The following is a 59,145-nucleotide window of genomic DNA, read 5'->3' as shown; positions in this document are numbered from 1 at the left end:
GCAAGGCATGCTGAGATTTGTAGTTTCACAACATCTGGAGGGCCGCAGTTTGAGGACCCATGCACTAGAGGATTCTAATGCGCAAGAAGATAGAGGAGGAGCAGCTCAGTATATCCTATAGACTTGTTCAACCAAAAAACAAGTAAAGACAAAAGAATATAAAACTATTTTTAGGATATATCCAGAGCGCTGTCTGCGTTTAATTTCTCCTTCTTCTCCAGTTCTCACAGATGATGTTTATGTGGAACAAAGAGAAGAAATATATGTGTGGGATTATCACTTTTTTTGACAGGAAGATGCAGTAATACTTTGAATAGAACGTACCACACTCACAATTAAGTGTGAGTATTAACTCTTATAAAGGTATCTTTATAAAGGTGTGAGCGGCCTTCACCAGAATACACCACGTGTTCGAATGGTTTTTACACCTACATTTTCACTCACTGGAAAAATAAAGATGCACACATATAATGGTTTCTTTAGAGTAAGCGTACCAATGACTCACAATTCACAGGAGAGTTTTCAAACACATCTGGGTTTCTTTTTATCCTTGAACTTCAAGACAACCAGTAGAGGAGATTTTGAATAAAAAAAAAAAGATTTTAATGATACTAAAGATATTGAAAAATGGATCAAGCTTCAAACACTGAAGTGACAAATCAGACAAGGCAAGTGGAAGATGTTCAAAAGACTCTCCATACAACAGAAAAAACCTTCCAGATAAGTCTCCAATGTTGGTGAGTGCACCACAAAATACCTCAGGTGAATGTCCAGCAGTGTTAAAAAGTAATCCAATAAAAGTGCAGGTCCAGATAGCCATCGAACGCGTTTCCATTTACAATCTTTCTCATGGCCAGTGGAAACCTACCTACATATATACAGCCTGTGATTTATCTCAGGTACATATACACATTGTGACTATGACTATTTATTGTTCACGCATCAGGCTTCAAAACTATCCCTAATATCTGGCTGGAAATCTCCTTCTATCTGACTCATACAATCTAACGTCATTACCGCCACTTTGCAGATAAAAGACAACGTTCTAAGACAGATTCCAATTAATGCGATCAATAAATTTAAGTTCAGGAATTATTTCCACAACAGTCGTTTCATCAATTAACTTCATTTGATTCATTATCTTGGAAAAGTGCTGTTAGTGATATCACAGCTATTTATACAGCCGGGGACAATAATGACAATCCTTTATTCGCACTTTGCGATCTGTCCAAATAGTACGTGACATATCAGAGTGATGGACGAGAGTTCTGGGCAAGACTCACGTGTTCACCTGATGTGCACCGGTGGAAATGTAGTGCGGAATCAAATCACCTCAAATATCTATCTATCATCTATCTATCGTTCTATCTATCTCTCTGACGCAGCAGCAATTGGGACAGAACCAGGAAGTGATCTTACGTAGTTTTACCTGTGTCATGTGATCACACCTGGAGTCACTGGGGTTGCTGGATAGGTGAACAGAGATCAGCTGATCGCAGGTGTCATGGCGGTGCCCATGTCCAGTAATGTTTGGACAAAATGCCGGGTTACATGTAACCACGTGAGAAGGTTATAAAGGGACATCCTGTGAAACAGTGCCAGCTGGGTCGTAACCAGATATTCGTAGGCCTCACAGCAAAAGTTTGTAAGGGCCCCCTATTTAGCAACTAAATGTATATAGCACATATAGCTTAGATTGTAAAGATGGGCCCCCTTCAGCACAGGGCCCCAATAGCAGCTGCACCTCTTGCACCTATGTTAGTTATGCCCTTGAGTGCCAGTGTCCACTCTGTGGCACAGAATGAACCAACAGGCCAGTAAGTGACACGTACAGGCAGACTGATTACCACGATCCCCGCAATTCCTGACACCATCTATCTATATATATCTATATATTTATACATACTGCCACGTTAGCACTAAGAATCTTACATTAGCCCTATGGAATCTCATATCAGCAATAAGGAATCTGACATTATGCCTCCGGAACATCCTGTTAACCCTCCGGAATCTCATGTTAGCCCTATGGAATTTCAGAACAGCAATACGGAATCTGATATTATCCCTCCGGAATCTCGTATTAGCCCTGCCGACTGTTACATTAGCCCTATGGAATCTCATATCAGCATTAATCCTCCGGAATCTGGTGTTAGCCCTGCGGACTGTTACATTAGCCCTATGGAAACACATATCAGCAATACGGAATCTGACATTATCCCTTCGGAATCTCGTGTTAGCCCTAAGGAATCTTGCATTAGCCCTCCGGAATATCGTGTTAGCCCTGTAGAATCTCATGTTAGCCCAAAGGAATGTTGCATTAGCCCAAAGGAATGTTGCATTAGCCCAAAGGAATCTCGTGTTAGCCCAAAGGAATCTTGCATTAGCCCTCCGGAATCTTGTGTTAGCCCTGTAGAATCTCGTGTTAGCGCTAAAGAATTTTGCATTAGCCCTCCGGAATCTTGCGTTAGCCCTGTAGAATCTCGTGTTAGCCCTAAGGAATCTTGCCTCAGCCCTCCGGAATCTTGTGTTAGCCCTGTAGAATCTTGTGTTAGCCCTAAGGAATCTTGCCTCAGCCCTCCGGAATCTTGTGTTAGCCCTGTAGAATCTCGTGTTAGCCCTAAGGAATCTTGCATTAGCCCTCCGGAATCTTGTGTTAGCCCTGTAGAATCTCGTGTTAGCCCTAAGGAATCTTGCATTAGCCCTCCGGAATCTTGTGTTAGCCCTGTAGAATCTCGTGTTAGCCCTAAGGAATCTTGCCTTAGCCCTCCGGAATCTTGTGTTAGCCCTGTAGAATCTCATGGATGTTATCCCTAAGAAATCTTGCATTAGCCCTCCGGAATCTTGTGTTAGCCCTGAAGAATCTCATGTTAGCGCTACAGAATTTTGCATTAGCCCTCCAGAATCTTGTGTTAGCCCTGAAGAATCTCGTGTTATCCCCTCCGGAATCTTGTGTTAGCCCTGTAGATTCTCGTGTTAGCCCTGAAGAATCTCGTGTTATCCCCTCCGGAATCTTATGTTAGCCCTGTAGAATCTCGTGTTAGCCCTCCGGAATCTTGTGTTAGCCCTGAAAAATCTCGTGTTAGCGCTACAGAATTTTGCATTAGCCCTCCGGAATCTTGTAGCCCTGTAGAATCTCGTGTTAGCTCTGCAAACTGTTACATTAGCTCTATGGACTCACATCAGCAATATGGAATCTGACATTATCCCTCTGGAATCTTACATTAGCTTAAGGATTTAAATAAGACACTCGCTATGTTGGATGCAAACACCACCACTTTTCGTCTGACAGAGAATGAGCCCATATTTCTGGGGACTATTCTACGTACAAATGTTTGAACATACGTCAGTTTTGCGGATGGTTCTTGCGTGCTTCTGCACTGCACATGCTCCGGTGTTAAGCTCCCGAGCATTGACAGCACTGCGGCAACCCCTGCTCGCCTTGCGGCTCACCCAGTTAGTAATAGGGTGCAGTAGGCACTTTAGTGAGGGCATGTAGATGTTGTGCCAATGTAACTGAGGGCAAAGCAGAGTTGTACAGGATGCGTCTGTTATCAGATGCATCTTTTACCAAGCAAACGTCTGCGGATAGTAGCGGCGCGGTTGCGTACACATTTCTGCAAACATGTAGCTGGCGCGTGTACGCAATGGCGGCAAAATTGCGGCAAATTTACTGTTAACTCTTCGTCAGCCCCACACAGTTCCTCCGCGTACAGAAACATCTGATACTTCTTCTGCTACAATGTTCCTGAAACCCACTGAGAGTAATTATGTTTCTGCAGAAAACAATCTAATTGGAAGACCCCTTTCTCTGTGTGCTTAATACAAGTAAGCGGCAGGACCCCCATTGTGTCCGCAGCACAAGCACAGGCACTTGGGGGGTGGAATGAGCGGCTGGCTTTGTATAGCGTGGCTCTGCATGTAATTATTACTATACCTTTGTATTTCATCATCTCCCACTCTAAAGAGCACTTCACTGAGTGAAAGTAAATGCACTCACTCTGCCCTATTATGTCACAGCCTTTCAGCAGGGATTTCAGCGCAATGTTCAGGCGATGCCTCATTTCACACCTTTTATTCCCTCATCATTTATAAAATATTCTCCACATTTTCTATTCGCTTTTTTTTTTTTTTGTCACTGCACAACAGGATTTGGTAGAGCAGCGACTATAGCTTATTCCGCACGTGGGTGTCAGGCGTACTTATTCCAAGGGAGGAAATTAAAATAGGATCATGCAGCAGAATTAGGAGAGAATCCTCTCTCTCTCTCTCTCTCTCTCTCTCTCCTGTTTCCTTCTGCCACTCCTTTCTCTACCCGACTATCTATCTATCTACAGGCCTGACCATTACACCAACAGGGACTGTAACTACAGAGTATTCAAATACATATACTGTAATATGGAGTTGGTCCCTCTTTTGTAGCAATAACCAGAGGCAGAACTCTGGGAGGCAATGAAGTCATCTGCCGCCAGGCTCTTGCTCCCAAGGGGGCACCTCTCTTCCCCCTGGAAGCTTAAATCGTTAATTTTTTAAAAGCCAAGGATATTGGGCCTTATTTTAATTCACTCTTTCTGACAAAATCCTTCTTAGATGGACAAAGCCATGTGCACTGCAGGTGGGGCAGATTTTACTTTATATAAGGTTATATAAGGTTGTGTATGTGTGTGTGTGTGTGTGTGTGTGTGTGTGTGTGTGTGTGTGTGTGTGTGTGTGTGTGTGTGTATGGAGGGGGGGCACCAATATATATCTTGCCTCTGGGAATCTGGAAAGAACTTACGCCACTGGCGATAACAGCTTCCTCTCTTCACTGAAGGCTTCCTCCAAGATGTTGGTGTGTCTGTGGGAATTTGTGGCCATTCATTCTGTAAAGCATGTATGAGGTCAGGAGCTGATGTTGGACGAGAAGGCCTGGCTCACAATCTCCGTTCTAGTTCATCCCAAAGATACTTGATGGTGTTGAGGTCAAGGCTCTGAGCCCGATTCAGACTCAGTAGCAGCGGGGGAGCTGTCCAGCACAGGACAAGGCCGTCCTGCATGCCGGGGTCTTCCTCACGATGTACCCGAACTGTTGCCATAAAGTTGGAAGCATAGCCCCCGTACCATTCTCCCAACAGTCCCTGTACTATTATCCCTCCTCCACCAGCCCCATACCATTATCCCTCCTCTACCAGCCCCATACCATTATCCCTCCTCCAGCAGTCCCATACCATTATCCTTCCTCCACCAGCCCCGTACCATTCTCCCTCCTTCACCAGTCCCTGTACTATTATCCCTCCTCCACCAGCCCCATACCATTATCCCTCCTCCACCAGCCCCATACCATTATCCCTCCTCCACCAGCCCTCATACCATTATCCCTCCTCCACCAGCCCCCATACCATTTTCTCTCCTCCACCAGTCCCCATACTATTATCCCATCTCCATCAGCCCCCCATACTATTATCCCTCCTCCACCAGCCCCCGTACCATTATCCCTCCTTCACCAGCCCCGTACCATTATCCCTCCTCCACCAGCCACATACCATTATCCCTCCTCCACCAGCCCCATACCAATATCCCTCCTCCATCAGTCCCCGTACTACTACTGTATCTCTCCTCCACTAGCCCTCATACCATTATCCTTCCTCCACCAGCCCAGTACCATTATCCCTACTCCACCAGCCCCCATACCTTTATCCCTCCTCCACCAGCCCCCATACCATTATCCCTCCTCCACCAGCCCTGTACCATTATCCCTCCTCCACCAGCCCTCATACCATTATCCCTCCTCCACCAGCCCCCCGTACTGTTATCTCTCCTCCACTAGCCCCTGTACCATTATCCCTCCTCCACCAGCCCCCGTACCATTATCCCTCCTCCACCAGCCCCCGTACCATTCTCCCTCCTCCACCAGCCCCCGTACCATTCTCCCTCCTCCACCAAACTTCACAATTGACATAATGCAGTCAGGCAGGTAACGTTCTCCCAGCATCCACCAAATCCAGACTCGCTTATCTGACTGCCAGAGAAGTGTGATCCATCACTCCACAGAACACGTGTCCACTGCTCCACAGTCCAGCGTCGGTGTGATTTACACCACTCCATCCGACACTTCGCATTGGACTTGGTGATGTGAGGCTTGCATGCAGTACCATGCAAAGGTGACATCCTATCACAGTACCAGGAAAACGTGGCATTCTATCACAGTACAATGCAAAGGTGACATTCTATCACAGTACCATGCAAAGGTGACATCCTATCACAGTGCCAGTCAAAGGTGGCATCCTATCACAGTACCAGGCAAAGGTGGCATCCTATCACAGTACCAGGCAAAGGTGGCATCCTATCACAGTATCATGCAATGGTGACATCCTATCACAGTACCAGGCAAAGGTGGCATCCTATCACAGTACCATGCAAAGGTGGCATCCTATCACAGTACCAGGTAAACGTGGCATCCTATCACAGTACCAGTCAAAGGTGGCATCCTATCACAGTACCAGGCAAAGGTGGCACCTATAACAGTACCATGCAAAGGTGGCATCCTATCACAGTACCAGGCAAAGGTGACATCCTATCACATTACCAGGCAAAGGTGGCACCTATCACAGTACCAGGCAAATGGTACATCCTATCACAGTACCAGGCAAATGTAGCACCTATCACAGTACCAGGCAAAGGTGGCACCTATCACAGTACCAGGCAAAGGTGGCACCTATCACAGTACCATGCAAAGGTGGCACCTATTACAGTACCAGGCAAACGTGGCATCCTATCACAGTACCATGCAAAGGTGGCATCCTATTACAGTACCAGGTAAACGTGGCACCCTATCACAGTATCAGACAAATGTGGCACCTAATACAGTACCAGGCAAAGGTGGCACCTATCACAGTACCAGGCAAAGGTGACTTCCTATCCCAATACCATGCAAAGGTGACATCCTATCACAGTACCAGACAACGTGACATCCTATTGAAGTACCAGACACAGGTAGCATCCTATCACAGTACCATGCAAAGGTGGCATCCTATCACAGTACCATGCAAAGGGGGCAATTATCATAATACCATACAAAGGTGGCAAGTGTCAAAGTACCATGCAAAGGTGGCACCCTATCACAGTATCTTGCAAAGGTGGCATCCTATCACAGTGTTCTTCTTTTTTGGACGGACATAGCTGTACTCAGAGTCATCTTTATACATTATACCTAGCAGCGCAATTGTGTTGAAACCCCCCCCCCCCCCCCCCCTACATCTTTCATCCTTCATGAGCTGGGCTAGCTCATTTAACACGTGCAGCAGCTAGGTTTATACTTATTCGGTGCACACTACAAGCACCTTAAAGGAACATATCCATCTAAATACTAGAGCGCCAGGAATGTGAATTAGCTGGTCCCAATTGGTATCAGTTGTAATTTATAACCCCCGTTTTTTTGCCAAAATTCTATTGAAGTACCACACACATGTGGCACCTATCACAGTAACATGCACAAGTGGCATACTAACACAGTACCATGCAAAGGTGACATCCTATAACAGTACCAGACAAATGTGACATCCTATAACAGTGGCATGCAAAGGTGACATCCTATCACAGTACCAGACAAAGTGACATCCTATCACAGTACCATGCAAATGTGGCATCCTATCACAGTACCATGCAAATGTGGCATCCTATCACAGTACCAGGCAAATGTGGCATCCTATCACAGTACCAGGCAAATGTGACATTCTATCAAAGTACCACACACAGGTGGCATCCTATCACAGTACCATGCAAAAGTGGCATCCTATCACAGTACCAGGCAAATGTGGCATCCTATCACAGTACCAGGCAAATGTGGCATCCTATCACAGTACCAGGCAAAGGGGGAACATATCACAGTACCAGGCAAAGGTGACATTGTATCACAGCACCATGCAAAGGGGGCAATTATCACAATGCCATGCAAAGGTGGCAAGTATCAAAGTACCATGCAAATGTGGCATCCTATCACAGTACCTTGCAAAGGTGGCACCTATTACAGTAACATGCACAAGTGGCATACTAACACAGTACCATGCAACGGTGGCACCTATCACAGTATCATGCAAAGGTGGCATCCTATCACAGTACCAGGCAAAGGTGACATTCTATCAAAGTACCACACACAGGTGGCATCCTATCACAGTACCATGCAAATGTGGCATCCTATCACAGTACCAGGCAAAGGGGGAACATATCACAGTACCATGCAAAGGTGGCATCCTATCACAGTACCTTGCAAAGGTGGCACCTATCACAGTAACATGCACAAGTGGCATACTAACACAGTACCATGCAAAGGTGACATCCTATCAAAGTACCAGGCAAAGGTGGCACCTATCACAGTAACACGCACAAATGGCATCCTATCACAGTACCACAGAAAGGTGGCATACTATCACATTGCATTAACAACTGGTTGCACAATCGAGGACAGAGAGCGGTGGTAAATGGCATACATTCCACCTGCGGTAAGGTCATATTTGCCTACCTGACCCTCTCCATGCGGGAGAAAATGCTCTGTTTCTGGACTTCCCTGGTAATGTATGATTGCCATCACCTGTGGGGAGCTAGGTAAATGTGTTTCACCACAGGTGATAGCGATTATACATTACCAGCGAAGCACAGGAACAGAGCATTTTCTCCTGCATCGAGAGGGTCAGGTAGGCAAGTATGGGTAAGGTCCAAAGTGGTCCCGCAAGGTTCAAAGGGCCTTATTTTGGTTCATTCTTTCTGACAAAATCCTTCTTAGAAGGGCAAAACCATGTGCACTGCAGGTGGGGCAGATGTAACATGTGCAGAGAGAATTAGATTTGGGTGGGGTTTTACTTCAAAGTGAGATCTATATTGCAGTGTAAAAATAAAGCAGTCAGTATTTTCCCTGCATAGAAACAAAATTACTCACCTAAATCTAATTCTCTCTGCACATGTTACATCTGCCCCCCCCTGCAGTGCACATGGTTTTGTCCATCTAAGAAGGATTTTATCAGAAAGAATGAACCAAAATAAGGCCCAATATTCGGACCCATATTGTTTAATATATTCATTAATGATATTGAAAGTGACACAGGGCCTTATTCTAGTTCACTCTTTCTGACAAAATCCTTCTTAGATGGACAAAACCCATGTGCACTGCATGGGGGGCAGATGTAAAATGTGCAGAGAGAATTAGATTTGGGTCAGATATTTTGTTTCTGTGCAGGGTAAATACTGACTGCTTTATTTTTACACTGCAATATAGATCTCAATTTGAAGTAAAACCCACCCAAATCTAATTCTCTCCGCACAAGTAACATCTGCCCCACCTGCAGTGCACATGGTTTTGTCCATCTAAGAAGGATTTTGTCAGAAAGAGTGAACTAGAATAAGGCCCATAGGGGCAGATGTATTAAGCCTGGCGAAGAGATAAACTGGAGATAAAGTGGAGATAAAGCGGAAGGAAATAACGCACCAGCCAATCAACTTCCAACTGTCATATTTCAAACACTGCTGATTGGCTGGTGTGTTATTTCCTTTCACTTTATCTACAGTTTATCTCCAGTTTATCTCTTCGCCAGGCTTAATACATCTGCCCCAATGTGAGTAATATTGCATATTTGCGACACGGAATTGAGTAGGGAAATGAACCCAGGAGAGGTTGAGGAAACAGTACAAAGTGATTTAAATTAACTGGAAAGGTGGGCGGAAAGGTGGAAAATGCAGTTTAACGTTGAAAAAAAGTAATTCTTGAAGGGAACAAAAATGAGCATGCTACTTATAAGATAAATGGAGATATTATATGGAATCCCGACCGCCGATATCCCGACACATTCTCCCTCCGTGGGTGTCCACGACACCCCTGGAGGGAGAATAAATTAGTGTGCCGAGCGTAGCGAGGCACCGGGCCCGCTGCGTGGCGAGCGCAGCGAGCCCGCAAGGGGGGGCGATCCACGTCCCCCCCTTGTCGGGATTTTGGCTGTCGGGATTCCGGCGTCGGGATTCTGAACGCCGGGATCCCGACCGCCGGGATTCAGTACTGAATCCCTTTTTTCAGCCTTAATTACTATGTTAGGTACTTGTGTGTTATCATGGCGCCCTGCTACGCTATGTTTTTAGTGTAGGCTAAACTACGTTGTCAGCGTAGCCCAACAGCTGCCTAGCGTAGTCGTAGTGTAGTGTCCCCGTCAGGCAGCTAGTCACCGTACTGTCCCCAGGAGCTGCAGCTCTGTCCCTGGCAAGCCTCTCACATAGCGCCGGTAACTGCCAGATCCCCTGCGCTGGTGGACGCCGGCGGAGAGGGGATCATGCGGCCGCCGGTGGAGAGGCGCTCCATCTGTCTGAGATGCAGATCCGGTGTCACAGTAATTATTGCGGCAGGGTGCGGCAACCCTGACTGTGTCCGCTTCAGGGAGACGGACAGGGTTAGGGGTTCAGTATCTTGTGCGTCTCCTGCACAAAGGGGGGGGGAGGGTGCAGTGTGCAAGTGCGTCTCATGCACAATAAAGGACGCATTTGCCGTTCGCCACATTTCCGGCTCGTCGCACTTATTAAAATCAACTCCACACCAACGTGGATAGTGGGGGTATGAAAAGGTTGGGAGCACGTGTACCATGTCCGCTCGCCACACTTTGGGCTGGCGTGGATAGTGGGGGTGTTTCAGGAACACATTCGCACCTGTCATGTCAGGCAGGTTAAAAAGGTCAATGGTTCCCACACAATGTAATAAGCGCTGACTGACTACGCTCGAACGGGAGGGAACACGATGCTGATACTGACAGGGACGACTAACTATGCTATCTACGTAAGCTCCGGCTAGCGGTGAACGGGGGGGACACTATGCTGATTCTGACAGGGATGCTACGCTAACTACGTAACTGGTGCCACGATAATACACAAGTACCCTATGTTACTATGTTAGTACCACAGAAAAGTGGCATCCTATCACTGTACCCGCTTGAAGTTACTGAACTCTTCAGAACGACTCATTTTGTATGACAAATGTTTGCAAATGGAGACTGCATGGCTAGGGGCTTGGTTTTATACACCTGTGGCAATGAATCTGATTGAAACACCTGGATTCAATAATTAATAGGTGTGGCCAAATACTTCTGCCCATATCTACCTAGTTATCTATCTATCTATCTATCTATCTATCTATCTATCTATCTATCTATCGGTAATAAATTACACACCAGCACATTCCCATAAGCACCCAGGTTACATTATTATAGCGCTTTTTTTCGCATCTGGAAAAAAGACTTAAAAATTGTAAAGGGGGAATTTATCAATGCTTGGAGAGAGATAAAACACCAACCAATTGAAGGGTTAAAATTTAGAACCCATTTAGCATATAAGAATTTGCACGTAGTCTGTTCTCATCATGTTTTCCTTAGCTACATTTCAAGGTTGCCGATAGTAAGCCTGTGTGTCTTATCTGTTTCTACTAAGCTTATATTTTCCACCCTCCCCCTCTAGAATTGCTATGCAGCGTGCACCTGCACAAACTCTTGTATAATCGAAAACCCCCCTTGTTACTCATTTTCTTTGTGTATGATATTTTGTATGCCCCCCCTGTTGAATTTGCCCTGCAACCTAACAGACCAATCAGAATGTAACACATACATATTGTATACTCCCATGTATTATGCTTTTAACTAGCTGCCTTTGTGATATTAAACAGAATGTTTCTTGACTCGCCACCGTGTGTTTGGTGTGTAGGGTTAATTTACATTCTCACTGGTACCTAAGGGGCCACCAGGTCGAGGGGCTACACATTTATCCTTACAATTTGGGGGCCAGTCCGGGGTCCAGACGATCGTCCCCTGATCGGTAAGATAGAGAATTACTTGTCTGTCTTTTTCCGCTAAGGGATTGCGACCATCTACTGGATCTGAACTCACTCCGTGTTCCGGGAACACGTGACAAGGTAATATTTAAGTCCAGGACTTAATATTACGTAATTGTATGTAAGGAAATTTATGACGCCATAAAATGTATCAGGGATACAAGGACCAGAGGTCCACGTCATTAAAAAGGACCAGGGGTCCACGTAAAGGTAATTCAAGTCCGGGACTTGAGATTACGAAACAGGTATCCGGGATACCGCAATTGAACCAGGGGTTCACAGAGAAAGCCTCCTCGATCTGATCGCCTAAATATATGTATGTACATGTTTGTCTGTTAATGTTGCAAACTGTGTATTTGTTTAAACACTCAGTGGACGGATGGTAAGTGTACGTACGCTGAAGTGTTCTGTCTGCCTTACTGTATGTTTTGTATTAAGAATACTCAGTGAACGGGTGGTAAGTGTACGGCCACTGAGTGTTATTGCTGTTTAAAGTGATTCTAAGTAGATTTGCAAAGTGATTTGGCTACTGAATGTCATTTTGTTTAAAGTAATTTTAAGTACAATTGCGACTTGACTTGTGACAGATATTATTGTGACTATATTGACTGACATACTGTTATATTATGGGATTATATTAGAGTAAAGAAACAGAATATCCCCCGCTTTTACCAGGAGAGACATGTAAAGAATATGTTGCCCGTGTCTCCCCCACAAATTACTATTTCATTAACCCTTGGGTAGACAATTTAGCGGGATAGATAGGATAATTAAAAATCGTCCCAAACCAATAATAACACCAATAGGATGTATAATATATTTAAAGAAAGCATGCAAAGGACGCAGCTTTACCCAAGGAGATATGAGACTCATTGTTAATGATATAATTGACCATTACAATTAATGAGACTGGGAAAAAGTTCCACTTATCAGTGTACCCTCAGTCACACAAACAACTGTAGGTTACCCACTTAATACACAAGAAGGCATAGATGCTATGTGGGATCAACTTGCTGCACATATGAATGAAGTGTTTAAAGCACGCTCATCTCTCCCCATAGCTGTAAGTTGTAAGCAGAAAGTGTCAGAAACAGTGACAAATTTCTGGAACAGATTCAAGAAGTGCTGGACCGAGGAAGCAGGTCTGCCGCTTCTGCATAATGATAATTTACTTGTTTCTACTTTCATTAATAATCTGCTGCCGACTGTTTCAACTTAAACCTCTGATACAGTGAAGGATTTTGAAAAAACATTTGTATGAAAAGGAAGCAGCAGGTTGTTTTGAAGTTAAAAGAAACACTGTCACACCACCACATACCCCGTTCACACGCTTCCAAAATCAAAACAATCCTAGGAGACAGAATAAATCATTCCGTTCTCCTAGAGACAGGCTACCTCAGAGGGCTCCTGCGGGACCCCCACCCAACAGGCAGACAAGCTGCTATAACTGTGAAAGGGATAGCCATTGGGCTAGAGACTGTCCGTTCCCTTCAAACAAACCCCGACAGATCAGTAACCCCATGCAGCCCAGCCAACCCAGACCTAGAGACAACTCCAGATTTCAGATTGACTGGCAGGGACAGACCTTAAAGGGCCATGACATAGGAAAGGAAATCAATGTTTCATCACCACACTTGTTTAATGACCGACAGTTCTGACCCAAACACAGAATTAGACACTGTAAATCCTCAGATATGGTCAACAGGACCTCAGAGCAATAAACCAATTAATTGTTCCCATTGCACCTGATGTACACTCACTCATCTCAGCCATCCCTGTAGATGCCGCCTACTTCTCAGTAACCGATTTGAAAAAATGCATTTTTAGCATACCTGTGGACACCCAGACACAACTGTTATTTGCATTTTCTTTTGAGGCCAGCAGTTAACATGATGCAGGAGTATATTGACTCCCCTGTTGTGTACAGCATCGTGCTCCAAGCCACAACCCCCCTGGCACCCCCCCTATGGTTCAGTCCTGCTACAGTATGCAGATGATCTGCTTATCTGTAGTTCAACAAAGGAGGCATGCCGAAAGGATGGTACATCATTGTTAAAACTGGCTCTGTGAATGTGGGCACAAAGTGTCAAAAAGCAAAAATGCAATGGTGCAAAAAGAATGTTGATTATTTAGGTTTTGTCTTGACAAAAGGGGAAAGGAAAGTCAGCCCACAACGCATACAGTCTGTACTGGGTCTGGTCCGCCCAAACACTATTATTGCAGACAGTGGATTTCTGACTGTTCCTACTATGATAACATTTTGAGACAAGCCACACTCAATGACAAACCTAAACAGATACAATGGTCACAAGAAATGTTAAATGCATATGAAAGCCTTAAAAATGTATGTTGATGAAAAGTCCGGCATTGACCCTCCCAAACTATGTACAACCATTTCATTTATATGCAAGGGACAAAATGTAAAACCATGGCGGGTGTGCTGACAAAAAAACATGGAGGTAAGCTGCGCCCCGTGGCATTCTTTTCCAAAGTGATGCCGGTGTCGGTCCAAGGTATGCCTGCCTGTCTTCGGGCACTGGCGGCCTGTGCAATGGTGGCTGAGAATGGCAACCACACTCACCCTAGGCTCACCCACTGTTCTCCATACCACACATAATGTTGTAGCATTACTTAAAGGGCTACACACACAACATGTCAGCCCAGCGTCTTAGTGGAGATGAGGTCCTGTTGCTAGGAAGCCCCTCACTCACCAATAAGTATGCAAACGCATCCTCAGGCCCCGCACCCATTCTAAATGCACTTTTAGGACTAAAGGGTTCCCAGGATGACATTCCTGACGATCATGACTGTTCTGCATCAATAGAGTCAGAGACCTCCCCTAGACTTGACATTTCCCCTGTACCAATACCAGGTTCTGACCATGTATTTGTGGATGGTTCTTGTAGTAGACCCAATGACTCGACATATCAGGCAGGCTACGCAGTGGTACGCCTCCCAAATGACATTTTAGAAGCGATACCCATTCCATATCAATCAGCACAAGCTGCAGAACTCATAGCGCTCACAAGAGCTTGCCAAATGTAGAAAGATAAACCTGATCACTGAACTACAAAGCTCAGCATCACAAAAAAGACTTGGATGACTGGTTATTTCCAATATTGCAGAAAAATCCTATAACAGGATTGATCTGCAAAGAGGGGAGACCATGCATACCACAATCAAGCGCCCCATTGTTCATTGCTCACTATCATGGGGTAGGACATTATAGCAAAAACACCACAGCTATGCTTTTAAACAAAGATTTTTACATCACAGATGCAAAAACAGTTGCACGCATACTAACACAAGAAATCATCCCTAGATGGGGATGCCCGCTCCAAATAGATAGCGACAAAGGCACTGCCTTTACAGCAAAAAATCACACAAGCTTTAGTGAAAGCATTTCAAATAGAGAGGAAATTTCACATTCCCTATCATTCTCAAAGTTCAGGGATAGTGGAGAAAAGGATAAACTTAGGAAAGCCACAGGAGGAACATTTAATAAATGGAAACAAACCCTCCCCATAGTCCTAGCAGAAATTAGAATGACCCCCCCAACAGACTCTGGGTTATTCACCCTTTGAAATTTTAATAGGAAGACCTTTCCCCACGCCCTGGGCTAAGAAACCATTAGTAGTCCAGGAGGGAGACCTAGAACAGATTAGAGAAGAGTATGTTAGGTCCCTCATCACCAGACTTAGTGAAATTGAACATGGTGTTATTTGTAAAAATCTTTTTAATCCACAGGAATCAACACATCCTTTCCAGGTCGGAGACAAGGTCGTTGTGAAGGTTCTCCCCAGGAATAAAGGTCCAGGAGATTTCACCTATGGTCCAGAAACAGAGATCGTAGCAGTAACCAGGACGGCTGTCCTTACAGAAGAGAGTCCAGTGTGGATACACGCATCCAGGGTAAAGAGAATCCCGAGTAACGTCCCGGATAGAGAACAGATCAAGGCGAGGTACTAATGGGGGCAGACAGCCCTAACCTCCTACATGATGGAGAAGACGACTCACCAGCAGATGAGGTCATTCTAGAATTCTGGACGATGGTGGATAACGTATATTATTCTATTGATTCTTGTTTGCCAGATACCTTTGCACAAAAACTGAAGTGGACATGACTGAAAAGGCAGGCGTATACATTTTCTGGTACAATTTTTTCAGCACCGAGGTAGCCGCCTACCAGATAGACTTTTGCACCATTAACCCCTGTGTCTCCAAACGATGGACATAGGGATGTAATAAGAATGGTCACCCAAATGGTATAGAACAGGCCCTTGTTCAATTAGCAATCTATATATTGATTATTCTTACTATTATCTGTATTGTTGTATTTTGCATTATACCATGTTGTAGAAAACTTGCTACCAAAGGTATTGAAAATACTCTTATGTATGAATCCATTGCCCCTGCACACGCAAATTCCCCTGAAGGTTACAAACAATATCTCGCTAAGCACAGAAATAAGGAATTTGGTAAGAAGAATCATATCATCTAAATTCATGATTCTAAGAGGGGATTGAAGGGTTAAAATTTAGAACCCATTTAGCATATAAGAATTTGCACGTAGTCTGTTCTCATCATGTTTTCCTTAGCTACATTTCAAGGTTGCCGATAGTAAGCCTGTGTGTCTTATCTGTTTCTACTAAGCTTATATTTTCCACCCTCCCCCTCTAGAATTGCTATGCAGCGTGCACCTGCACAAACTCTTGTATAATCGAAAACCCCCCTTGTTACTCATTTTCTTTGTGTATGATATTTTGTATGCCCCCCCTGTTGAATTTGCCCTGCAACCTAACAGACCAATCAGAATGTAACACATACATATTGTATACTCCCATGTATTATGCTTTTAACTAGCTGCCTTTGTGATATTAAACAGAATGTTTCTTGACTCGCCACCGTGTGTTTGGTGTGTAGGGTTAATTTACATTCTCACTGGTACCTAAGGGGCCACCAGGTCGAGGGGCTACACATTTATCCTTACACCAATCAGCTTCAGTCATTTTTCAAATACTGTTACATCATGAATGTTCTATTGAATGTTTTCTGGACACTTGTCCTAAAAACTGCTGTCAGTTAATAAATAAACCCTCACAAGTGACTGTAGCATTGGTGCGAGATCCTCTCCGACTTACTATAAATGAATCATTTAAATCTGGAGTTAATAGGTGCCACACTTCAAACAAGTCATTTACAAATGGAGTGTAAGATACCCTTGTGACATTACCCTAAATTTTCAGGGGGAAAATTATAATCAAATTATAATTTTAGAGTAGACAATAAAAATTAATTAGGTGTAGCTGATTATTTCATTAGACTCAGAGGAATAATTTGAGTACGGTTTTTAGCGCATCTGTGTAATTAAATGTCATTTAGTTTTCCCAGTATGTTTAAATACATATCCAGATGGCAGATCGCCGATGTTAAGGTCGGCAATAATAGTGGTGGACGGCGTCTAGTTAGACACCTAAACTTGGTCAACGCTGTCCAGATGGACAGTGACGCCAGATCAACGCAAGTGAAGGATCTATGTTAACGTGGTCGAAAGTAGCAAGGTCAATACAAGTTTTTTTAGTTTTATTGGTGCCGGGCAACTTGGTTCCTACTTTAATATCCAAGTGGTCATAGAGTTAGTTTACAATAGTGTGGCGAGCGTAGCGATACCATGTGGGGGGTCCACAGGGACCCTTTGACATTCGGCACCAAAAAAATATGAAAAACTTGTGTTGACCGTGCTACTGTTCTCATCAATACTTTAAATCTAGCGTCAATGTCAAGTTTAGACGTCTAACTAGGCGCCATCGACCACTAGTGGTCAATCATGGTATTGTCAACCTAAACATGGTCAGTCCACTATCCGCGAACAGTTTAAATAGTGTTGTTACTATTATTATTATTATTATTATTATTATTATTATTATTATTATTAAGGGTGAAAAAATAACAACAATAATAATGGTAATAAAAATAATGATTATATTAATTATTATTATAATAGAAATAATGAAAATAATGAAGATAATAGAAGTAATGTTAATAATATTAATCATCATAATTGCAGTAATCATATTTATAGTAATATTAACAATTAAAATAATAATAAAAATAATCACAATATCAGCAGTGATAATAATAATAATAATAATAATAATAATAATAATAATAATGATTATGATAATAATACAATTATAATCATAGTAATAATGATGACATTTATGCAAGTAATAAAAATTGATGATAATAATAAACGATGATAATAAATAATAATAAAAGTAGTAATATTTTTGCTAATAATAATATTAATAAAAAAAATAATAAATGTAATTCTAATAATAACAAAAAAATAATAACAGTAGAAAAATATTTATTCTACTTGTAATAATAATAATACATGATAACAATAATAAAAATAGAAGTAACAATAATGATAATAATATATATATTTTTTTTTTAAATGAAAGATTAATGTTCATTTGCACTTATTTTTGCATTGAGATGTGGGCAGTTTCCCAGCATTCTGTTATAATGATGATAGCTAGCCCCCGGCAGTAATGTATATGGCAGGTGATATAATGATGTGGGTGACTAGAGTGCCTTGTCTGAACAATAACAAGAAGAGGAAAGTTATTATGGGACATTGGTCTCCGGATGGTTATTACTTTGCACAGTAATTGCAAAAAAAAAACCTACCCAAATTAATGATACTCTGAATAGTCTCTATGGCAACTCCTGGCGCGCCTCTCCGTGACGTCATCGTCAGGCGCCCGGAAGTGCACAGGGAAGCCTGGACCGCACGCAGTCACTTGTGTGGGAGAGAGCGTGAAAAGATGGACCGTGAGTTCCCTGTCTGTGACTGGCTGTATGAAGGGAGCTGCTGCTGGGGGTATTGTGGCGGATCTAGGCGGACTGTGGCCTCCCACCACAAGTCCCAGAATGCCCCTCTGTATGTGTTAGTAGTGGGGGTGCTCAGGTTTCCCCGCAGAATGCGGTCAGACCTTGTTTCTGGGGGCTGGTTCAGCTATGGTGCAGTAACCCCTGCCTTGCAGGATACTGCGATCTTAGTACATGGCAGGGGTGGGAATGTAGCAGCTGGCTGTGTCAGCAGAGTTGGTGCATGAGGTTGACGTGTTTACAGTGCAGACAATCCATTAATGTATCAATAAACCTAATCATGACTTAATGCTAACATTACCGCTATGTCGACTAGTTGTCGACTCTGATGGCTATAATGGCTTAAATGGCTATATGTTTGTCAGAAGCTCGATGTTGTGCTGGCAGTAGTGTATAATGGGTCCGATTCAGACCAGATCGGATGGGGCTGAATTGCGCTGTGCGAACACCTTCCACGAGTATCACACTTGCTGAGGTGTTTGCAGGTGGCTGGGGAACTCAGGCTGGTTGATGTCACATGACGTCAGCGCCCGCCCAGTATTCAGACAGTTTCAACAGAATTTTATTTGCTAATGGGGAAAAAAAAAGATTTGATGGTTGGTGCCAATAGAATGATGTTTCCTTTGTGCGGCCGCATAAGAGGGGTTGTGTAAGCGCACACATCCCCTGACATTGAAATGTGCGGATTTTCATGGTGGTGTTTACCTGTTCACTAAGCTGCGATCATACGCTGCCTAGCAAGCAGTTCTGAATCAAGCCTCATATGTATGTACTGTCCATTTGTTTTTCCTTTAGATATTTTATTAAGGTTTTAAACAATCTGTTAACATGGGCAGGGCCATAAAGGAACAAGGGGTAGGTTTTAAGTATTTAGTAACAGGATGACACAATAATCTAGTGTGTGTGTGTGTGTGTGTGTTTACGGCTTAGATGATGTGATGCAGAAATATAAAAAAAAAAAAATTGAGGCACTTCCAGAAAAGACCAGCAGTAATGTACTGTCATCCCAGTAGTATCCTTGTCAAATTTTATGCAGTGTTTACTTTTTCCATTCACTGTCACTGTCTGTTTGCTCGCCCTGAAGTTGGTTCTGAGATGACAGAGCATCGAATCAGCTTGGGCTAGTTACCCTGCAATGTGGCCAGTCTGTGTGGGATTTTTGCTACATACTTCGATGTTTCGCAAGTTACTATGAATCAGAATGTGAAGAATAGAGTGTGGATCTGTAGGATTAAGGGATATATGATGTAGAAAACCATGTTTAGATGTTACTAATTATTATACACTGTATCCCTGTCTGCCTTCTGACTTGGCAACATCTCAAAGAGCTTTTACAAAAGTGTTGGTGGCTTTATAGTGGTAGAATTTGAAAAGGTGTCATAAGATTAGTAGTGCTGCATCTGGTGAGTGTAATGCATTTCACGTGTCTGTGGTTACCTAGTAACTCCTTTGTAAAACCCCAGATAATGTCCAGAGTATCCCTGTATGTTACAGATTCAGCTTGTGTTTTAAAAAAGGTTTCATCTGACATGAGATGCACCAGGAGATTAGGGAGGGGGGCTGTTAGAGGGGCAGCTACTGTACCTGATATTCATCTTAAGGTGACTAGGCAGTGGCTTAGCTATGCAGAAAGAAAAATGCTTTAACCCAGTGTTTCCCAAACTTTATCCTCAAACCACCATAACTGTCCAGGGTTTAAGTATTTACACATTTAAGCACAGGTTAGTTTGATGGAACATCGGTGCTTAAGAATGGATTACCAGAAAACCTGGACTGTAAGGGGTGCCTTCAGAACCAAGTTTGTGAAGCTCTGGTTTAAAATTGTTTTTCCCAGTTAATCTATGATCTACGCTTCTAAAAATACATTAAGCAGCCGCACAGTTTGTTATTGTTTTAGCTGCTCAAGACAATAATTCTCCATTGATTTTCTCGAACAGGAAAAACCAAATTAGTGCGAGAGAACGGAATGAAACGCTGTGTTCCAGCAGCTAGTAAACAATTATGTCTAATGTCAGGGGACCATCGATGGGAGGGGACAGGGCTGACAGACGTCTTCCCAAATCAGCAGAAAATGCTCCGCTCCGTGCAGCTATAAAACATATAAAAACGGCAGATTTTATGGGATATGGCCATAAAAGCAAAATCTTGTGTATGATAAACTTCCAGAGCTCCTGTAAAAATAAACATCGATAAAATGCTGAAAGCTTGTATAACCCTCAGCTGCGAAACTGAGCATATGGAACGGGATACGGTCCCTAGATCAACACTATGAAGGTTGCATTAAGGAAGCATTACGTTATTTGTGCCGACAGGCGGTATTTCTTAACCTACCAACCACTAGGGCGTGGAGGAAGAATATAATTGTGTGCCGAGCGCAGCGTCGAAATTCGGGACATGAAGAACTCATGTTGATCTTTTGACTGTTGAACTTCCCATTGTCAACCTTAGCCATGTCGACCTATTTCATGTGTTGACACAGGCCCTAGGGACTTTTAGTGGTGGACCTTATGTATTTCAACCTTCATAGTGTCAACTCTATGACCCATACTGGCTGTAATACTGTTGTGCGCTATGAGGATGACCTATACAGGTGTGCAGCGAGACTTGTGATACCAGCGGTTGATCATTATCTGTGCTGCACAAGCTGACACACCCTGGTTCCCGTCACAGTGTTAGGTTAGTATTTGTCCAGTGGCTGAGTTGATTTGTTACTGGTTTATATAGCGCAAACCTATTCCACTGAACGTTTAACCACGGCATGCTCTGCAGTTGTGTGTGTGTGTGTGTGTGTGTGACCTGGGATCCTGGCATTCATGTGCAAATTTCTTTGACACCTATCTAAACATCATAGCAGACCAAGTATCCCCTTCCATGGCAATGGTGTTCCCTGATGGCAGCGGCCTCTCTCGGCAGGATAATGCGCCTGAGCCACAACACAAGCATTGTTCAGTAATGGTTTGAGAAACTTGATAAAGAGTTCAAGGTGTTGGCTTGGGCTTCAAGGGATGTGGGATGTGCCAAAAAAGAAGTCTGAGCCCCGGCGGCCCCAACTCCCAATTTCCAAGCTCTGCCATTGTCTTGGTACCTGACATCACAGGACTCCTTCAGAGGTCTTGTGGAGTCCTTGACAGGTCAACATACAGCCCCAACTAAAATCTTCACATTGCTGTTTTGCCCACCTCTTAGGTGAAATACCGCCACTGACAACTAGAGGGCGCTCGACTGACAAAATTACTCTTTTGTATGCTAAATGTTGTCATAACTGAAAGTGAAAGCAATATTTGTAGTGACACTGATCTGTTTCAAACTTGCTGGATATGGAGAGAGTGAGCTGTGAAGACAGAGATTGGAGGTAGGAGCAGATCTGGGGTGGGGTGGAGAGTTTGTCGGCTAAAAACTGTCACAGCTCAAAGTGAAAGTACATTGCAAAAGCCGTCATTTTGACAGGCTTTTAACTAGTATTTTAGAATTGGCTAAAGTCCCTGGAAAAACACAGTAGTTAGCAGTTCCCCAGGCTGCAGATAGGAGGCAGTAAGCTATCTCTGTACAGGTCTGCATTACATTGCAGCCTAGTTCTCTGCACACGTTACTGTCTCACAATAGAGAAACTGCTGTTTTTCACTAGAGAAATAATAATAAATAACCAGATATGTCTGGAAATCATTTTATTGTATTCACTGTCTTTTTTTTATTTTCCCCTTTAGATCTAATTTACCAAAAAATCCCCCAAGAAGAGGCCCAAGGGCTCGGACTGGAGGTGAGTTGTTCTATATTATAAAAACTGTACTGCACTCGTCACAACCACCTGTGTGCATCTAGCAAATAACAGCACAGGGATTTTGTTGACATTGATCAAAACCTTTAAGTTTGCAGCCTGTCCTCTGGGGACCCCAGTTCTCTGCCAGTCCCTACACGAGCGACAGATTGCAGTCCAGGTGTACAATCCCTAATGGAGGGCTATAAGACTTTCCCAGTCACGGAAACAGGGTCTCCTGCTAAACAGGTGTCGGAGTGACCAGGGGGGTGATCCTCATTGTTACATTTGGTACGATTTGCACTGTTGATTTTAACTATATATATTCAAAATTGCCTAGCATGTACTGCAAATTGCACCATGCTGTGCAGCACCCAATACTGATTAGATCCCGCTGCGCAGCATCTGTATCTAATGTAGAAATAGACTGTACAGCACAGTCTATTTCTACTATCAGCATGGCCCCCCCGTTCCCCCCCCTACACCCGGTGCCGTCCCTTCCTCCTGCCAGCAGATGCTGGCACCTCCGTGTGTACTGACCATTAGGATTACTAGGAGCATAAAGTTGCAGCAGCAGATCAAATCAAAAATATCTTTATTATCATCAAATGCCCACATACAATGAACACACAGAAGATGCAGGTTAATTTAACATGTGGTTTTAAAGCTGCTAAACATCCTAGCATACCATGCTTTTAAGTGCCTGCTAAAACCGTGGCAGGGCATGCTGGGATGTGTAGTTCTTGAGGTCTGCATGTTCTTGGTGTACCTAGTCTAAGTGCTTTTCCATACTTTCCTATACAGAGGCTTTGGGACATTCCCACAACTCGCCACTAAATCCTTTTTTCCCAAGCCAACACAGGACTAGTGACTCACCTGGCAGCATAAGGGTTACTGTAGCATGGGAGAACCAGGACCTCTATTAAAGGGCTCTGTTCCCTCTTGGCAGAGCTGATGCTGTCTGACCCAAATATATATATAGATAGATAATAGATGCAGCGGCGATAAGACATAAGTATTAATGAAGTATTATGTACACCACCGCAAAGTGGGACAGTTTGACTACCATAACAGCAGGGCCCCTTAGAGCAAGCCTGGGGGGCCCGAGTTTTTAGTGCCTCCCTTTGCGATGTAGGTTTGTTCTCTCTAGCGTATGTTTGGAATGTGGCAACAATGTCTTCTCTTCCAGATGCAAAGCTCCAAGAAAGCGGAGGCGTTTGTGAATTCCTTCCTAAAGCGCAGTATGCCGAACCTGAAGAAGAAGTCCCTCCAGGAGTCGCTGGAGCGGAAGGCCGTGGTGCTAGAGCACTATCACAAAAAGAAGAAGAGGATGAAACAGAAGAAGGCGAAGGCTTTGACGGCCAAGGAACGGAGGGAGATGAGACTGTTTGAGATCAAAGCAGAGCAGCAGAGGTGGGGATATTGTCCATCCTGTGTCGCTGTCTTCCCCTGTCCTCGTCCAGTAATTGCCACCTTCTCCTATACAGGTATGACATGTTTCTTCCTCTGCATGAGCTCTGGAAGCAGTATATTCGAGACCTGTGCAATGGACTAAGACCAGACGCGTGAGTTGTTATTATAACTTTGTCCACTGTGCCAAGAAATGGCTTTATAATATCACAATAAGGGGAGAACCACCTCTTAATAATTACTATTATCAGCCCGTCTTTCCAGACACCTGTAGTTTCCTCGTCTCTAGTTTATTATCATTCCCTCCTCCTTACTCCTTACAGCTGCCTGATACTCCCTCCTCCTCCTCCCCATTTCATATGGCTGCCTTTTACTCCCTCCTCCTCCTCCCCATTTCATACGGCTGCCTGTTACTCCCTCCTCCTCGTTCTATACAGCTGGCTGCCTGTCACTCCCTCCTCCTCCCGGTTCCATACGGCTGCCTGTCACTCTCTCCTCCTCCCGGTTCCATACGGCTACCTGTCACTCTCCTCCTCCTCCCGGTTCCATACGGCTACCTGTCACTCTCCTCCTCCTCCCGGTTCCATACGGCTACCTGTCACTCTCCTCCTCCTCCCGGTTCCATACGGCTACCTGTCACTCTCCTCCTCCTCCCGGTTCCATACGGCTGCCTGTCACTCCCTCCTCCTCCCGGTTCCATACGGCTGCCTGTCACTCTCTCCTCCTCCTCCCCATTCCACACGGCTGCCTGTCACTCTCCTCCTCCCGGTTCCATACGGCTGCCCGTCACTCTCCTCCTCCCGGTTCCATACGGCTGCCTGTCACTCTCCTCCTCCTCCTCCTCCTCCTCCCGGTTCCATACGGCTACCTGTCACTCTCCTCCTCCTCCTCCCGGTTCCATACGGCTGCCCGTCACTCTCCTCCTCCCGGTTCCATACGGCTGCCTGTCACTCTCCTCCTCCTCCTCCTCCTCCTCCCGGTTCCATACGGCTACCTGTCACTCTCCTCCTCCTCCTCCTCCTCCCGGTTCCATACGGCTACCTGTCACTCTCCTCCTCCCGGTTCCATACGGCTACCTGTCACTCTCCTCCTCCCGGTTCCATACGGCTACCTGTCACTCTCCTCCTCCTCCCTGTTCCACACGGCTGCCTGTCACTCTCCTCCTCCTCCTCCTCCTCCTCCCCGTTCCACACGGCTGCCTGTCACTCTCCTCCTCCTCCTCCCCGTTCCACACAGCTGCCTGTCACTCCTTCCTCCTCCTCGTTCCATACGGCTGCCTGTCACTTCCTCCTCTCTGCTCCACACGGCTGCCTGTCACTCTCCTCCTCCTCCCGTTCCACACGGCTGCCTGTCACTCTCCTCCTCCCTGTTCCACACCGCTGCCTGTCACTCTCCTCCTCCTCCTCCCCGTTCCACACGGCTGCCTGTCACTCTCCTCCTCCTCCTCCCCGTTCCACACGGCTGCCTGTCACTCCTTCCTCCTCCTCGTTCCATACGGCTGCCTGTCACTTCCTCCTCTCTGCTCCACACGGCTGCCTGTCACTCTCCTCCTCCTCCCGTTCCACACGGCTGCCTGTCACTCTCCTCCTCCTCCCGTTCCACACGGCTGCCTGTCACTCTCCTCCTCCTCCCGTTCCACACGGCTGCCTGTCACTCTCCTCCTCCTCCCGTTCCACACGGCTGCCTGTCACTCTCCTCCTCCTCCCGTTCCACACGGCTGCCTGTCACTCTCCTCCTCCTCCCGTTCCACACGGCTGCCTGTCACTCTCCTCCTCCTCCCGTTCCACACGGCTGCCTGTCACTCTCCTCCTCCTCCCGTTCCACACGGCTGCCTGTCACTCTCCTCCTCCTCCCGTTCCACACGGCTGCCTGTCACTCTCCTCCTCCTCCCGTTCCACACGGCTGCCTGTCACTCTCCTCCTCCTCCCGTTCCACACGGCTGCCTGTCACTCTCCTCCTCCTCCCGTTCCACACGGCTGCCTGTCACTCTCCTCCTCCTCCCGTTCCACACGGCTGCCTGTCACTCTCCTCCTCCTCCCGTTCCACACGGCTGCCTGTCACTCTCCTCCTCCCCGTTCCACACAGCTGCCTGTCACTCTCCTCCTCCTCCTCCCCGTTCCACACGGCTGCCTGTCACTCTCCTCCTCCTCCTCCCCGTTCCACACGGCTGCCTGTCACTCTCCTCCTCCTCCTCCCCGTTCCACACGGCTGCCTGTCACTCTCCTCCTCCTCCCGTTCCACACGGCTGCCTGTCACTCTCCTCCTCCCCGTTCCACACGGCTGCCTGTCACTCTCCTCCTCCCCGTTCCACACGGCTGCCTGTCACTCTCCTCCTCCCCATTCCACACGGCTGCCTGTCACTCCCTCCTCCTCCTCGGTCCATACGGCTGCCTGTCACTTCCTCCTCTCTGCTCCATACGGCTGCCTCACTCTCCTACCCACTCCATACGGCTGCCTCACTCTCCTACCCACTCCATACGGCTGCCTCACTCTCCTACCCGCTCCATACGGCTGCCTGTCCCTCCTCCTCACTCCATACGGCTGCCTGTCACTCCCTCCTTCCCCTCCCCGCTCCATACGGCTGCCTGTCACTCCCTCCTTCCCCTCCCCGCTCCATACGGCTGCCTGTCACTCCCTCCTTCCCCTCCCCGCTCCATACGGCTGCCTGTCACTCCCTCTTCCTCCCCGCTCCATACGGCTGCCTGTCACTCCCTCTTCCTCCCCACTCCATACAAGTTGCCTGTCACTCCTAAGCGATCATGATGTAAGGGATGATCAGGGTCACCCTACGATTCAGCATCACCTTGTGTATTCCCCGCTGTGTACTTACCTTCTTTATATTGCTGTCCTAGGCAGCCGCAGATGGTGCAGAACAGGATGCTGAAGGCTGACTTGCATGGGGCGCTGGTTATGGGTGCGTACACTCAGTTTGGAAATAATCCTATTGATGAATATACATTGCTCAAAAATATAAAGGGAACACTTAAACAACACAATGTAACTCCAAGTCAAGCACACTTCTGTGAAATCAAACTGTCCACTTAGAAAGCAACACTGATTCACAATAAATTTAGCATGCTGTTGTGCAAATAGAATAGACAACAGGTGGAAATTATAGGCAATTAGCAAGACACCCCCATTAAAGGAGTTGTTCTACAGGTGGTGACCACAGACCACTTCTCAGCTCCTATGCTTTCTGACTGATGTTTTGGCCACATTTGAAACCTGGCAGTGCTTTCACTCTAGTGGTAGCATGAGACGGAGTCTACAACCCACACAAGGGGCTCAGGTAGTGCAGCTCATCCAGGATGACACATCAATGCGAGCTGTGGCAAGAAGGTTGGCTGTGTCTGTCAGCGTAGTGTCCAGTGCATGGAGGCGCTACCAGGAGACAGGCCAGTACATCAGGAGACGTGGAGGAGGCCATAGGAGGGCAACAACCCAGCAGCAGGACCCCTACCTTCGCCTTTGTGCAAGGAGCAACAGGATGAGCACTGCCAGAGCCCTGCAAAATGACCTCCAGCAGGCCACAAATGTGCGTGTGTCTACTCAAACAGTCATAAACAGACTCCATGAGGTGGGGGTTCTGCTTACAGCCCAACACCGTGCAGGACGTTTGGCATTTGCCAGAGAACACCAAGATTGGTAAATTCGCCACTGGCGCCCTGTGCTCTTCACAGATTAGAGCAGGTTCACACTAAGCAAGTGACATATGTGACAGTCTGGAGATGCCAAGGAGAATGTTCTGCTGCCTGCAACATCCTCCAGCATGACCGGTTTGGCAGTGGATCAGTAATGGTGTGGGGTGGCATTTCTTTGGGGGGGGGGGGCGCACAGCCCTCCATGTGCTAGCCTGACTGCCATTAGGTACCGAGATGAGATCCTCAGACCCCTTGTGAGACCATATGCTGCTGTAGTTGGCCCTGGGTTCCTCCTAATGCAAGACCATGCTAGACCTCATGTGGCTGGAGTGTGTCAGCAGTTCCTGCAAGACAAAGGCATTGATGCTATGGACTGGCCCGCCCGTTCCCCAGACCTGAATCCAATTGAGCATATCTGGGACATCATGTCTCGCTCCATCCACCAACGCCACGTTGCACCACAGACTGTCCAGGAGTTGGCGGATGCTTTAGTCCAAGTCTGGGACGAGATCCCTCTGGAGACCATCTGCCACCTCATCAGGAGCATGCCCAGGTGTTGTAGGGAGGTCATACAGGAACGTGGAGGCCACACACACTACTAAGCCTCATTTTGACTTGTTTTAAGGACATTACATCAAAGTTGGATCAGCCTGTAGTGTGTTTTTCCACTCTAATTTTATGTGCGACTCCAAATCCAGACCTCCATGGGTTCATAAATCGCACTCGTGTTAATATCGTCATGTGCGTCTTTCGCAAGATCAGTCCCCATTTCACCATACTGTGTCATACAAGTCTATGGGAACGGTGACCGTGCTTTCTGCAATGTGCTGTACCCGGGAGCCATCTATATGCACATAAACAGCCTGGATCCATATACAGCCAGTGTCCAGTCTTGCACGCCTCCCATTATGGTCTTGGAGACTCAGCCCATACACACTGGTACTTCCGGGCACCGCTTACATGAGAGGATGAGCAGCACAGGTGTAATCAGCTGTAAATGTATTGTCTGTAATGGCCCAGTGATCGTTCTTAAAGGTGGCCATACATCAGAAAGATATTGTACCCAATCATACAATCTCAACTGATTGTAAGATGGATTGTATGCAGATTGTGTGCACATCTTATGTACATAATCATACAATCAATCAGCAGATGGATTGTATGACTGATTGTAAGATGGATTGTATGCAGATTGTGTGCACATCTTGTGTACACAATCATGCAGTAGATGGATTGTATGATTGATTGTATGATCGATTGTGTGTAGATTGTGTGTCCAAAAACCACCAAGGACTGCCGGGGATTTCAAGGGAAATTGTACACAATCATGAGCGCAATCGATCTTAAGATCGATCTTTCTGATGTATGGCCAGCTTTAGTCATGAGCCAACATCCCATGTGTCGAACCCCCAGCATTAAGCTTCCTTTGTATTACTGTGTCTTAGACTCTCTGTCATATGTTCTTCTATTCACAGTATCAAAATCTAAGTGTCCGTCTTACGTGGGACTAAAGGGAATCATACTGCAAGAAACAAAGCATGTCTTCAAAATCATCACCAAAGAAGACAAGTTGAAAGGTATGTAGTTTCCTATCCTAGAGTAAACTGGTATTACTGGTGCATAGAATACCAGACCCCCCCCCCCCCCAGATCTCAGTGACCTTATTGTAGGAATAAGCAACGGTTACCGTTCCCTTCTGTAAAAGTTCTGCAAATCTCTGGCCCAGCACGTTCTTATCATACTTATGGTAAGAAGGTTTGGCGGGATACGATCATGAATTGGGTCAATCACTGAAGGTCGACATAGGTATGGTCCACAGGGACGGAAGGTTGACACAAAATTAGGTCGACCTTTAGACTGTCGATCTTTCCATTGTTGACCTGATGCTTGGGTCAACCTTCCCTATGTCGACCTATTTCAGGTGTCAACCTTCAGTGGTCAATCCAATGAAGGTCGACCTAAATTGGGATGACCCATACCTGGTTTGGCAATGCACAGCCACAGTCATTGGCTGCTGTATGCATCTGTTATCTCCTTTACATTTGGGGACCCCCTAAATATTATTGACCGCTGTGGTCCGAGTCATTGTCCCATGCAGCAGTGAGCGCATTGTAAATGTCCAATCGGACCAGCCCTCCTTAATGCACAAAAATGCACCACCGACTCCCTCTCGAAGATAATTTTTCAGCCAGTACTGGAATTACTATCCATACATTAAATAATTTTGATATCTGTGGCTCCAGCAGAAAGGGTATCATAATGTTACCTCGAGTACAATCATAACCGAGACATTCCTCAGAATGATCGAGGCAATTTCTCCAGCGACAGTTTAAGTAGGGTCTCCTTGCATCTAATTTACGGGCCGCTTCCTGCTTCGCTTGACAGTTGTTCCCAAGTTGAACTGCGTCTTCTGCACGGAAATTGATGGATTTATCACGTACATCTACGGAAGCAAGCTTCAGATGAGAGCCAGTGAGCGCTCTGCCAAGAAATTTAAAGCGAAAGGAAGCATAGACCTGTAACGGTGTTAGAACGCCAAGATCAAGCGCTTCTATGTTACAGACTTTTTTTTTTTTTCTTTCCTGGAGATATGTGGAAAGATCGGATGAAAATCACTAAGTCGTGTGAGGGTAATATCGTATTTTGCGGCTTATGGAGGAGTTTCAAGGGCTGCTGGAATTGAGTAATGATGAAACTCTTGTACAACTAATAAACTCCCACAGAAGTAAAACATTTTTATTTCCTGTAGATGACACATAATATCCTGTACCATTAAACTGCTGCCATACTTTACGATGTCCTAAAATGTTTGGAATGTAAGAATTTTCAGTGTTCTAATAAGATGGCAAAGAGAGAGAAATTTAAAGGGCTGAAACGCCACCGCCTCGTCTAATGAGTGCACGGAGAAGGAGGCGGAGGCGGCGCCAGGGAAGCAATTAATGAAGGCAGGAGGTTTAGTGCCTCATATTCAAATTATCTATTAAACGAAAAACATCCGAGAACCGTTTTATTTAATTTTTTTGTACTTTTATTTTTTGCCCGTTTTTTTAATGTTTATTTTTTTAATTTTTTTTAGTTATTGGCATTAAAAATTTGCCAGTGACATGTTTAATCTGCACGCTACCTATAAAACGATTTATTGCAGCCATTTCCTATGATAAACACACACACATTAACTGTCACGTTGTACAATAAAGTTTTAAGACTATAAAAGTAAACAACGCAGCACACGTAAATAAATGTATCTTGGATTCAGACATTTCTTATGTGACACTCAGCGCAAGTATTACAGTTGTTACTCTGCGGCTGCAATAAAGAAAATAAATAATGTGTAAGTGTGGAAACATTATAAAGAATGTGTCTGTATTTCTTTTCCTTTCCTGAACTTCAAAAACATGAGGATGTGACTTCAGACGGGAGGTAATTAGTGGTCATGATCCTCGCTGACAATGGTGGGAGTTGTGCTTAACCAATGGACTGATTTTCTTGTTTCCTATAGCATTTTAGAAACAAGGTGTAAATTTACAAAAAATCCCCCCCCCCCCCCCCCCCTTAAAAGGTGATGTTGCCCATAGCAACCATTTAGGTTCTGTCTATAGAACCTAAAAGGTTCTGTACAGCCAGTGTGCTGTGGGTGGTGGTGGGGTGGTTATGGTGCGGAAGGGTGTCCGAGGGTGCTGTTGGTGGGGGAGGTGTGGTGGTGAGGCGGGTGGGGTAGTGGCGTGTACGAGGATAGTGCGGGTGTAGCGGAGTAGATGCCTGGTTTGATGGTCACCGGCTGTCCCCGGAGGTTGGGCGCCCGGTGGGTGTAGGTGCCCCCCAGGTGTCGCAGCTGTGTGTAAACGGAGTCGTCGGCATCGTCCCGGTACCGCAGCGAGCACCCGAAGTACCCGATCTTGCACAGGTGTCCCAGGGCAAACAGTGGGCCAACTTAAGGTCAAGGTGGGCCACCTCAACCCGGCGCAGGAATCACAACCCATGCGCGACGTGGGCCACATAGCACAGGCAGACGTATCTACCAAGCAGGTCCCCAGCCATAGGTGCAGGGAGCTGCTGCCCGTGTACTCTATGGTGCTAGGGGTGCCTGGGTAACAAGGGCAGGAGACGCTGGTGGCCAGGACGTGCACCACATGCGGGTGACTGAGGCGGGCGACATTTAGCTTGACACGGAAGCTCTGTCAGGAAGTGGGCCAGTTCTGCCAATTTGATTAGTGGGCACATTTACTACACAGCCATCTGCAGATGTGCCAGGACTGGCATCCCTATGGTGAGGCACCTGGCAAAGCCTGTGGGGGCATTCATCCAGGGCATTGCTGTACACCAGGTGACATTTTTGGGAGGTTGTGCAGGAGAAGCAGACTGGCCACTGTGCAATGCTGCCACGTACCAGGTGGCAGTGATGGAATGACATGGCTGGCAGGTGTCCTGGCATTACACCATGAGCTGGCATAATACATACTGACAGAACCGCTGCCTTTGGCATAATGGACATTGAAAGTACCGCTCCAGGTGATGCTGGGCTGGGAGGGTTCCCGAGGCAGGAGGCACAGGCGGGCAGGATGCGCACCACATGCCTAGTGGCTCCAGCACATGCACCTTTTAGCAGCTTGGAGAGGGCAGCGGGCCGGTGTGCAGGGTGGTGAGTAGGGCCCCGGGAGATGCGGCGCATGTACTCAACTTCGATGATGGGGCTGGGCGGGTTCCCGGGGCAGGAGGTGCAGGCGGGAAGGAAGTGCACCACATGCCTAGCGGCTCCAACACGCGCACCTGCTCCCAATTGATGCTGCACCAGGCTAGGTGGGGAGGGAGCAGGGAGGCTGGCGGGTAGTGGGTGCTTGGGAGACCCCAGCTTATTGTTGCTTATCTCCAAGGGACTACTGCAGTGGGGGCAGGTGTATGGACGGTGACAGGTCCCGGGGCAGGAAGCAATCCACGGGTATTGGGGAAAGCATAGCGTGGGGGAAGTGTCCTATGGCCGGCTAGCTGCAGCATTACTACTACCGTCGGCGGATGGAGGGGAGGCAATCACTGCGCTGGCTGTGTACAACTCCTCACACACTGATGTTTCGAGTTGACGATCTGTTGGACTGTGTGTGTTGATTGTATAACGCTGGGAGGGGGATGGAGATAAGTGTGGTAACTAACGCCGCCCAGTGTTATACACACACACACACAGTGATTGACAGATCTGGCTAAATGTATAGGAGATGTTTTTATTATGCATCTTTTATTTATGGCCAACCTGTGACCCCAGCTGTTTTGACACTACAAGTATCCGAATGCCCTGAGACAATTTTGCTGTTAAGGAATGCTAAAACTGTGGTAGGGCATGCTGGGATGTGTAGTTTTAAAACCGCTGGATGGGCTAGGCCTGTCACGTGACAGTAATGATGGCACCTGTGCACCAGCTGGGTAGTCTCGGAAATGTGACAGTTAAGCTGGGGCGATTTTAAGCACATATCGCTGGGCGACCATATTGCCAGGGATTTATATGTGCTGTGGGCGATGTGTGCGCTCCCGTGTTCAGCCCCTAATGGTTGCTGGTCGCAGGAGCATGCGATCAGCTGCTCTCACTGTTTCTCCCGGAAGAGAGTCTCCTTTTTATCAGCGACCATCTCTGGTCGCTGAAGAAAATGGGACACTGAGCAATATATTGCATTGTGTGTACACAGCTAGATTTTTGCGATTTGAGCTGAATTTTTTTTTCCGTTTACCTTTTACGTTTAAGTCACGCTTATTCAAAGTGCTCTCAACATGAACTGCCATCTGTTGACGTGTGGCCAATGAGCTGAGCAGTAGGCGTGGCAATCTCGCCTTCCCATCTCGACTTTTTCTATATAAGGAGCTGCCCAGCGTGGGTGCAGAAATTTGCATAGGAGCAGGACCGAATGAAAAACTGGAGGAAGACATCACAGCGCATTTTCTATCGTACCAGATCCAGTCTCAGGCGGTGTCATTTTGGGGATACAAATTTTGTAAAAGGTAATATGCAGAGGTTTATATATTGGGTTTTGCATTTCTTCTTCTGCAGTGTTATGCTTTTGATTTATGTTGTATTGTTTGGTAAAGTTGTTGCGCCGTGCTATTTGCTTTGTGATATTCTTTGGCCTGTTGGACTTTTTTTGATTGTGGACTTCTGTAACCCGCTATTATGTTGCCTAGTTATTTCAAATGAGTTTTGCCTTGCTTATGGCGCAGCGTGTGTAGTCTTGTGATCAAGTTTGGGGTGTGGCGCCTGTACTACTGTTATAATATTTGCTTCTTCACATGGTTATTCTTTGGTCAATGCCCATCACTGGTGTCTTTCTCATGGCCCCTCTGCCTCTGTGGAACTACTGCAACCAGCATGCCCTGCCGCAGAATTCCTAAGTTAAAGATAAGAACACATATATTACATATGGAACATTACTGTATTTTCACACATTTAAAACATGTTAAACTTGAAAAATAACATTGTCCCGACAAAGAAAGATCGCGGCTTAAAAAAGGGAGAAAAATGCTTTCAACATGTCGACCTCCTGTTCTGTAACCTGCATTGAATATGCGAACCCAAGTTACCGGGAAATTTCTCACCAAAATAGCTAGACTAGTCGAGGAATGGAGTACCAGCGAGCTCGCCTCGAAAATCGAGAAAAGATCACAATGAATATGCGAGCTTGGAAAAATATATAATTCACTTCGAGAAAACAACAAAAGCTTGAACAAATAGCAAGCTCGACAGACAATGAATACCCCCCTTAGTAATGACTGCATCTGTGCACCAGCTGGGTGGTCTGGGAAGTGTGACAGTTGGTAATGACTAGAGCTGTGCACCCGCTAGGTGATATGGGAAATGTGACAGTTAGTAATGACTGCACCTGTGCACGAGCTACATGGTCTGGGAAACGGGACTGTAATAAATACTTCTGTGCACCAGCTAGGTGGTTTGGGAATGTGACAGTTGGTAATGAATACACCTGAGCACCTGCTGAGTTGGTCTGGCTATGGGCCTTATTCTAGTTCACTCTTAGAGATTTAGCTTTGGGTGAGTTATTTTGTTTCTGTGCAGGGAAAATACTGACTGCTTTATTTTTACACTGGTTTTACATAGATCTCATTTGAAGAAAAACCCCACCCAAATCTAATTGTCTCTGCACATGTCACATCTGCCCCACCTACAGTGCACATGGTTTTGTCCAGCTAAGAAGGAATTTGCCTCTAAGAGTGAACTAGAATAAGGCCCTATGTGACGGCTGGTGCTCAAGTGTATTCATTATTAACTGTCACATAGCCAGACCAACTAGCAGGTGCTCAGGTGTATTCATTAAATAACTGTCACATTCCCAGACCAACTAGCTGGTGCTCAGGTGTATTCATTAAATAACTGTCACATTCCCAGACCACCTAGCTGGTGCACAGAAGTATTTATTACTGTCCCATTTCCCAGACCCCTTAGCTGGTGCTCAAGTATATTCATTACTAACTAAGGGGGTTAGCGCGGTTTCACCCCCTTTTTTCCTTCATTACTAACTAAGGGGTCTGGGGGTACTTGTTTCCTATCTGGGCGCCCACGATTTTAATCGCGGGCATCGGGGGTAAAATCGCGGGCATCGCGGCCGATAAAAAATCGGGTGCGATGGGCCAGACGCGATGCCCGCGATTTTCCCATAGAGAACAATGTTAAATGCCTCAATTTACCCGCGATGACCGCGATTTACCATAGGAAACAATGTTAAATGGATCAATTTCCCCAAATTATCATAGGGAACAATGGGAAATGTGGCAAAAACACCCCTGAACATAAAAATATCCCCCCAAAAGTAGTTGACGCCACCCCGCCATCAACGTGAACCCGAAGCGTGGCGAGCGGTGGCGGTACGCGTCCTCCGACCTTTTCATGCCCTACTATCCACTAGGGCGTGGAGTGAGAATAGAATAGTGTGGCGAGCGCAGCGCGCCACCGAGCCCGAAGCGTGGCGAGCGGACGCGGATACCTTCACAGGTAAACGCGTCCCTTCGCGGGCTTGACACCTGGGAAGCCCGCGAGGGGACGCGTATAACTGTGAAGGTATCCGCGTCCCCTCGCGGGGCTCGCTGCGCTCGCCACGCTTCGGGTTCGGTGGCTCGCTGCGCTCGCCACACTATTCTATTCTCACTCCACGCCCTAGTGGATAGTAGGGCATGAAAAGGTCGGAGGACGCGTACCGCCGCCCCTCGCGGGCTCGCTGCGCTCGCCACGCTTCGGGTTCACGTTGATGGCGGGGTGGCGTCAACTACTTTTGGGGGGACATTTTTATGTTCAGGGGTGTTTTTGCCACATTTCCCATTGTTCCCTATGATAATTTGGGGAAATTGATCCATTTAACATTGTTTCCTATGGTAAATCGCGGTCATCGCGGGTAAATTGAGGCATTTAACATTGTTCTCTATGGGAAAATCGCGGGCATCGCGTCGGTCGCATCGCATGTCATTATAATGACATGCGATGTACCCGCGATGGGCGCCCAGATAGGAAACAAGTACCGTCTGGGAAATGTGACAGTTGCTGTGCACCATCTGGGTGATATGGAAAATGTGACTGTTAGTAGATTTCGAAGACCAGTTTGTCCAGCTCTGGATTAGAGGCTTTCTAAGGAATTTGTGTGAAGATTACTAGGAAGGAAAATTGGGACAGCACTTGAGAATAAAAATGAATAATTAACAATTGCCAAGCCTATAAAAGTATTCAATATAAAAGATAATTATTATAAAAAGAAGAGTGTGTAAATAAGTTGCTGTAAATGTGAATCGTTAGTATCGCCAATCAATGTATTATTCAGTAGTAATAAGAGAAAATAAAACCCCATAAAAGCAGCTTGGCGGAAATGAATACAGGGACAATTAAACTAATCCGACTGGGTGCTGTATAGGGCTCTAAAATAAAATTGCACCTCATCTTCCAGTGGTTAATATTAACAATTAGGGATATCCGTTCCTGGTGACTCTCAGATCATTGCCGTGCTGGCCGGATGCGGTGGCTGGTGCGATAATCTTCTCAGGAGTGTTATTACAATGGTATTTTATATTCTATGGGGACGATCCTATTAACCCCGAAGGGTGCGAGTTGCTGTTCGGGTGCCGTTTTCACGGTGAAAAGGGCACCCGAATTAACCGTAACCCCCCCCTGAGCAGGGTCGAATTCACTGAAATTTGCTATGGAGGTGCAAGCACTTTTCAGCGACTTTGGCCCGCCGTTAAGTGCGCCCCATGTCGTTGATGATTCGCACTTGGCGAATCATTCGCACACATTGGGAATAATAGGATCGACCCCTATATTTTATTTTGAGTGCAGAAGATACAGAAACATTACAAGGGTACAAAGGTGACCACACAGGGAAGTGACATTCACAAATGTACACATAATTACAGCTCACAATTTGCAGTCATTGCACAGTGCTTATAAGGAGAGAGGACCCTGCTCGTGAGAGTTTTCAATCTATACATGATCGGAGATTGAAGCGGGGGGGATTAATCAAATCTTGGAGAGCGACAACGTTCAGTCATTCACATCTAGCTGTAATTTTATTATTTGCACAGCAGACAGGAGCAGATTGGCCGATACTTTATCTCTCTCTAAGATCTAGTGAGTAGATCCTTCTGTCCCCCTAACCACAGATGGTACATTTTATTTCAGGATGTCTATCCTGAGGAGACACCCAGAACCCAATCACGCTCGTATTGGATGTTTGTAAGAACGGAGATGATATTTGGTTTTAAAGGGAAATTTCTTGCTATATAATATGTTAGCAGCCACTTAATCAGTGTGAGTGTGACGTAAGGGTCTTAGAAGAAGGAAAGGAGAAATGGGTTGGGTCACTGACACTAGAGCAGGCATGTCCAACATTGGCCCTCCAGATGTTTTGAAACTACACATCCCAGCATGCTTTGCAATAGTGTTAGCATTCTCTAATAGCAAAACTATGGCAAAGCATGCTGGGATGTGTAGTTTCAAAACATCTGGAGGGCCAACGTTGGACATGCCTGCACTAGAGGGAAAGGGGATACGGTTGTATTGTCGATATGTGGGAAGGTCGACATGGTTTTTTTTTATGTTTTTTTGAGCCGACATGTGCCGACAGGCAGTATTTCATGTCCTACCATCCACTAGGGCGTGGTGGGAGAATAAATGCCCGAAGCATTGCGATCGATGTAAGGGGCTGTGGTTGACTTCGAGTCTGTCGATATTCGGATAAAAAAAAAACAGTAATAAAAAAACATGTTAACCTTCCGTCCTGTCGACCTAACCCTGTGTCGACCTTGACACTTGTCAACCCAACAGTGTCGACCTAATGACTGTCGACCTAAGTGCTGTCGACAATACGATCCATACCCGAGGGAAAGATGTCACTGGTTTCTTCACACAAATTGCTGCAGTGAGGCAGCCTCACTAATAAACTGCCTCCATGATGTCATCAGACTCTCCCTATCTTAGTACATCTGCCCCAATATGTATTCATAGAGCCCCTTCCTCGTTCACCAGATCATATATTGCTTGGCGTGTTTTGTTGTTGAGTTTGTCAGAGAACCTTTTACTATGTTACTCTCTTCTTAGAAATTGTACATTAGTAGTTCACTTGGGTGTCTTTTTTTTTATTGTTGCATGTTTTGCCCATGTGTAGTGCTGACATAAGGTGGTGCCCTTTATGTTCCGCTTTGTGTGTTTTCTTCCCTCCCCAATAATAAATGTGCCAACTCTCCACAACCACTGTAAATGGTTCCAGTGAGCAGTGTTTCCTTACACGTGTTTCCGCATATGAATCACACACACAGGAATCCCCTCTCGATGAATCATGCAATAATAAGAGACTTGGGACATACACTACGAGGCCGGAATGGGCTGCTGCAAATGCCTGTCTTCTAATTACAACATCTGCTAGCGGCCTGTGATACTGCAGTAATGGACGGCTTCTAATCATCCTTTACCGAAACGACCTATTTCATTAACGCTGCAGACCTTAAATGGAAGTTTTAAATCGGTCACATTAACCCAGAGTTGTATTTGGGCTGAAATGAGTTACATCTCCTGGAAATAGAATTGCCTTCATTGCCTAAAAACTTCTGTGACCTTTACCTGTGTCCTTGGCAGGGGCATGGGAACTTCACCTGCGTATCGGAGGGCCAGAATCCCTGTATATCACAGGGCGCTAGTGTGATATCAATGAGGCTGGAATCTACCTCTGCCTGGTGTGCCTTACAGCATAACATAAAAACATGAAATAATTACTTAAATCGGAAATAAAGGAGGTGATTCAGGTTGGTTCGCAAAGCACATTTGGTTTGCTAAAGGACAAAACTATGCACTGCAGGTGGGGCAGATGTAACTTGTGCAGAGTTAGATTTGGATTAGTTATTTTGTTTCTGTGCAGGGTAAATACTGGCTGCTTTATTTTGAACTGCAATATATATATATATATATCAGTTTGAAGTACAAACCCCACCCAAATCTAACTCTCTCTGCACATGTTACATCTGCCCCACCTGCAGCGCACATAGTTTTGTCCATTAGCAAACCAAATGTGCTTTGCAAACCAACCTGAATCGCCCCTAACTACGTTGGGTACGTAGTCCTTGTGACAAGCTGATAGGACATGATAACTGGGGGAAAATGTAGAATAAAATAGAAGTGTTCCTATCCAGTTTACAAACTGAAGGTCTTTCATATTCGTTCATGTTTTGTTTAAAATGTAATCAATAGCTTTATTAAATACACCAATGCCATACTGTTTTAATGTACTTTTTATTTTGCTTTTAAAAAGAGTACCATACATTTTAATCACGTGCATCATGCATACACAGTTAATTGATAATACATATCGAGCTGATACACAATGCATATTAACATATGTACTATGATAACAATACACACATAGAAATAACACTTAGAAGACACAAGGAGAAAAAAACACACGAAGGGACAGTGAGGCGCAGTTACTGCATACTGCACACTAGCTCAATTGGGACTCGGGCGGGGACCTGATGTAACACACTCACGCTATGTATAGTAGGTTATATATATATATATGTATGTGTGTGTGTGTGTGTGTATAATAACAAAACCATTTTTATCGCAGAAGTGGAAAGCTATTTTATTAAGTTTATTACATAGATTGTGCTCTTTTGCAATATCATACCCACTTTCCTTACTTATAATACTGTGCTTTATAGACATACTTGGTGCCACCAAAAAAATAAATAAAAGGACTATAATTTAACACACTATACACATATCTTGTGATCACATCTTATATTCTTTACTATTTTAGTTAATTAGTGATAAGGCCTAATGGCGCATACGGGAACCGTGCCATCTGTGCCAAATCTTTATGTAACTATTTATATTATTTCTACTTGTGTCTCATGTGAACTCATGAAATTTATCATAGATATCCATACTGCTAAATCTGGGCCATCTTCTGAAAGCCATATTCTGGCTATAAGCAACTTTGCTAGTGCACAAAGATTAAATATGTACGCTTTGTCAAACTTATTTAATATACCGCCCACACAGACATTTGGGGTTTAACACAACGCCGGGAATACTCATATTAATCAGGGTTTGTATCACCTTGTCCCAGAATGTCCTAAGGACTACGCAATCCCATAGTAGGTGCCAGAATGAACCAGTTTCACTGCTACATTTAGGGCATACCTGTGATGTTCTAAACCCCCCCCCCCCCCCCATTTTTACCAACCTCAATGTAGGAAGGTACAATCTGTGCAAGATATACAATTGCACCTGTTGTACCCTTATTGAATTTGTTGCTGTCGATATCGAGGCCATAGCCATTTCCCATTCAGCTATTGTCATAGGGCCTACGTCAGCTGACCATTTTGTACAGAGCATGTTCAGCCCATCCTCACACGGCGCATCCAACAGTAAATTATAAATCTTCTAGACCCCCTTCTTTTTACCACCTACCTGTAATACTTTTTTATGGGAGATACCGAAAAGCTTAATACACTATTTTTAAATTGGGCCTCAAAAGCACTTCTTAGTTGCAAGAATCTAAAGAAAAAAGACCTTGGGACCGTAAATTCAGCAGCTAACTGCATAAAGGATTTTAACCCATTTGGTCCATATACCTGACTCAAGGATTTAATCCCATATTGTCCCCACGATTTATCTGGTTGAAGCTCTTTCAATTCCTTAAACAGATTATAGTCCGACAATGTATGGTCAATTTCTATGTCGGAATATGTAACTATTTTGTAGCTTCCCGACAGATTTTAACAGCCTGTATAACCAGCGGTAAATCCACATGAGATACACCACCTTTTAGTAGGTACTGTAATGTAGTGTATCTCCCTGCACCAATGCCATACTGTGTGCAAATGTTCTGTCTAAAAAAGATGCCGCACCTCCATCCGCACACAACGAATGAGCAGAGGTCTGCAAACTCACACAATGCTTCCCTGATTGGTTCCATTGGCCGCCTTCCGATTACCGCCCAGAAACACACGTTTCACCGATAATGTGGTCCGTCGAAGGTCAGATCAACCCCAAACCACTAGTGAATGCCATCTGCTGAAATCCACAACACATCATCAATAACTGTCCTGTCTGTAAGTTCCACACTGACATTTATGCTTCAAGCTAGATCTAACCAGCATGGATGTGTGTGTAGGACTTGGCACATTTAGCGAAAGGTACTTTGCACCATTACTGGGGTGCTTAGCAAAGTTTACCATTCCCAATCAGAGTCCATGTGTAGGGTACAGTCTAAAACTCTCCAAAAAGTGACAACCTCTTGTGTCAGCATTTTGTGACCTTGTGCATGTTGACCTTTTGACCATTTTCCTAGACTAGGTCGACCTATCGACCACATACCAGGTTACAGACTGTTTGTGAAGTGACAGTTAGGAGCTGACTGGCTAATCTTTTTTTCTTTTGCTACTGTATCACACTCTAGGGGCAGATTTATTAAGCTTGGAGAAGAGATAAACTGGAGATAAAGCGGAGAAAAGGTAAAAGTAGATAAATCACCAGCCAATCAACTCCCAACACTCTTTTTCAAACACAGCTGATTGGCTGGTGCTTTATTTCCTTTTACCTTTTCTCCGCTTTATCTCCCAGTTTATCTCTTCTCCAAGCTTAATAAATCTGCCCCATAATCTTTGTACATCTGCACCTTTATTTTTACATAGATATCCTTAAAACCTGAACTGTAATGGAGGAGTTTGGGCTACTCCGCATGGCCTATAAAGCCCCTGCCTGGCTACAGATATAGCATAAGGTGCCTGGCTCCTGTAACTCGGCGCCTGAATGGTGCAATCTGGTTACCATAGTGATTTCTGTGTCCCCGTCTGCGTTGTGGCCACGGCTGAGGAAGTCAGAGCGGTGTCTCGGTTACAGTTTAGCAGATGAGAAACTGAAACTTTCCACCATGAGACGGAGACTTCTCTCTGACCACGCTGATGTAGGAGCGCAAGTGAAGGGTTATCTCTGGCCGTGAGACCATATAAGGAATATACTTCTTCGTTTTTCAAGTTCTCTAGAAATGGACTACAAACGTTTTTTTTAAAGGGCAGCGAAATACAATCATTTGAAATGTTCCCGATGACGCAAGAAGATAAATGCAGTAAAAAAACTTCTAAGTGAATACATAACTGTCGGGAATGAGTTCTAGTGAAAGACGATTTATTTCTATGCCAGGCTTGGAAGTCCCAGCTTTGCTAAGGGCAGCTACTGTAGTTCTTGGAAGAGATTTCCTTTGCGATACTAATCGTATATGTTCGTACATACACTGTATGCCAGAGGTTCCGAAATGTGGTCCTCAAGGCTCCGCAATGGTCCATGTTTTATGAATATCCATGCTTGGTCACAGATGGCTTAATACTGGGGTAGCCAACTCCAGTCCTCGAGAGCTACCAACAGTTAATGTTTTCCAGATCTCCTCACAGAAACACAAGTGAAGTAATTAGCTCCACCTGTGGATCATTGAAAATGTGTCAGTGAGTAATGTGTGCACCTGTGCAGCAGCTAGGTTGTCTGGAAAATGTGAACTGTTGGTACTGTAGCTCTCAAGGGCTGGAGTTGGCTAATCCAGACTTATGCTGGCCATACACTAGACGAACTTTCCTCCAACCATCTAACTAGTTGCTTGGATGGAATAAAAATATGGCACTGGATGAGAGCAAATGTAATATTTACTTCAGAAATTTGCTCCCAAAAATTTGGAAAAGGACAAAAACTGTCCCTCAGGCACAGTACTGTAGTTGAACCTGTTTGAGTTAAACAATTTGATTGAATGTTTTTGTCCCTTTTCCTGGGTTTTGTAAGCACATTTCTGATTGTCCTTTGCTCCCATCCAGTACCATATTTTTATTCCATCCAAGCAACTAGTTGGATGGTTGAAGGAAAGTTGGTCTGATGTGTGGCCAGCATTAATGAGTACCTCAGTCAATTTGATTTAATCCCTTCAGTGGTGGATTGATGATGTTTTATACAAACCTCCCTGGTGTGTAATATGCAAAAATAACCAGCCAGCGCTGATTGCTGGCCATCTGCGGTACCTGGGAATCAGCATAAACCATTTCATAGTTAAGTCCACCCCCTAGCCAATAGGAGTCCAGGGACGGCGCCTAACACTAATAGTTTATGCTGATTCCCGGGCACCCTGCTGAACGCAAGGCTGATGACCTGGACCGTTGAGGGGCCTTTAAGACCGTGTTTGGGAACCCCTGATATATGCAATTAGTATGTAGGTGATGTTTGGCGAAATGTGCCGCCCGTGGTTAGTATGCCCTGCCCCCGAGTCTGAATCTGTGTAAGTGGTACGATACAGAAGTTACAGCGTTTCCTTACACAGAGTTCCATTGTGCGTCGTCTGCGACTTTGTATGGTGTAAAACCAATTGCAGGGAAGTTAAAGTTGTAGCCCGGCATTTAGTATACAGTGAGTGACGTTTTGAGGAATCTGTGATGCATAACTGAAATACTAATCTGGTACTCTGCTCATTGGGGAGCTTCTCAGTCGCACCGAACGCCTTGCTTGGTGTGGTGTAATGGAGCTGTGTGTATGAGGATGCAGCTTTAGAGGAGCAGTCACTGGCTGAAAGCAGGAACACCAGAGGCTGAGGACTGCTGCTGAACACTGGAATTGCAGGAAGAGTCATTTTGGTGATAGGCCCAGATTGCTAGAAATGGCCAGACTGGGTTCCCAGGGAAATGACAAAAGCAGGAGTCAACCGTAAGCTACTGCCAAGGTTTGTTCACTGAGCTGGCAAATGGCTGTGTGCTGGAAGCAGGTATTTCTCAGGTGAGCACAGGTGCAGCTCATTAGCCAAGAACAACCTTAAGGAGCCCATACACGGTCCGTTGTGTACGGCTCCGTTCTGTACTATGCGATGCGCGCTCCCGCGCATCACATAGTACGGTACAAAAAGTATGTGCTGCACATACTTTTTGTACTAGGTACACATCGGATCGCAGTGCATGCACTAGGGATGCGATCCGATCCGATGTGTGCTGTTTAAGCACACAACGGATCCTATTAACGGACCGTGTATGGGGGGCTTTACAGTTACTGTAATTATAGCCTGACTAGCTGGCAGACACAGGAGCACAGCATCACCCCTGGTCAACAGGTGGTACTGCAGCCACTTTTCAAGTCATGCCAGGAAGGTGCCTCACAGAATTTTGCAAGTGATTCAGGTTCACTTGCAAAAGCAAATTCTCTCTCTAGTGGACGAAACCATGCTGCACTGCAGATGTAACATGTGCAGAGAGAGTTAGATTTGGGTGAGTTATTTTTGTTTTTGTGCAGAGTAAATACTGGCTGTTTCATTTTTACACTGCAATTTAGATATCAGTTTGAACACCCCCCACCCAAATCTAACTCTCTCTGCACCTGTTACATCTGCCCTACCTGCAGTGCAGCATGATTTTGTTCATTAGAGAGAGATTTTGCTTTTGCAAATTAACCAGAATTAGGCCCATAGTATGTAGTAAAGCGAAGCGAGTGCTCCAGTGTCAAGATTGACACAAAATGTTTTTGTCTATTTTTGTTTTCCTTGTAAACTGCGCAATCGCTATTTGGCATTGGTAAAACAGAACCTCTGTGTAGCAAACTGCTCTCATTCTCGTGCGCAAGAATGCTAAAACATGGACACAAATGCATTATCTGTGCAAGCAATGAAGGGAAGCTGTAATCAGCGCCAGTTCTGGCAATCATTAGAATGTTTTGTGAATCTATACCTGATGCTGGCGACCCACAATTCACCTCTCGCTGATGGCAATGCATCTGGTTACCATTCTGCCCTTACTCGGCCTACACCAAAATACCCCTCTGAGACAATCTTCCCATGTAACGGGTCACCAGATGTGCTATAGCACATACATGGGCATTCTTGTGGTGGTCATGCGCAGATGGGTTTGGTGCAAGTTACACCGAACAAACTGGCGCAGTACTCACTGTATCAGCGCCATAATGCAGCGGTAGGAATCCCTGGTGGTGTGCTACACCATTCACAGACCACGGAAACCGCTAATCAGCTGGGAAGCTTCGGTCAGCTGACCCGCTGTGTCAGGAGTGTGGTACCAGGATATGACGGCACAGCTCAGCGCCACACTGCCAGTCTGAGGAGCAGAGGATGCTGTATCCGCCTTCTATGGCAGCAGCAAAGGGCACAAAGCCATTATATACAAAGAATAACACTTTTTTAATGAATAAATCTGATATGGCGAGTGATCACCGTCGTGCTTGTTAAATATTTTCCCCACGCCAAGTTTAACGGTTACGGTACAGTATATCGAATTGACATGTTATGGTCAACCACGCTTAGTTGAACGCATCTAGATTGATGTCCAAAGATAGTCGACCTCGTTCAACAAAGCGTGGCAGAGCATACCATGGTCAATCTAGACACCGTCGACCGGATACGAAGGTAAATGTACTGCCGTAGGGATCACTGCCGTCATCCCTATCGGCGAGAGAGAAAAAAATTATTTATTAACGGGACCTTGTGACGAGCTATTTAGGGTGAAATATAATTACCCGCCATGATGTCCGCTGTATGCCGCACTAACTGTACCACCGACTTGTGGATTTTTCCCAGCCTATGGGACAGTCAATAGGTAGACAGTAAAAAACAAAAATGCTGAATGTCGGAAGGGTGAACAGGTCAAACCGGAAACTGTTGACACAAAAGGAGCCCAAATTTATCTATTTCACAGTCTGACCACAATTAGTGTAAACATGGACCCTCGAGGACTCGCCACAGGTTACTATTCCCAGTCAGTTATCCTTTATGTGAAGGCTGTGATGAAAGCTCTATAGTAGGGGTCCTCAAACTATTTTGCTCTGGGACCCCATCAGACAATAAAAATAATGACAGGACCCCAGCAAGTTACTGCAGAAGGTCATCACATCACATGTGTAGTCAGCAGACAGCACATACATGGCAGCATTGTGGAGGCACAGAGTGATGGGAGGAGTCTGATATACCATAACCCATCACATGTGTAGTCAGCAGACAGCACATACACGGCAGCAGTGTGGAGGCACAGAGTGATGGGAGGAGTCTGATATACCATAACCCATCACATCACATGTGTAGTCAGCAGACAGCACATACACGGCAGCAGTGTGGAGGCACAGAGTGATGGGAGGAGTCTGATATACCATAACCCATCACATCACGTGTAGTCAGCAGACAGCACATACACAGCAGCATTGTGGAGGCACAGAGTGATGGGAGGAGTCTGATATACCATAACCCATCACATCACATGTGTAGTCAGCAGACAGCACATACACGGCAGCAGTGTGGAGGCACAGAGTGATGGGAGGAGTCTGATATACCATAACCCAGGGGTGGCCAAACCTGTCCTCAAGATCTACCAACGGTGCATGTTTTCCAGGCAGCTTGTGGATCTATAGTAGGAATGAATGCAGCAGGTTTTAAAATGTGACAGTTAGTAATGACTACAGCTGTGCACCAGCTAGGTAACCTGGAAAACGTGGACCGTTGGTAGATCTCGAGGACCGGTTTGGCCACCCCTGCCATAACCCATCACATGTGTAGTCAGCAGACAGCACATACACGGCAGCATTGTGGAGGCACAGAGTGATGGGAGGAGTCTGATATACCATAACCCATCACATCACATGTGTAGTCAGCAGACAGCACATACATGGTAGCATTGTGGAGGCACAGAGTGATGGGAGGAGTCTGATATACCATAACCCATCACATCACATGTGTAGTCAGCAGACAGCACATACATGGCAGCATTGTGGAGGCACAACACGATGGGAGGAGTCTAAAATAACAGACAATTCAACAGATTGTTCAGACTCCTTGAATTCTCAACTGAGAATCGAAAAGTCATCATTCTGATGGTCAGCAATATGGAGTCGCGACCCCATACTAAGAAGGTCGGGACCCACTTTGGGGTCAGGACCCACAGTTTGAGAACCACTGCTCTATTGTAATCTGCTCTATTACAGGAGAAAGTCCTTATTCAGTACAAAGAACATTGACCTTTATAGAAATTCTCTGGTGTCTTACGCTGTACATGCATATATAAAAGTGGTGTCATTACTGTGTGTGACCACTAGAAGGCAGCATTGTAGCAACCCAGGCATGCATCTCGTTCAGTGCTAGGTACATTGTTTCCTCAGGCAATCCCGAATACCAGGGGCCCACTTACCAAACGAGCTGATGCTGATGGTATTTTAATTGTTTCTGCTACAGGGCAAGCGGTTTGTCAGTGAGGATGGGCAGCAGCAGCTGCTGCAGAGCAGACACGGGACATACTGTATGTGTTAATGATCTTCTGCTGGTAAATACAGGATAGTGCATTGGCTGGCGGAACTCCCTGCCCCATTACATGGACTGTGAATACATTGTATTCTGTATGGTGAATAGTTTGAACTTGAGTTCTGATAAAGTTCTGCAGAAATATTTGTGCTGTATGAGTAATGTCAGAAAGTATTTCCATTAGTACGTGGACAACCCTCTGCATGCAAGTCTGCGATTAGCTGCAAATCCATTCACAAGCCCCTCCCCATCGAATGATTTTCCCAGTGTGAGCAGTCTGTGTGTAGCCCAGGATGAACTCGGCAGCTGCGATGGAAACAGTCTGATTGGGGGGCGGAGCTGACGTCACATGACTTCATCTATAACACTTGAGCATGTCTGCGTTTTCCCTGACACTCCCAGAAAATGGCCGGTTACCACCCCCAAACGCTGGCTTCCTGTCAATCACCTGCAAACGGACAGCTATCAAACGGATCAGGCTTTTATCGCAGGATGGCATCGCGCATGCGTACTATGGGCCGTACGCGTGCGAAATGTATCGATAATCGCCCGGCCTGCAAATTTGTAGCTGTGCGATCAGGTCTGAATTAGGCCCATAGTGCAAGGATTATGCTCTGCAATAGTAGGCGAGATAGAGACTGAGCATACACACATTACCGGCCGGCGTCGGTCCCATAGGCTGTAATAAAGCTGCTCACTGACACTTTTGGGAAATCCCATTGTGTGAAATAACTGCTAGCCACCAGTTTCCTCATTTCACCCTTTCCCCTGCACAAGTGAATTACCAAGAATTAGTATTACCATGGCATAGGGTGCTGGTCTGCCTGGCGCTGCATGACAGCCTACACGTAAGCTGGTGATGACGGAACAGCTCAGAGGGCAGACAGTTTGGGGAACGCTTTGTTCCCATTCATTAGGAAATCCTACAAATCTATCATATGAGATAACTTCCCCTACCAGTGTGGTGGAAGCTCTGCTGTTGCAATTCCACCACCCGCTGTAATGGCAGATATTACATAGCCCCCTTCTCACATTGGACCTTATTGACTGATTGACTAACAAGGCTGCGAATTCATCATCCGCCCGCAGTGCCAGCCGCCTCCCCCTCGCACGCAGTACACCCCACCCCCCCGCACGGAAGGCTGTAAATGGATGACTTCTCATTCGCAGACGGGGAAAAATCATTCAGTGGTTGCCGACCATCGAATGAATAGTCACTCTAAATTGCAGGCGCCCTGTGCGAGGGCAGGGTCGAATGTTGACATCCGGTGCTGTCAGCTACCTGCCCCCCGCATATCCGTCATGGTACCATTAGCCTGGAAACGCCCAGCGTTCTCATGGGAATGCCCACGAAACGCCCAGCGTTCTCATGGGAATGCCCACGAAACGCCCAGCGTTCACATATGCTAATGGAGCTGCTGGCGCTCCCTGCCCGTCTCCGACCCCGGAGGTTTGCCGTGGGTGCACGCACCCTGCACATGCACAGAAACGCGCCTGCACAGATGCTCAACATCGGTCCTCCGTGCGAAAGCACGGATGACCGAATCGATCAGAATAAGGTCCATTGTGCAGGTGGCACAATCTCATGAACCCACTCTCTCTCTGCTTTCTCCATTTCCAAATAGATTGTTCCAGTGAGTCACCAAATAAAGTTGTACTTGTTCTACCAAAACTAAACCTTGATCGACAGGTCCTCCTCCAATGGTCCACAGATGGCAGGTCCTCCTCCAATGGTCCAGCACCGCACTCCCCTCTCTTTCCACAGATCATCTGATTCCAAGTCCGGGCCCTTCTGCAATGAGGTTCATGCAAATAGACAGAAACCTTAACAGAACTACTTTGTGTTTGAGAAAGATCCACAGACCTGGTCTTGCTGATCGGGGTAACTCTGAAATGAATGTCCATCTTATTTTATTGAACTCCACTGGAATCATAAGGTTATATGGAGTTATCCTTTATGCGGTGCCTTATTTTTCATTAAGCCTTGTTTTTCATAGACCTTCTGATGTACAACTTACATGACTGAACAAAGGGTATAAGCTAGGGACTCAATAGAGGCCAGGGTAGGTGCAGCAATTAGACTCAGGTGGGACTTTGTAAACCCAGGAGTCCTTCTGTGCATGTGCCGGAATATGCACATACCGCAGGGGACACTGGGAAGGACTGGATCCCTCAGGAATAATGTAATAAGCCCATAGTCTATTAGGCAATGCCATCTGGCCAATGTTTTTATTGTCCGACATGGGTCTGATGTGTCCCGATGTCACTGGCTGAGAGTACTAGGATGTAGATTGATCCACAGTTAGTGGTTGGAAGAGGTGGGGGTGTTAGAAAGATGCAATGAGCTGTGTCCTCATTGCCACCAGGGTCGTAGCTCTGTTGGACACTCAGAGACTTACTCTGAAGGCCAATAATCTGAAGAAACAGTGATTAAAGGTGGAGAAACGCGTCAGTTCCTGTAATTCAAGGTGGAATGCATGCCCGAGACCAGAAGTATACAGATCCCTGACATCAGGCCCCATAATATACTTTATATGAGGCTGGAAAGCAGTAAATATTGGTTGTTCTGATATTTTTGCCATCTGAAAATAATGTTGATAGAGTTAATTTATTTTGTTGATATTTTTGAATCAGGTAAATGTAAGAGAGTTTTCCTCTCGTCCCGGGCCAGCCACACCTGCGCGTTGCCTGACACAACACGTGACATCACAGAACGGCGCTTTGCAGCCTCATGGGTGTGCTTTGCAGCACCTGCAATATGGCAGCTTCCAATCTCTAAGATGCTTATTTATTAAATAATATTTTAAGGGATATCTCCAGGGGAACAAAAATGGTGAGGTACTTACTAATACCCTCAATGTAATAAGGAGGAACCACATGAGATCTCCAATATCTCTCCATTACCAGCCGCCAAAGATGTCTGTAGGGGCCACAGTACTGATGGATTTGCCAAGCTGCACATTCCGGAGCTATCCGCCGACAGAGGGCGGCACATCAGGAGGTAAAGTTATTGTCTATACAATTACTGATCCGTTGTGCCCTGGGGACTCCGAAAATGGTACAATTAGACAAATCTTTCTCATTATTGTTTGAATTATTTGCTTTTATTTAAGTGGTGCCATAGAATGTATGTATGCATACATACAAACATACATACAGTATAGGGTAAAAAAGTGGCACTCCTGTGATTGTATGCAGCGGTGCAGTGCAGGGTCCAAAAGTCAATTGATAGCAACACTTGTCTCCCTTAATTAGGAAAAAAGAACCAGCACTCACGGTTTTGTAGAAAGATAAGGTATATTTCAAGGACACATCATGTTCATTGGTCGACCCAACAGCTGTTTCAACTGTCCGGCTGCCAGTTTTCATCAGGGCTACATACATACAGTACATACATACTACATACATACATACATACATACATAAATACAGAAACATACTATACAGTATGTTTCAAATAACAGGATATTAGACCTTAAATTCATTGCACAGTGAAATGCCTTAGTGTAGGTTACAACTATTAATATAACACCAGACTGGGAGAGACAGATAACTGGGACATGCGCTGTCGAACCTACTGAAGCTAGTCACAAGTGGAAGTCACTAAATAGAAGGAGGAGGCAAGGGGGCGGAGCTCTGGTGACAGTGTTCTATGAAAAAACAAGAGGCAGGAGGGCCCTGCCTATGATAAACTTACATACTAAGGGGAAGTATTGTACATTTGGAAGGTGAGCTGATAATAATTAATGGGGGAAGAGTGGGGAAGTATTTGAGTTAGGATGAGGGCTTATACACAGTAATAAAAAGTGTTTTAAGGGAACTTTTTAAACTAGGGTAGCTGATAGAGAGTCTGGCTGAGGGAGTGAGTTCCAGAGAAACAGATCTTTGATTCAAGCTTGAGAGGAAGTGAGCAGGGTGCAGGCAAGATGTCGGTCGGTGGAGAGGGCAGGTGGGAGTGTGGACAGAGAGGAGGGCCGAGCTATAGGGAGGAACAGAGTGGTTTAAGGCTTTGTAGGTGTATAAGTCTACTTCCATTCGTGCCTGAGCTACTTTGTTTTGTCAATAGCGAAGGTGTAGAAGGAGAATACAGACCAGGGCTATGTGCAGATCGAGGTACAAGCTTAGTTAGTAAACAGGATTCAGATAGATGTAACATTGGAGCACAGGATGGGAGACCTGATATTCTAGCTCCGGTATGGTGCACAGAGGGGGTTATATTGGCAGGGCTGTTTGAATTGGGCACCAAACAAGAGTCACGGGTCAGATGGTACAAAGCCATAAAAAAGCTGCAGTCTCACACTGTGGCCACCAGGGGTTCTCCACACCCCAGTGCTACTACTATGGAGAAGAGAAAGCCTACAACAGGTTCCATAGAGCTGCGGCACACAGTCCCAGTCCTCATTTTTTTCCCCAAACAGCCTGTGACATGACATGAACTGATTGGCTGTTACTGTATCTCTCTCCAAGGCTTAGTACATATTGGGGCAGATGTATTAATCCTTAACAAGAGATAAATGCAAGGGTGATAAAGAGATAAAGGTCCAGACAATCAGCTCCTTACTGACCTTTTTCAAACACCGCCTGTAACATGGCAGTTAGGAAGTGATTGGCTGGCTGTTTATCTCTCTTTATGGATTCGGTATGAAATACCCGACAGGGTCAACAAAATCTCGAATGGGTCATAATACCGACAAGGCAAAATCCCGACAAGGTCAAAATCCCAACATTTCAAACCCCGACAAGGACAAAATCCCGACATTTATATACCCGACAAGGTCAAAATACCGACATTTAGAATGTACAGGTGAAACAGTTAACATGACTTTGTGTCTACAGGTCGCGAGGTCGACATGGGGTTTTTTCTCTATTTTTTTACCCGAATGTCGACATGGACATAGTTGGAAGTGAACCGCAGCCCCTTGCGATGCTTCGGACACTTTTATTCTCCCACCACGCCCTATTGGATGGTAGGGCATGAAATACTGCCTGTCGGCACATGTCGGGTCAAAAAACAGTGAAACAGTGAAAAAAACCATGTCGACCTCGCGACCTGTCAACACAAAGACATATTGACTGTTTCACCTGTATAGAAGCAATGGCAGGAAAGAGCCCTCATCTATTTTTAATCCAGACTTCAACAAAAAGAAAGTGTCTTCACTTATAGACTGCACCATCTTTGGTGTGACCACACCTAGGACTGACCACAACCTCTCCAGGGATGACCACCACCTCACACACCCCACCACCCCATACACGGGCCTGAATTTCATTTAAACAGTCTGATGACATTACAGAGGCAATTTAGGAGTGAGGTTGCCTCACTGCACTACACAATCCATTATTTCTTCTGGTGAGACTCATACATCTCCGGGAACCGGACATGCCAGCCGCACCTTCCCAGCACTGTCCCCAGAGGCGTGAGTGAGAGACACACCAGCCTGGGACCCACCATCTGACTGCATCCCTCTGCACAGTCCACTGGAGGGATACGGCATTTAACCTTCTCATCGGCTACAGCATAACACTCACGGGAGTGCAGGTGAGAGACTCACTTTCCGTGCGTATACAACTATAAATCAAAAAATCATATTGTCCTGGTGATAAGGACTATACAAATGAGACTCTCGCGCTGTGGGTACCGCAGGGGCTGTTGATTTGGCAATTGAACTAAAAACCTTCACTGTGGAAAATATCCTTATATATTTGTGACATTTAATACGATATATGGACACAAACTATATTGTTGCTGGATTAAGAGGCCGGGTGCTTTTAATATAAAGATACAATTTAAGGCTCAAATTCAAATGCATTTCCAGTTTTTATAATATCTGAATGTTTTTTTTTTACTGTATTTAGATAATGTTTGATATATATTTACAAATAAATACAGTATATTATTAATATAATTTCAAGTGTTTGTGTGAGTGCATTCATCCATGTTGCTTTGAGATGATCAAATAGCTCAGAAACTCAATTATTTTTTTAGACTCATACGTCGTAACAGGTAAATAAGGAAGTGGCTAATTTCTCTTTGGTAGTAAGACATTTCCATGCATCCCCCATAGAAAAGGCAATGGAGGGATTGCATAAGGGGGGTCACAGTATAGATGATAGACAATGACTAATGGTCAGCACTGAAAAGAGGTCAACATATCTTAGGGCATCACGGATGGTGTAATGGTTAGCATTACTGCCTCACAGCGCTGAGGTCACGGGTTCTATTCCCACCATGGCCCTAACTGTGCGGAGTTTGTATATTCTCCCTGTGCTTGTGTGGGTTTCCCCCAGGTACTCTGGTTTCCTCCCACATTCCAAAAATATACTGGTAGGCTAATTGGCTCCCAACAAAATTAACCATAGAATGTCTGTGTGTATATGTGGTAGTAGGGAATATAGATTGTAAGCTCCACTGGGGCAAGGACTGATGTGAATGCTCACATATACTCTGTACAGCGCTGTGGAATATGTGTACGCTATATAAGAAACTGGTAATAAATAAAATAGGTTGACACAAGCTTATGGGTGACATAGGCACGTTTGACAGTCAAAAGGTTGACATGAGTTTTTGTACCACGTCCCCTCGCATGACTTGCCATGCTTTGGGCACTATTATATTCCACTCTCTGCCCACTTGGATAGTAAAATATGAAGAACCACCCTTTTTTGAAAAAAATCATCTTTGTCGAACTTGCTTGTGTCGACCTAGAGACTGTTGACCTACACATTGTCTAACCACTGACCGCATACCTGCATCAGGTATGCTGTCATCCCTCCTTCATTCATCCTGGCATTTAGCTCCTAACTGCCATGTTACAGGCTGTGTTTGGGGCAGCCCAGCAACAGAAAGCGTAATTATAGCACCTCCTTCCTAGCGCACCTTCTCACAGCAGCTGCCCCTAGGTGCATGCTTCCATCGCCCCCAGGGGAACCGTCACTGCATTCTGTACACCCTATGGATAGTGCGCCTCTTTTGCCCATGTTTTCTTTTGCTCATTAAATGACTCCGCGTTACCGTTATATTACACATTATAACAATACGCAGCATTTCAGCTCTGTTATAGCAGCACTGACACTGGCGTATCTTACATCTCTTTAGATTGTTAGCTCTGACAAGCAGGGCCCTCTCTCCTCATGTGCTTTTCTTAGACTATATCTCAGCCACTGTTATAATTGCATAGTGTAAATCACTATTTTCTTGTTTTGTTCTTTGCTCATCTATGTATTGTCTTCTGAGGAAACTGTCACTATACCGGGATGGAGAAACGCGTGAGAAACGGGAACAGTATTCCACTTTATTATCCACTTGCCCCAGACCTTTGGTTCGGACTTTTGGCTTTCTAGTCCCAAGATTGTACCTCAGGGTGATATTTACAGCGGGAGACCTGCGGCGATCCACAGCTGTTTATTTACCATCTGCAGAGTCCGACGTCTGCCTCCCACACTGCAAGGAAAACAGGAGGCGGTTAACAGCGCGGCAGCGGGAGAACAGCTGTCCGCCCGCCGACTGCAGAGTCTGATGTCTGCTTCACAGGTTACAAAGAGGACAGGAGGGGAATCAACATCGCGGCTGAGGTTGCTCCCGGCGTTGTCTCTCACTACAACGGAGCAACGCCGGTTGTCGCGACCTGTCATTCACCGCCTCCCTCCTGCCCGTGGTGATAATCTATCTTCACCAGGGATTTGCTCAGAGTCCGGCTAAAGGAAATGTAATTGAACCATTTCAAATACTACTCAAAATCCTGATGCAGGGAATGCTGGGATGTGTAGTTCAACAACATTTGGAGTGTCAAGGTTAGCCATCACTGACCTAGTACATGCTGGGCCTAAACCTTTGTGACGACTGATCGCTGCAGTTCCGACAACACATCGTTCCGCCAGACATATAATAGATCTCAGCTGACAAAGCCAAGCCTGAAACGTGACACCCATATGACAAAGGTTACAACATGTGGGAGCTGAGCTGCTGTTTACTACTGGCTGCTGGGCGCAGGCTCAGTGCTCACAGCTGTGGGCGGAATGGAAATCTCTTCTGCAAGAACAAGGGGGATTTACTAAGTCATGTGTTTTAGCTCTAGTATAAAGGGAGAGTGCAGTCTGCCAGGAGATACTTCTATACAGTCACACAGGACATAAGAGCAGCAGTTGCTGATGTGGACCACTTGGATTATTTTTTGGGTACAACTCACCTGATCACCCTCTTGACCTGCACCCCCTAAGGAGGAGACAGTGTAATGTAACCGCAGCTGAATGCCAGAAGGATCCAGCTGCTTCCAGTAGCAGAACAGAGGGGGAGCAGCAGCACCAATCAGGACATTGGGTGAGTGGCAGCAAAAAAGTATTTGTTACTTTCTGAAACTTTTTGAAAACTTTTTAAGGAAACTTTTTAAAGTGTATTTCTGCGGAGAGAGAATCACTGGTTAATGAGATGTATTATCCTGGATGAGGACTTTTGGATGTTACAAAATGTAGACCCTGCTTACAAGCATAGGTGTAGCTACCTGGGAGAGTCCAAAGTTTAAAAGATTTGATTTGGTAATGGGACAGATTTAGCAATGCAAATAATGATGTGTCTGGAACATACCATGTTGCTGTACAAGGGGAACAAATACATTTGTATTTGTTTCTATGTATAATAAATACAGTCTGCTTTTGAATGTAGCCTACGAATGTTAGCTTTATGTTTACGCTGCAATTTAGATTTCAGTTTGAACACCCCCCCCCCCCCCCAAATCTAACACTCTCTGCACCATGTTACATCTGCCCCACCTGCAGTGCAGCATGATTTTTCCCATCTGGGTGCTTTTTTTGCTTTGCTAACAAAGCTGAAGCAGGTCTATAGGGGGTTATTCTAGTTCACTCTTTCTGACAAAATCCTTCTACACAAATTACATCTACCCCACCTGCAGTGCACATGGTTTTGCCATCTAAAGGTGCGTACACACGTACAGATTTTCTGTCTGATCTATCTGGTGGGAACAAAAACCTGGAAATGTCTGGGAGCATATGACAATTAAAAAAAAATGTTCTCAAACACTTTAAAACAGACAGTGATCAGTCAGACAAATTGTTTAAATCATTCTGATATAACAAATTTATCAAAGCATATATTTTTTTCTGTTTTCCTTCATTTGGGTGGAAATTTTTGATTGTCATCTGCTCCCATACATGTCCAGGTTTTTGTTCCCACCAGATAGATCAGACAGAAAATCTGTATGTGTGTATGCACCTTAAGAAGGAATTTGTCAGAAAGAGTGAACCAGAATAACCCCCATAGTCCCTTTTAAAAGTTGCACAGAACTGCTTCTTCTTATGCAATGTTCACTACTCTCCTATACCAGTTAATATGTACTAAGTGGAAGCATTTAACATTAATAGAAATCGTATGGTGCAGCCATGTTTATTAGACCAGGATGTGCTGGTGGAAATTACAAAATAATTGGTAGCTATTGATAGACCCCAAATTGCAGGGAACAATTAGGCAATGTGCTCCACTTCTGCTGAAACCAAAATGTGTGTCATGCTGGGACCTGTAGTTCCACATTTCACAATTGTCTGGTAGTTATAACCACCCGTGGTAGACCATTTAAGTATCAGAGTAGAAAGAGGAAGATATCTCAGACAGCAAGGTTTTTGGGGGGAGGGGAATAAAAGAATGAAATTAGCATTTAAAAAAACCAGTTTCTCTTGTTAATATCTGATTTAACAATGCTATAAAAATGCACAAGGTCTTTTACAATGTGCATAGCTTATTTGCAAATGTTATGGTGGCTTTATATGAGACTAGTTAAAAGGCCGTCCAAATGACGGCTTCTGCAATGTACTTTCACTTTGAGCTGTGACAGTTTTTAGCCCACAAACTCTCTACCCACCCCCAGTCCCTATCTGCTCCTACCTCCAATCTCTGCCTTCACAGCTCCCCCTCTCCAAATCCAGCAAGTTTGAAACAGATCAATGTCCCTACAAAGATTGCTTTCTCTTTCTGTTATGACCTTTTTTAGCACACAAAGGATTCATTTGGTCCGTCGTGTGGCCTCTAGTGGTCAGTGTAAATTCTTCATCCCATAGAGGTGAGAAGCAGAGTGTGTGTGTGTGTGTGTGTGTGTGTGTGCCAATTGTAGCCTCAAACTATATAATGGGTAGATACATCCCCTGCATCTGTAGCCGACTTTCATGTGACGGTACCCTAGGGACCACGTATTGTTGGCTGGATTTCTAGTTGTCTATGGAACTGCAGAGGTCACTAGTCCCATAGGTACCACAGCTGGCCATGTTCTGGACAGGATGTTCTTTATTTCATTTAGAACCCTACTTTGAATACACAGCAAACTCTGGATGACCCAATAACCCATCTCCTTAAAAGGCTCAGAAGTTCCTCTAATATTTGGGACCTTCCCCCTGGACTGCTGCTGGCAGATGACTTTGTTTTTGCCTTTCTTTTTTTTTTTTTTTTTTACAAAGATCCCGAATAATGATTGGGATGAACTTGTGGCTTACAAGAGATCGCTAGATGTACTGTGCTGCATATAAAGAATGGCTAAGACTTCTGGCCAGACTGATGGGTCCGTGGTCAGGCAGGGATCCCAGATTCCAACCAGGGATGTCTGTGAGGGAAAGGAAGATGCAGGATCTATGTAACATGCAGGGAATGGGTCTCGGCAACTGGATGGACTGGGGGTGGGGGGAATTAGCTGATGTGGCAGGCTGAGTACTGATCACACAAGCATGTACTCGCCTGGATATAATGACTGAAGGATCTATTATGTCCCAAATATTTAATATTCATTTGTCAGGGTTGCCTACCCCCTGGAATGGCCGGGAGAGTCCCGAAAAATGGGTCCCCTTCCAAGCCCTCCGGATACCGGCAGACCCCGCATTTGCCAGTGGCAGAGTTTTAAATTGCCGCGATTCGAGGCTTTACAGCAGTGGGGGCAGGGCCAAATATGCAAATTGCGTATATTTAGCCCTGTCCCTCCTCGGAGACCATGAATTGCGGATTTGCATTACTGTGGGCAGGGACTAATGATGTCTCCATCAGCCCCGCCCCCAGAAGTTCTACTGACCGACAGGGTTCTCCTGGGGAGGAGACTGTAAAAGTCGGCAATCCTGATTTATGGAAATTTCGGATAATGATTCTCACCCACTCCACTCCCTCTGTGTCCTTGTTACGGCTGTCCACAGCACCTATACCCTATACATAGCTCCTTTGTGGGCTGAACCAGTATTCCAAAAGGCAGATATACGATATAGTTAACTATTTCCCTTGAACTCCCCGGAGCTACAGAATTTACGATATAGTGCATAAACGCTGAACGATATCAAACGATAAAGATATATTATTTGATTTATACTTTATGAAAACCTTATCGTTATCATTGTGGACACTGTCAGAGTACCGGCAGTCAGGATTCCGATGTCGGAATTCTGGCCTTCGGAAACCCAACTGTCGGCTCGCTGTTCCATTCTTCCTAGGATGTAAGTGTACTAATGGCTGATGTGTCAACACTGGATTCTCTAAACAGGTGTCACACTTAATCGGCCCATGCATCAAGAATCCCAATGCTCTGCTTTGCTGATTTTCTACAAATTCCAACATTTGTACATTTAATCCAAAAATCATAGATAATCTGCGAAGATCAGGAATTTGTGAATCCTATCTGGAATCAAAGACCGCAGTTTGGAGAAATCGGCTAGTACATGAGCTCCATAAACAATGCCCACCGCTCACTATAGTCCCCAATGTTTGGACCCTATTAGCCTGGGGATATGAGGTTACAGAAATGAAGGTTTGAGTTGGAGGCTTCTTTAGAGATCTGCAAAATTCTGTCTGGTTCCAGT

The 59,145-nt window shown here is 45.4% G+C and overlaps 1 protein-coding gene across 2 annotated transcripts; it reads left to right on the top strand.

The window, feature by feature from the left end:
- The first annotated feature begins 18,551 nt into the window (after nt 1-18,551).
- On the top strand, nt 18,552-30,322 carry POP4 (POP4 ribonuclease P/MRP subunit). 2 transcript variants are annotated; one of them, XM_083163640.1, is made up of 7 exons: nt 18,552-18,667; nt 22,429-22,481; nt 23,668-23,891; nt 23,966-24,043; nt 26,741-26,802; nt 29,005-29,106; nt 29,915-30,322. In XM_083163640.1, the coding sequence occupies exons 1-7, from the start codon at nt 18,553-18,555 to the stop codon at nt 30,049-30,051; spliced, it is 771 nt and encodes a 256-aa protein (XP_083019766.1). In that variant the 5' UTR covers nt 18,552; the 3' UTR covers nt 30,052-30,322. The 2 variants fall into 2 exon arrangements, with proteins under 2 accessions (XP_083019766.1, XP_083019767.1); XM_083163641.1 differs by lacking the exon at nt 18,552-18,667 and adding an exon at nt 18,716-18,776.
- Nucleotides 30,323-59,145: the final 28,823 nt, after the last annotated feature.

This window comes from Crinia signifera, chromosome 11 (assembly GCF_055691185.1).
Source record: "Crinia signifera chromosome 11, ASM5569118v1, whole genome shotgun sequence".
Lineage (NCBI taxonomy): Eukaryota > Metazoa > Chordata > Amphibia > Anura > Myobatrachidae > Crinia > Crinia signifera.
This window is presented reverse-complemented; position numbering and strand designations above follow the sequence as displayed.

What these genes read in the sequence shown, in the direction of transcription:
- POP4 (XM_083163640.1), top strand. Translation starts at nt 18,553, where the DNA reads ATGGCAACTCCTGGCGCGCCTCTCCGTGACGTCATCGTCAGGCGCCCG. An exon ending in ATCAAAGCAGAGCAGCAGAG is followed by an intron (nt 23,892 to 23,965) that starts GTGGGGATATTG and finishes TCTCCTATACAG; the next exon opens with GTATGACATGTTTCTTCCTC. An exon ending in CAAAGAAGACAAGTTGAAAG is followed by an intron (nt 29,107 to 29,914) that starts GTATGTAGTTTC and finishes TTCGCTTGACAG; the next exon opens with TTGTTCCCAAGTTGAACTGC.